Source organism: Amblyomma maculatum, chromosome 8, assembly GCF_055883805.1.
Source record: "Amblyomma maculatum isolate TAMU_Amacu chromosome 8, ASM5588380v1, whole genome shotgun sequence".
Lineage (NCBI taxonomy): Eukaryota > Metazoa > Arthropoda > Arachnida > Ixodida > Ixodidae > Amblyomma > Amblyomma maculatum.
In genome coordinates, this window is record NC_139351.1 from 95,466,821 (window position 1) to 95,538,909 (window position 72,089).

The 72,089-nt window shown below is 47.5% G+C and overlaps 1 protein-coding gene and 1 long non-coding RNA gene across 2 annotated transcripts; both read left to right on the forward strand.

Moving 5' to 3' along the window:
• Positions 1–3,746: 3,746 nt before the first annotated feature.
• Positions 3,747–44,468, forward strand: LOC146181878 (uncharacterized). Its single transcript, XM_084575861.1, has 20 exons — positions 3,747–4,051; positions 4,283–5,147; positions 6,030–6,287; positions 12,120–12,413; positions 14,507–14,641; positions 16,978–17,277; positions 18,662–18,868; positions 19,359–19,526; positions 20,831–21,017; positions 22,817–22,953; positions 23,332–23,452; positions 23,932–24,096; positions 26,646–26,792; positions 27,791–27,912; positions 32,338–32,634; positions 33,615–33,727; positions 36,472–36,709; positions 38,195–38,530; positions 42,746–42,993; positions 44,183–44,468. Exons 1-20 carry the CDS (start codon positions 3,747–3,749, stop codon positions 44,466–44,468), a joined length of 4,929 nt encoding a protein of 1,642 aa, XP_084431987.1.
• A 20,832-nt stretch (positions 44,469–65,300) lies between these two features.
• Positions 65,301–67,701, forward strand: LOC146181879 (uncharacterized). The gene is made up of 2 exons (XR_014700043.1): positions 65,301–65,518; positions 67,509–67,701. It is a non-coding gene; the product is annotated as an uncharacterized LOC146181879 (long non-coding RNA).
• Positions 67,702–72,089: the final 4,388 nt, after the last annotated feature.

The window sequence follows — 72,089 nt, forward strand, 5'->3', positions numbered from 1 at the left end:
GTGGCAGATACTGCGCCTTTCCCTTCCTGTGAACCAATTATTATTATTATTATTATTATTTTGATGTGGACGATGCGAAAACGCATTTTGTGATGTCGCTGCACGTGAATCAGCACAGACGATTGAAATCTTGGAGTAACATTACTACCGTTCATCAACATCGAGACAGCCGTAATGAGTTGGACGTGTCTGCTGACCTGAAAAGCTTCACCCTGACCGCCTGAGCTCGCGGCGTAAGAAAAACTCAAGACGCGGCGTTGCAATTCGATGTAGTCCGCAAAAAACTTCCCAGTTGTTGTCGAGAGAATGCTTGGGTCAGATACTGAAGACTTCGACCGCCTATGAGTTCGCGCCGCATGAGTCACCCAGTACTCGGCGGCATCATGCCGCGTATCTATGAGCGTCTGAAGGGTGGCTGTTCCTGGCCCTAGCCTGCCACCGAATATTTATCTGTTGCAGGCCGTCATTGCACCCGCCACCGCTTAGGTGGTGGACGACGGCTGTTGTTGCGGCGCGCGTCTTACGAGGCAGGGGAGGTGGCTCAGCTACAGAGTCAATAGCAAGCCATTTTCTTTTGCCACAACAACATCTGAGTGTCAGCAACAGGATCCCGATTTTAAAGCGAAAGTTTCATTACCCGTGTCAGACCGCAGCTTCACGTGGCTCTACATAGCCTAGTTCTGCGCATGCGCGTGACGTCACTACCAAGGCCAGCTGCGCAGCCACCTCGCTTAGCTCTGCCAGTGTTGCCTAATAGCCCTTAGAAGGTGTGCGACTCCACATTAAAAAACAATTGCCTGCACCAAGAATCTAACCTCCATCCCTTACATCCCCACTGTACCTGCATCCCTAGCGCACGAACACTGTGCCACGCCCCGAATCGTGAAACGCTCTTCATAATTCCGCTTATCTACCGTGATCCAATGGCTTGGCGCCACATTTGAATGTATCAAATACTAAAATAGTTAAGTCAGATGACGTCGAGATGTATCAAATACTACATAGTTATTTAAATCAGTCAATTAAGCTGACGTCACGCAACCTGACGTCGAGCCAAAGAAGGGCATAGGAAGGTATTGGCGCGTAATTTGAAAGTACCAAAGACTAAAATGGATAAACAAGAAGTAAGGTATTGTAACGTAAACAACGCGACGTCACGCCGCCGGAAGTAGAGCAAAAAAAGGGCATTGAAAGGCATTGGCGCGCAATTTGAAAGTACCAAAGAATAAAATGGTAAACAAGTGAATCAAGCACTAGAAGCAACCACAAGCAACCAGCAGCAGCATCCGTGCTTTCGCATTACTCCAATGCAGATTCTGCAGTGCTCTTTAATGTTTTTGTTTTCCTGGAATCGGCTGCGCTGGCTAATTCAATGACGACTGGGCACAGCTGGGTCTCTCAAACAACACACAAAAGCGCCAGCGTGTTCGCACTTTTAAAAGGGCACCTTGTATCCTCCTCGGCCCAGCGCAACTATCGAAGTCGCATGTCTGGTGCGATGTGACGGACCTTGAACAATAAGTATACTTATTTACGAGCCCGTCATCACTATTCCCGGGTCCGCATCTTGCCGGAGGAGGAGGGAATGCGCCAGAGATGCCTCTGTGGGCGTTTTGTTAAGGCCGCGAACGCGACTAAACCGAAAGTATGTCTGTTTATTCATTATATAAAAAGAAAATTTCCCACCCAAGGGCAAGTGCACAGCGGACCCTTTAAAAAGAAGGCCGAAATTTCTCCGCTTCAGTGCTCATCGCATAACTAAACCGGTTCTCTCTGAATTTCGGCAAGTATGTGCTTCGCCGACAATGGCCCATGTCCGAGTGGCTGAAGCCGACACTTACTCAGCTCCTGGCTACATTGGTAACCTTAGCTGATGCTGCCTCTATTCATTGTTGTTGTTAGCGTACTTAACGTATGTTGTGCTGCATGAAATGTCTACTCATCCGGAGCTCTCACATGGTGCTTTGACCGACCGCTACAATCTCTCTTGGGTCATAAATTCTAAAATATACTAATATTGCATTGCTTTCATGCGCTTAATGCGGCATGGGTTAGCAATAGAGCAGCTCTTTTAAGTTGTACAATACGTTCAAACTGTATAGCGAAGGACCACCAGCGTGTTTTTTTTCTTGTTGTCGCAAGCAATGTATCACTCCAATTACTTTCCAGTTACTGTTGTAGAGTCATGGCCTACTGGTTTTGATATTTCTCTTGCATATGCAGTTCGTGCCACCTGCCTATTGTTTCAGTGAGTCGTGGCCTACTGGTTTTGATATTTCTCTTACATATGCAGTTCGTGCCACCTGCCTATAGTTTAAGTGCATAGCACAGAAGCCAGTAGCCGAATGCGTCATCTGAGAAAATCTGAGGCATCCGCGACGCCGCTTCAACACATCACAAGACTGCCCATTGATCAACGTAATCGCGAGCAGTGCTGCTACCGGGCGTCTCCCGCTGCGGGTATGGTTCTCTAGAATATAGCTAGCTCCCAGTCGGAAAAAACTGCAGAAAAAGTTGTTACGGCAGAATTTCTGGCGTTTTTTGATAGAAAACCTGTTGCGACAATAGAACTTTCTGTAGTAACATCAGAGATTTCTGTAGTTACAAAAAAGTACCGCAGAACTACAGACAACAGAAAGCTACTACAGAAAATCTACAGAACTACAGAAAACTACTACAGAACTACAGGAAAATCTGACGGCATTTTTGACATGGTTCTTCGATTGTTTTTTTCAATTGGGTGGGTTCAAAGAGCAGCCGAGGTTGAGGCATCTCGTGTCGACGACTCGAGATGGCGCAGCCAGAGCATGGCCTTTAATAAAACGTTGCGCGCGGCGCCTGGCTCCGCACTCTGCACAGAATCGTCAGAGAAATAAACAAGGCTTTGTACTTTAACGTCTGTCTTGTAAGTAGGTGCTGTACACTGGGATTGTCGGCGAATCAAGAGGAGTAAATGTTGTAGCGACAAACAGGCAATAGCCCGATGGTGCGAATACACGGCCACGAGAATACACCTCAAATGCTTCGCAAGGCTGATTATGCTCTATTTTAGACACCCGGGGCCTACAATAAAAAACTTGGGGCCAATAGCGCAAGTCGGTCCTTTACTCTTTCCCCTCTCTTGGAGGGCTCTACCCAACTCAGTCTTACAGTGCTATTTTATTATGCCTCCAATTTCATTGGCAGTGTAGTACTAAATTAAAAAAAAATCGCAGTGAGGTTCATCGGCATAATTACAAGACATGGATAAGGAAGATGACACCACAAGCGCTAGTGGTATCATATTCCTTGTCCATGTTTTGTGTGCGCAGTTAGTTTTTGAAAGATGCTTTGCCAACTAGTTCAAATGCCAGTTTTAAGGGTGGGAAGTACTTGGCTCAAATTCGTATGCCCTGTGGTTTTTACAACCGCTATATTAGGAAAGCTTTAAGAGACTTTCTTAGGCGTTTGTCGAACCGTTCATGCCATTTTAAGTTATGGATAACAGCATTTTAACCACTATTATGGCGGTAATAAGGCCTGGTAACAAACACCAGTAGCGCTGTCAAACATGCGCACAGTGAGTGCGGCTGCTGAGCTCGGACCTAAAAGATGTAAAACATATTTCCAGTTGGTCGCAAAAGGCGCCACCGAGCCGTTCCGGCTCCGCCCCTGGGACTTGAAGTGTGCATTTCGCCCAATCCCAAGAGAGCCGAACACAACGCAAGATAGTCGTCCATTGTGGAAGACCAGGACTACCTGCCACTATGAATCGTCTTGCCAAGTGTATGCTTCCGGGGCCGAAGGGAGATATACCCAGGCATCTCGATTCCAAGGGTCAGGACCGCTGTCGGGAGCTAGTGTTGCGCGTCATTTGCCTGGAGGCTGGCTGGGGCGCGCCGACAGCGTCTCACTTGCGCCGGCTGCTAGGGCTGCAGTGCATCGTGGACCATGTGGTAGCCGTAGACCGCTGCGAAGTGGCCGTCTACGAGAGCCCCAGCTGGACGGCAACCGTGAAGCTGAACCTGGAGCGCTCGCCAAAGGATTCGTTTATGCATATCATCCTCAAATGGTGAGTGCGTGGCAACTCCTGCATTGCCTTTTCATCTCTCTGATATCGACCTCAACGAATACGTTGTCAAGGCTTTGTGTCTGCGTCAGCTCAGAAAGACCATTTTGGTATCACTGTCGCTTTAATGACAAGTCTCCAATTTGATTCTGAGACGCGGCTTCGTCTGTCTGTGCTATTACTCTGAAATTGACAACGTTTTGTATTCGCGGGTCGGTAATCCTTATTCCGCAGGTGCAACCAAGACCTGGACGCCCCCAATAGCATTGCGGCAGCGGACAGGTCCGGCCCACCCGAGTGGTGGCTCGCGTCCGAGGAGCTCGAGGAGCGCTGCAAACCGTACAATAGTGATGCCACCATGGAGCACAAGGACATAGCCGTAAGCTCGTTCGCCCTCGGCTGCTTCATCGGATTCAACACGTTTGTGGCGCACTTTGACAGCGCCTATACAGTGCCGCCTCCGTCACCGCCGCCTCTCTCGTCATCTAAGTCTGTGCCCTCCCCCTCGAGCAAGACAGCGTCGGCGAAGCGCGGAAAAAGGGGGAAAGGGTCCAAATGTAGCATTTCATCACCGGGGACAAGCTCGCAGGAAAAGACTTCTCCCAGTAGTGGGTCTCCCGGTGGCAGGCAGACTTCAGGCTTGAATGGAACGCCTGAGAACGCCCATTCAGCAAATGCGTCACCGACTAAGACTCCTTCAACAGCCAAAGCTATTGCCAAGACTATCGCTCCGCCTGTTCCGATGTCAGTAAATATACCGGCATCATCGCCGCCTGCAGGCCAGCTTACTGGAACAGCACCGCCTGCGACGCAGCAGAGTGGACTTCCAGCTACGTGCAAATGGTCCGCGGTGCCGGCGCCTAAGACGACGTCGGATCCAGCATCCCCGCTTTCGCCTTCTCAGAATGGGCCATTGGAAGTGTGTATTCCTTCCAACGAGGATGTTACGAGCGAGCTATCAAGCCCCAGGCCTTTGGTGGACTCCAGCGCATCACCGTCGAGCTCAACATCATGCACGCAATCTTCATCATCAAGGAATACGAAGCCGTTAGCGTCGACGTCAACGTCGCTGCCTGCATCCCCGTCGGACGGCTTTAAGGTAAAGACGAGGCTTTAGTAGATGTACTTTTTGTCTGAGTCCGTTAAAGACTTGTTTTATCGCAGTCATTATTTCATGATAGAGGTTCTTAGGAATAAACTACGCTGTCCTGCTCAAGAGCGTAGTATGCTCCTATATTAGAGCTCTCCTAGACAAGTACACCCTAAATGAGGCTGACAGCCTAACCTATTGTATATTGGGAAAGGCCATTAGCACCTGTCTATCACATTGTCTTGCTTCTCCTGCTATCCGTCACCATTGGCATAGCACCTGTATATTTGAGCCTAGCGCTGTTCTTTCAGGTCGAACCTCATGCGGACGAATGCAAACGAAATCTGGCATGACAATTTTATTACAAGGCCCCTTTACGACACAACTGAGCTCAGCTTATCCGGCTGTGCTGCTTTTCGTGCAGCAATATTTGCAGTGTAAATTGAATGCATGTAAACACTCGCTCCAGAAATAGGAATTGCTTTCAGAGACATCAAGAACAGCAGGGAAAGAGGCGCTATGTCATACACTGCGTGGATGGCTAAGAACACCAATTTTATATGCTGCCCATATAAACGAGGTGCTAGTGCCGTGCAATTTCTGTCAGGCTACGACTTCAAGTACTCTCGAAGCTACGTCGAATGCAATCCCAGATGCGGAGGGGCTCTCGCATCTAGCCTCAGTCGTTATTCTCAAACGCTGTACTAGATATTGATTCTGCGTACATAAGGTCAAGGGGAGCTAAGGATGTGTAGGCTCATTGCATGGTTCGACAAGTGTGGATCTCTACCTACATGAAGAGACCTTCTTAGCAACTTACTCTATAGGTTTGGAGCCTGATTAGAACAGCTATGTTTTAAGGTCTCATCCGATTCTCTTCCCTTCCGACAGGTGACGCAGTGCAATGCTCACTTCGAGCACTGTTCCAACGGATTATTCCTGTACTTCGTGGACGCACGCAAGCGGAGCTCTAGGGTGTACCGGCTACTGGTGCGATACTCGACCATCTGCCGCATCGTGCTACGCAAGATGTCGCCGACAACCACGACTGTCTACCTGCACCTGTTGCACCCGCCGCTGCTGTACAAGGTGTGTGCCGGCAACAGCGCCACTAGCCAGTGCAACCGTGAGGGCGAGTACCAGCCGCAGGTGAGAAATGCTATTCCATCATTTGATTTGAGCGGACTACAGAAAGGCTGGATGTGTCTAAAAATACTTGACTACTTTTACGGACTTTCTTCCACTGTCCGTTGTTTCAGCAGTGTTTTGAAGAACAGATTATTCCAGCATTCTTAGAAGGGCTTGACGATCGTCATCCCAACCACCAGCATGTGTTTTTATTCTTGGATGTTATTCTTTCCAAAGGTTTATTTTAAATCTTCTCTCCTTTCGTTCCCGAAATTGCTTGTCTTCTCTTTCAGTGAAAATGCGCTACCTGATGACGTGCAGTGGCGATGTGACAAAAAGGCCGATGTCTGCAGATACACATTGTCATACTTTTGTTGCCAACTAGATGTTATTGTGATAGGAAGAAAACAGAGAGACTGCATATTACAGCATGAGGAAGTCGTCAGTCTTACGGCTTTGCGGTCTGTATGCTGAACCCTCGCTACCACTCCAGAAGACGGCGCATCCTTGTACCGTATAAAGACCCATTTACGTGATACATCAATAGTGCCGTCGTCACAATACTGCCTTGTTTGTTAAACAAATCTTATCGCTAGGAATGTTACGATGCAGAAAGTTCCAGCTTGATACAACCGCAGATATAGGGGAATGGCGTTGACATGGAAGTGATTCATTATAATTGCAATGGGCACCATAACAACGTACAATAAAGGACACAAACTTGCTTGTCACCTCTATATATAAACACGCCCTTTCCAGCTGGGGTAGCTTTGATCCCGCAAATTTGTGTCACATTATGTGACTTGCCCTCAGTCCGTACCTACACCGCCTTTACATATTAAATGGTCGTTGGTAATTTGGCATTAGCGCCATATTTATTTAAGGCAATATATAAATTGTATTACATGAGGGAGTGGCACATTCAGCAGATAAAACTCGCGATCGATGATCTGGAGGATGGGTCGGTTTGGTTCACGATGGCATTTGGCAGGTCATTCCAATTCCTTGCTGACCGAGGATGACAGATGTGCATGGGAGAGGATAAACAGCCTTCTCGTATACGCATGGCATGTAAAGTGCCCTATTTCTTCCACACTGCAAGCCTTTTCCATCAACACAACGTTATACAAATGAAGTCCGTGAAGGGCAAACAAATGTTGCAGCATACCTTGCCGGTAGTTCTGAACAAGTTGTACTGCTTTGAAAATATAGATGTATCCAATATTTCTCTGAAAGAATTGCCCCAAATGTTTGTGTAGTTTTGTACTGTACAAGTACAATGTACTGCGTACTGAACGTAGTACATGTCTTTTTCTGTACCGAACATATGTGTTTTTTTTCTCACGTTTTGTTTGATGTTGTACTTCGTCGCCGTCAATGCCGCTCTGTAAGAGGAAGCCAGGACCTATCAAGCTTTCTCTACAGCTTTTTTCCTGGCTGTCCTCACAACACCAGTTGCGGAAATAAAGCTTCAAACCTTCAAACCCGTGGTTTGTGCGGCCAGAGTTGCAGCAGCCAGGGTTGAAAATTGAGTTCAGGAAAGGATGATAATGAAATCAAGACCTTCTAGCCACATTTCGCCTGTTAGCTAGGTTGGTAACTTCTCTTTGCTTTTAGTTAGAAGATACTAACATAAGAATAGGCCGATAAAATAATCGTCGAGCGTGATTTTTCACTGTTACGAGAGTAGGTAAAAGGCTATTGTGACGAGGGTCCGATGTAGTAGAAGCGTATTCTAGTTTGGGACAAATGACTGTTCAATTTCAATCCCGGCTCGATGAACTAGAAGACCGATCGCGTAGAAACAATCTAATCTTTCATGGCATTTCAGACAGTAAAGAATCTTGGCAGGAAACTGAAGCAAAAATAACATCGCTTCTAAACTCGTCATTAGTCACATTTTCAGCAGACTCAATTGATCGTGCGCATCGCCTAGGTTCCTTTGCGCCTAATAAGTGCCGTCCGATCATTGTTAAGTTCGGCAACTACAAAATAAAAGAAAAGATACTTGCAATGCGTAGTGATTTCAAAGACAAGGACATTGGTGTTAGTGAAGACTTCTCGGCCTCTACCCGTCTCGCCCGTAAAAAATTAATCGAATTTGGCAACAGTCGGGATGGGTCTCCCAAGTTTAAATTACGTTACAACAAACTGCTTCTAAACCACAAGTGCTACATTTACGATCCCATTTCTTGCAGTGTTAAGGAAACCAAGTCAAGCGATAGCAACGTTAATACCGATGCTACCTCGTTTATTGAAGCCGCAACATAGGAGAGAGTGAGGGGTAGTAGCCATTTAAGAGTAGCTCCCGTTTCTGTTCTTTTTACTAATATTAGAAGCATGGTTAATAAATTTGATTCCTTATCGTCAGCAGTCGACTCTAGTTCTGCAAACATAATCGTTTTGACTGAGACATGGCTTTCTGCACACATACAAGATTTTGAAATTTTCGAAAATGCGCGTGACTTCACAATTTACCGTTGTGATCGAAATGGCCACCGTGGAGGGGGCGTTCTTGTTGCTATTTCAAGCGACATTCCCTCATTGCGCATCCAAATAGACACTAATCTAGAAATAGTCTGGTCACTAGTAACCCTAGGTCATGTGAAAGTGATATTTGGTGCATGTTATCGCTCCCCTTCATATCCCTCTACATTTAATAACGACCTTCATGACGCCATCAACGCGGCTTGTGCATTATATCCTTCGTCCCCCCTATTCTTGCTTGTTGATTTTAATTTTCCAAATATTACTTGGAACGATCCTTTTCCTAGCTTGTTATCCTTTTCAGCCCAAGCCAAAGAATTTCTAGACGTTTGTTCTATTTTTTCCCTAACACAATTAGTATCGCGTCCCACAAGAGTCACCGACCATGTTGCAAACACCCTGGATTTGATTCTAACTAATCGGCCTAACTTAGTTTCTGATATTACATTTCTGCCTGGTATAAGTGATCACTCGTTGCTAAACTTCAGTCTCAGCCTGGATTGCCCTAAGCCGAACAAAAAAAGCAAATTGATTCTTGATTACAAAAAAGCCAACTTTGAAGCTATCAATAGAGAATTATCGGCCTTTCTGGACAATTTTTTGACTAACTTTCACGACAGTACTGTTCAGACAAACTGGGATAGTTTTGCAGCCAAGGTAAAAGACTTAACTGAAAGATACGTTCCAAACCGCACCATCATTTCAAATAGTCACGCCCCGTGGTACAACGGTCATATCAGACGCCTTTCTAACCGAAAGAAACGCTTCTATCGTGCAGCTAAAGCATCGCCTACTAATTCACGTTGGACGGCTTATAAACTAGCTTCTTCAGAGTACATCTCCGCCCTAAAAAGCGCTAAGCGTCATTTTCTTTCCAATACTTTGCCTTCCATATTGAAAACTAACGTCCGTAAATTCTGGCGCGTAGTTAACCCTTCCTCTGAAAACTTAATTATATTACAGAACTCGTCTGGCCAACAGGTTTCCAACACCCAATGTGCATCTTTCTTAAACGATATATTTGTTAAAAATTTTTCAAGCGCTCCTAGTCCTCACTTTCCTGAATCACAGAACTACAACTACCCGACCATGTTCCCAAATTTGGTAGACGTAGCTGGTGTTGCAAAACTTATTGAAAATCTCGACTATCATGCTTCTCCCGGTTTCGATTCTATCAACGCTAAATTTTTGAAAAACACTTCCACTTATAGTTCCATCATACTAACAAAGATTTTTCAACAGTCTCTTGACACATGTACATTACCTACGCAATGGAAGATTGGGAAGGTGGTTCCTCTCCATAAGTCGGGAAGCAAAAACATTGCCAACAATTATCGTCCCATCTCTCTAACAAGTACATGCTGTAAGTTACTAGAGCACATAATCTTCAAAGCAGTGACAGTATTCCTTGAATCAAACTCGTTCTTTACAATGGCACAACATGGTTTTCGTAAGTCGTACTCATGTGAAACTCAGCTCTTATCTTTCACCCATAAACTGCACCACATTCTGGATCGATCCTCATTCGGTGATTGCATATTTTTAGATTTTTCTAAGGCTTTCGACAAGGTTTGTCATAAACTGCTGCTTCACAAACTTCGTCATCTTAACATTGAACCAAACGTTTTAAAATGGATTGAATGCTTTCTTACTAACCGCTCACAATTCGTATCAGTAAACGGTCATAACTCTTCGCTTTCTGATGTGAACTCCGGTGTACATCAAGGATCCGTACTAGGACCTTTACTCTTTTTAATTTACATAAACGACCTGCCCTCTGAGATAACCTCTAACATGCACCTCTTTGCCGATGATTGCGTTATTTTCCGTGAAATTAAAAACCCAGATGATATTAACTGTCTTCAAACTGATCTCACTGCGATTGCTACCTGGTGTGAAAAATGGTTAATGCAACTTAATATTAGTAAATGTAAATGCATGCGTGTAACAAGGATTTCTAATGACTCGCATGTTTACTATTTGAATAACGTTCCTTTGGAATCAACAAACTCATATAAGTACCTGGGCATAATTATTTCATCTAACCTCACGTGGACAACCCATATTGAATATGTAATTAACAATGCTAACCGCATGCTTGGTTACTTACGCCGTGCCTTTTCGAGAGCTCCATCGTCATTAAAGTTATTGCTATATAAAACACTAATACGCCCTAAATTAGAGTATGCATCATCTGTATGAGATCCAGGTTATGAAAAACTAATTACCGCTATAGAACTTGTTCAAAATAACTCCGTCCGTTTCATTTATTCTAATTACAGCCGAACCGAAAGTATTACAGCCATGAAGTCCGACCTTCAACTTCCATCATTAAGATCACGTCGCAAAATATCTCGCTTAGTCCTGTTCCACAAGCTCTATCATCATCCTAGCCTGAGTGACGAATTCTTTCTTCAACCTCACTATGTATCCCATCGCATTGACCATCATCATAAAATCGGCCTCGGTAGATGTAATACACACGCTTTCTTACAGTTATTCATACCCCGAACATCGACTGAATGGAACCACCTTCCCGCAGATATTGTTTCCATCAATGATAACTCAAATTTTCGTACTGCTTTAGCTAATATTGTATACTGACAGGACTTTTGCACTGCTTCTTATTGTATCTAATTTTTTTTTGTATTTATTGTTGTATTTTAGATATTTTTGAAATTCATACCCTTGTAAACGATACGGTTATGCTTATTTTGTTTTGTTGTTAACCCACTCCCCTCTTCAATGCATTTACGGGCCCTGAGGGTATCGTAAATGAATAAAATGTCGATGGAATGATAAGAGATGTTTCTTTACAATCGATGCCATATAAGCATGTTTTACGCGCCGTATATCAGACTGAAGAAGCAGAAGATCAACGTTGCTATTTATAGGGTGGTATATGAAGCAGTCGCTCCCCGCATGTGAATGTTAGAAACAAATGTTAGTAGGCAGATTGTTTCTATATGTAATAAAACTAAAGGGCCCTAGGACGGTGCCCGGGGGTGCCATAGATGTAACAGAATAATGAGATTTACAATTGTTCGCGCGAACGAACTGTTCTCTATTAGCAAGAAAGCTGCAAATTCAATTATAACAGATTCATTAAAATTTAGGCGCTAGTTTTGGTAAGTCTTTTGTAGGGAACTTTATCAAAGGTCTTTTCAACTCGAGGAAGGTCGATGCTGGCGTTTAAATCCGTAGTGAATAGAGCTAACTGCGTGTCGCAGGATACCCTGCAGATAGATTCCTTCTTGGTTTTTACTAGGCTGACATTGAATCGCATTTGCTGCCTGAACGAGGAAGTGATAATCGAAATTCACTACCGCGAATATGAAACGATTGCCGTCATCTCACTCGTTGCAGTTCAACCTATCGGACACCACACCGTGGGACCGAGCCGTGGAGTTTGGTGAAGGACCCCTCAGGTGCAGTGCCGACGTGCTGGGCAAGAGCCGCGTCATTCGCCTGACGCTCAGCGCGCCTCGCCACTGGGCGGCCCTCTGCAACCTCATCCTGCGCACCCGCAACAACGCGCAGGTCTTCTACGCACCAGTTCGGGAGGTGCACGCGAGCGAGTTGAAGGCGGTGACCAGGCCCAACATTCAAGACTTCGGCGTTACATACGCCCTGCTCAGCATCTGGTCTGAGTGCTTCCAGGTGGGGATCCTTAATCCGTCGCATGGATTTATCGCTATAGACGTATATTGTCTCGTAACATTTCTAAGGCGAAAGCCTTTATCGACTCATAGTTGTCATCAGTACAAGTGTCACGCATTTGCGGCGGCTGTGATTGGTCGAGACGGGATGACGTCATGGAGGTTTCGACCAATCACAGAGCACCACCACAGTAAGCGCGAATGCGTGCCTTATATGGCCATATGGCAATCACTTATCAATTATAATTAATTGCTAAATATTAATTATTTTATTACTAATTCTTATATATCAGAAATTATTTATCTACTAATTAATGCCGCGCAACCGGTAAAATCAACTCTACAACAAAAAACGCAGCCAATCAATGATAAATATCTAATTAATGTGTAATTGTGCGATAAAAATTGACTAATTATAATAATTACTAACTGGTGCCAATTGTGTAATTAATTAGAACAACTGCGAAGGTACAAGGAGCGCGATCGCGTCGCCAATGAGCTGATGCCATCTCCCCGAAATGCTTACCTGAGGACAGGCGCAAATTTGGCGCAGCACTCAGGCTTTCGCCTTTCATCACTTAAGTCGCCGAAGTTTCCTCCATGTTTTTAACTTGAAGCTCTTCGTTCGTCATTAGGTACGTTCGTACCTAACATAAGTATTCCAAACCGAGGGACGTATTGCTCAGGCAGCTCAAGAGAACAGTCACGTGTCTGTATGCATATTCATTAAAAGTGGACAAAATGCATTACCTAAATCCTGTGCAAGGAAAATTCATATAACCTACATTCTACGGATGAAACTAATGTGGAATAGTGGAGTATTACAAGTGAATGTGTGTTACACAAGCGTACAGTACGCCAAACTTTTGGGTATTTGTAGCTGACGAGTAAAGACATCTTCGTATTTCTTGGACCGTTCGAGCATATGACGGGAAGTCGGGAGATGTAAGCATAACAAGTCTTCATCTGAAGAAACTGTTAACACCTTTGCTATAATTCACCTGTGATGTCATTGAATTTGTTTAAATGTGGAAGCTGGTTGAACCTTTGTTGTAAACTGCGAGATAAGGTCTTCAACGTCGATTGAAAAGAAAATTGCTGTGGTTTAGCTCTGGGTAAAGATGGTAGAGTAGCGAGAGCTAGATACCCCTGGCTAAGCTTATCTTTCGCTTGAAAGACACATGGTTTACGTCACTGCTTCAACTTTATTGTTTATACCAATGGTCAGCAAAGTAGTGAGACTTTGTTTCCACTTTTTTGGTAGCATGGTCTGAATGAGCAGAGATCCGCTGAAGCATTAGGTCTAGACTACTTCCCCATTGCACGGTGGTAGTCATCGGTCGGGTGCTATAGGGGGTACTTTTGACCACCAAATTGCGATGTCCCCCACATACGGCACCTCATTCCCTCTATTTTCACTCACACCTTCCTTCTATTCCTTACGAATTGGCTGAGCGTTGTGACAGATACTGCGTCTTTTCTTTCTTGTAAACTAGTTAGAAATACCGCTGATGTCTGCTGCAGTGTCTTTCTAAAGCTTAGCGGTGCGGCGTTCGAGGAAGCCCCAAAAGAATGGCGCTGCACGGACGCCTGGATTGAACGCCCGGCGAGGTGAACTTCGTCTGGTTACGTCATCACCAGTCGTGATGTCATGACCGGATGTGACGTCACAGCCTATGACATCCCCATGTGATGTCATAGCCAGACATTATCATGGCTAATTAGTATTAGTTAGTGACTAGTTAGTCATTACTGTGTATTTTGGCACCGACAGCTGTGCTATCCCTATCATCTAGCCATCATCTAGCATATCATCTATCTATATCATCTATCCCTATGTGCTAGCCAGCTATCATCTTCCTAGAGAAGGACAATTAAGATGCGCTACTCATGATCCCGGGCATGGCGCAGTTGTTAAAGCGCTCAGCTGATGATCCGAGAGATAGAGGTCGGATTCCGGGTGGAGACTTATTTTTTCACGGACAAAGTGCGACCACGACGAAAGTGCGATCACGGCGAAGCGGCTGGCATAGTATAGCTTTCGCTACAAAAATTGAAAATGAAAGAGTGGCACGTGGCTTTGTGATTTTGCAGGTCGCAGATGAGCTCGCAATGGACGCTAAGAAGTGCAGGGAAACGTTCAGGGAGGTGGTTGCTCGTACTGAAGAGTGTCCCCGTGCCCTGGAAGAGTCTCTATACGAGATCTATTTCTCGCTCACCCAGGGAAAGGTGAGATCCCAGTTAGTTCGTAGGCTGGCTTTACGAAGAAGAGTTTGGTAGCGAACCGTCTCTGCTCTGTGCCCGCTGCCTGTCTTGCAAGTGGCCACGTACAGCTCTGCCTATACATAGAAGGAAAGCTACGGCTCTCCGTTGCCAGAGTTAAGGAGGCTGTTATACGCTTTGTCTTAAGCTTTTCTCTTCGCATGCATCAGATGTTTTTTTTTTTTCGTTCTCGACTGTATTCTTCCTTTCATCTTGCCGCAGCAGACACAATCTGTGCTAATTACGGCGATCTTATAAAATTGAATATTAGAACCACTGTTAGCATGCTTTGTTTCTTGATATATTAATTTAATTTCGATGGCAGCGTTGCGGGCATGTGCGTTCCTGTAAGGTGTTAGTTTAGCACGTTCCCTTGTGTTTTTTTCTTATAGCCATTGCTATGGTTAAGGCAGCGCCAATGTGGGGCAGGCACCACATCCAATTATTAAATAGGTGTGAAATAAAATGGCTGATATACCGCACTTTGTGCCTGTTCTCTTGCCTATTTCGGGTGCATTTCAATGGCGCGTGTTTAATTAGATCTCGATGATGTTGGTTCCAGTACAGGGCGCTAATGCCAGTAATCGATTCGATTTGCTACGAATTAAAAAAGAGGCAAGAACGTGGTTGAGGTGCTGGTAAGAGCTTTTCGTTCTTGTCCTAGGATTTGTTTTGTAAATCGCAGAAGGATGCTGAACGAAGATTGTGATTGTGTTTGGTGGCGGAAATGGGAAGTGGTCGAGGAAAAGTGGCGTGGTGCCGATAAAAAACAATTACTAGAACGTTATGTTCCTGGCTTGTAGCTATATGTTCTCATAAATGTTTAACCTTAACCTTCTAAAGCCTGTATATGCGCATTACTTTATGCACATTATCTTTTGGACCAAGCCTGCAGAGGAGGTATTCCTTTAAAGGTCATTGCTCGGTGTGCTGATCTTCCCACCATTTCTTCCTTTCTGTGACGCAAGCTTGCTTACATATTCGCGGGCTGCCATTGTCACTCATTTCGTAGTTTGCGGCTACTCACTGGCAAAATGGTTTGAACCTAATATACGTCGATATTAAAACAGATGCCTTTCTTGCGTTTACGAAGTTCGTGCTGTCGCTTTCTTCGCGCAAGCATCACACCAGTGTCGAGAAAGCGCTTATTGGAAACTTCTACACAGTGCAAGACCAGATCGTCAACTGAAAAAACCTATTCATCTGACATAGAGATACGTAGCGCTGTGAACACTGCACTGGTGTAAGGTCACAAGCAAGTGACACATACGACAGAGCTGGCAGATTCGCCGGGGTGACGCAGTCGTTCACGCGCTCGACATCTGTACCCGAGGATGCGGGACCGCATACCGGCCTCGGCGGCCGCTTTTCGGGGAAGGTAAAAGCTATGCATCCATGTGCTGTGCGATGTCCGTGCAAGTCAAAGAATCCCAGGTGGTCGAAATTTGCGGAGCACCCCCCACTACTGCGTCTCTAATAGCCTCAGTCACTTTGGGACAGTAGACCAACATAAACTAAACGAAACCAGAGAGCTATAGAGGAGAACGTTTATTCCAGATAAACGAGGACTTAATTGTTCACACATCCAATGTACTAAGACTGAGCGCAGGATGGTATGTACAGGTGCGGACATAAGTAAACGGAGCACGCTTTTCGGTTCAAATTAAAATCACGCTCTCTGCACTGGAGATAAGAAAACAATATTTGTCCACGTAAAAGGGCACTGGTGTCTACTACCTGTTCACACATAACATTACTACCAGTTTCAATTATGCAACGGTTGAAAAAATTTAGAAGTAAATCGCGTGCTCTGTTTACTTTTGACCACAGGGGTACAGTCATTCTCACAGTGTAGAGCGCGGGGGTGAGTCACTTCGTACGGCTTGTAATGCATGTCCAGTGTTCCGAATACTTGATGGTAAGATGTTTTGTCCTACCCTCTCCAATGGGAAGGACCTTCACTAGTGCTAAATCAGCGCCCTTACACAACTCAAAAGCAGACCTCCGGGCTCTACACTTTTGACATGCTGTATATAGCTAATGGGTCTCATGAAGTAAGCGGCGCATATGTAGGTCTATTCGTTTTCATTAAATAAATATCGGCGTGTCATTTCTGTGAACGACCAGAAAATTAAAAACACCAATGGCTGTTGCTCAAATTATTTACCAACTTTTTTACCTTGAATGTCCGTATACATTGTGTGGAAATGTTTTTCATCAAGGCAGCTGTGACGGCGTTGTTGCCACCCTGATCAATGCAGCTCACCAAGAGCAGCGTAATCGTGCCTTGGTACCTTGCGCAGGTGTTTTGGTTCCGTACTGCCCTGGAGCGGATCTACTTCCGATATCGGGCGCACCGGCAGCGCACCGATGGCTTTACGGGTTCGGTGATCGCCCAAGAGCTGCCATCCCACATGGTCAAGGTACGCAAGGTGATCCTGACACCAACTCGGCGCGTCTTTATGCCCCCGCAGCTTGTGTGCAAGAGCCGCCTGCTTCAGCACTTCGACCCAGACTACGCGCTGCGCATTGTCGTGCGGGATGACGACTGCAAGCTTATCTCCTTCTCGCTGGGAGCTTGCAAAGACGACTTCGTCAATGCGGTAAGTAATCGAAAGCTTTATCAACGTCGGATGCACTAGTATCCATTGCATAACTGATTTCTCGAAAGAGCACGAAGCTAAAACGAAAGGTAAAAAATTACGAGGGCCTTTAGCGATTAAAGTAGTGAAAGGCGAAAGCCTGAGTGCCGCATTCTGCTACGCAACTGGCACTAATCGGTAATTAATTAGACATTATTTCATTATTAAGTAGTTATTATGGAGGTATATAATAATCATTAGTAATTAATTAGTCATCATTTAGTCATTAAATACGTAATTCATTATTAGTTAATAATTGGCCATTGATTGTCATATGGCTATATCAGGCACGCAGTAGCGCATACTGTGATGGTGCTCTGTGATTGGTCCAGACCTCTATGACATCATTCCGCCTCGGCCAATCAGAGCCGCCGCAAAAGCGGAACACATGTCTATGACAGCATGATTCATGAAAAGCTTTCGTCTTAATAAAACGGGTGTGGGTCTAACTTCGTGGCGTAAGAGCGCCAGATGTTGACTGTATACTGATTGGCTTGCAATATTAGCTACAAATAAAAATTGATTTTGTATTTCTCGAGGTGACACGATTCAGCAGCAAGATGCCTTTATTGCTGCAGCAAGAGGAATTTACTTGGCGCCGTTGGATCCGAATTAATGACGTAAAGCCCACAAGCTACTCTGTGGCAATTCCTTTGGTAGAGAACTTCGGTTTGTTGCCTGTAAAAGATCGATGATACCACCACACGCTTGCAAAAGCCGCTGGCTACGACATATGTAATTAGTGTTCTAAGTTATGTTCTAAGACGTTGTCACCGGCGCTATGTATAGTCAGAACATGGCCATAATCGAACATAGGCCCACTTCAATTTGTGTTCAGTGTCTTCAGAAACTGTTAAATAACCCATAAGGGAGTGAAGTACGCATACAGACGTCATAGAAGACATATGTAGTTGAAGGCATGTTCGAGTTTGACGCTAAAGAAATAGGTTTGGATTAACAATTCAAGCGGCTAGTTTCATCCAGTATTAATGTCTGCAAATGATGCCCACCAGGAATGGAATTATAAATTTATTTAAAGTTTTAGTACACGTTACAGATGAAAAAACTTTTAATAGTTATGAGTGTCGACAAATGGACGAGTATGAGTTTGTGGTTAGCGAGTGAAATGACTGAAGGATTGGATGGAACCACTGAGGACAGCAAAAGAACGGTCTACGTGTGGTGGCATATACGTCGTCACTTCATCATCATCATTATCATCCTAACTATACCCACTGCAGCGCGGAGGCCTCTCCCATATTTCTCCACTTCACCCGGTTCTGTGCTAGCTGCATCCACTTGACCCCTGCGAACTCTGAACTTCATAGTGCATACAATTTCGTAGGTGATCAGGCCCCCACTATCATCCGGTGTGAAGATCGGAGGTCGCCGGTTCATGTTCCTTGGATGTTCGACGAGTCAGCTGCGCAACCACGGCGTCTGGTTCTACGCGCCCGACACCCAGGGCCGCACCGCAGATCAGATACGCGACGGGATCGGCGACCTCTCCGCCATCCACAGTGTCCCCAAGTTCATGGCGAGGCTCGGACAGGTCAGAAGCCGACCACATCCTTGGAAGTGGTTGAACGTTCCGCTAAATTGCATGAAAACGTGCGAGCTAATAGTTTCTCCGATTTAAAGAAATGCAGGTTATGCCTGCAATGATGCAGAACCAAATAATCCTGTAATTAATCACCATTCCTAGCATCTTTGAAAACCAAAGCTGCGTGCATTGCACTAATGAAGACGTGGCCTCCGGAAATCAGTACACTGCAGGTGCATGCATCCGCTTCTGTGTCCGCAGGGTTCGTAGGCACCGTGGGCAATGATTGAATGTTGACACTGTAGATAGAGATGTAGTCCTTTGAATTTTTAATACAGGAACGCCGAACTAGTTCCGAGAGGGGACGAAAAGTTAGCGTTCATATATGAACAAGGTTTATGTTCTAGAAAATCATACCTCCACTTGATTTAGCTACGTGGTTTTAAAATACATTATTGCTGGGGGTGGTGCAATGTAATGATCTGCTCTCTGTGTCCAGGCCTTTTCGCAGTCGCTAGGTTGGTTGAATGTCCCGAGCCAGAACACGACTGTTGAACCGGACATACGACAGATGGTCCCTGGCGCCACCAGCAGCAGCGAAGGTTCCCGCCGCGAGTACATCTTCAGCGACGGCGTCGGAAGAATATCGCAGGCCCTGCTTCGTAAGGTCGGTGCTTCGTTGTGATCGTCAACCAATGTAATTTGTAAAACAAAAAACAAAAAAAAAAGCAAATTTTGTCTTGTCTTGCGCCATCCGCACCGAGTGGTTTGGGCGCACGTCTCGGCTGCGGAAGTTCGAAAACCTACCGCCGGACACCCATCGGTAAAAATGAATACAAGCGTCTTCAGGCCCGGCGCCCTGCTCTCACAGGAGTGTACGCTTGAAAGGTACTGCGCTAAGCCTCCTGTGCCTCTTCGGGGGCGAAACCCTTCGAGCACTTCGACCTTCAAAGGCCTCCATGGCGTGAAAAAAATGACCACATTATGGGCTCTTGCCGCGCGAGACGGACTCATTGTTGTCCGATGGTGGAATAGACCACTGCCCATCGGCGCTACTATTTGGGACCTATGACCCCTTTCCCAAGCATTTCATCCCATACAGTCGAACATCAGACCGGGAGAAAGTTCATACCTATTGAAAAACCGGTGGGTGCTCGGAGGCACCAGGGATCGAACCTGCTGATGCCGAGACTCGGAGAGCCAAGACGAAGATGAACCACCTTTGCAGTCTGAGATGTTGTTCGAAACTAGGTTTGGCCCACCATGGGCACAGAGGGGTTTGCGGAGCTTCTCTCAAACTCCCTAGGGAAGCCGAGCGCCAGGCTGAGGGCCGCTTGTACCCATTTTTCTGCTGTCAATTTGCCATAGCAAACTTTCTAACCTCAGCACTCCACCAAAGGCTTTGCTATGCGTGACTATATCTGCTGGTCCTCCGTTTGTACAAACACATAATGTCCGAGTGCTTAGCTTGTACACTAACCTCAAGCACCATATACGTGCCATGTTTTTACTCCTCGAATCACTGGAGTCTATCGTGCGTTCGGCATAACTTTAATAAAAGAAACAACTGCGCGCTGCACGTCTCTGGTGAAAGGAGTGTCGTTGCTGGCGGCACAGCTTTCCCAAAAGCCCAACACCATTATTTTCGCTCTTTAGGTCTAGTGACTGAGGAGACCTGGGCAATGTGTCCTGGCTGTGTCTACAGTGACTTATCGATTCTGGCCATTGTGCTCCTAGTAAAATGGTAGACGGATACCATGTCCAGGGAAAGCTAGTGTCGATTTGAGTGTGACATGTCTACGAAACGTACGAGACACAACCAATAAAATATCTGAAGACCTCAGAGTCGATCCTTTTTTCCTATTGAAGGTAAAGAGGACCTGACGTTTTTTTGTTATTGTTTATAGCGCTTGATGGACTCCGTGCCTTTTTTCGTGGTAATTCGTGAAAGCCTCGTACCTCCTCCTGCAGGTTCACCAAGCGCTCGAGCTGGAGGAGGGTGAGGAACCGTGTGCTGTACAGATCCGCTACGGTGGTTGCAAAGGAATGCTCCTGCTGGACCCGACGCTCAGCGGGCGCCGCATCGTCTTCAGAGAAAGCATGCGCAAGTTCCATTCGAACCACGAGGATCTCTACATACTGAAGACTAGCAAGCCGCGTACGTTGTCATAGTGCTCTACAATGACGACCATCGACATAAACGTTTCGAGAAGTCAATTTGTCACGGAAATATGTGATTCACACAGCTGCTCCCCTACTGGCGCAGGCCGAAACGATTTGGTTATATAGATTTTAAAATCCGCTCCTATTCACTGTCCGCAAGTTGAGCATTGTCCCAGAGGACATGCGCCTGGGCCCTTATGAGCGTCTTAGTGTATCAAGGCAGATGTTCACGCGAGTTGGTTTGTCGTGATGGAAAATGCAGCGCTTCAAAGACAAGGACAGAGATTACGCATCTGCTTTCCGTTCAAGACAAGGACAGAGATCACACATGTGTTTTTCGTTCAGTGTCGGTCCCTGTATTTGAAGAGCTGTGTTTTTCGTAATGTCTCAGCGTAGTCCTCCGCCAGCATTATAGTTTTCTCATTTCTTAGACTTTGCAGATTTATATGGCTATATAAGCCTGCAGTATATACTGAAGCGTCGTGCCGATATTTCTGTCATATACTGTCATAGACAAACGTTTGCGGGAGCTGGGCTTGAGTAAATATCTGCGTGCAAATTCTAAAAAATTCAGTGGTGCAAAATTGTAGTAAACATGCTTTACCCACTGAGATACCACAAAAAGATGACGTAATGAAGGAGGGGTTAGGACGCATGACTGCTGAACGCAAAGACGCGGGATCGAATCCGGCGACCGCTTTTCGCTGGAGGCGAAAAGCAAGGCGTCCGTGTGCTGTGCGATCTAAGTGCTCGTTAAAAAACCTCAGGTGATCGACATTTCCGAGGGCCTCTACTACAGCGTCTCTCATGACCTGAATTGTTTTCTATCTTTAAGCCCACAAACCAAACCAAACTAGCTACATTGCGAAGTGTTAATCATCATTATCATCATCAGCCTGACTATATGCCACTGCAGGGCGAAAGCCTGTTCCATATTCCTCCAATTAACCTGGTCCTGCGCTAGTTGCATCCACTTGACCTCTGCAAACTTAACTTCATCCGAAGACCTAACTTTCTGCCGCTCCCTGCTACTCTTTCCTTCACTTGGAATCCATTTTGTCACCCTAAGCGACCATCAGTTATCCTCTCTTCGCACTACAGCGCTGCCCATGCCCATTTCTTAATTTCCACTAGAATGTCGGTAACTTGAGTTATTTCTCTGACCCACTCTGCACGCTTTCTATCCCTTAACGTTACCCCTACCATTTCTTGTTCCATAGCCCTTTGCGCTGTCCTCAATTTAAGTAGAGCCCTGTTCGTTAGCCTCCATGTTTCAGCCACATAGGTGAGTACAGGTAAGATTCAACTGTTGTATACTTTCCTCTTGAATGATATCGGTTAGCTGCTAGTCATAATCTGCGAGTCCTTGATAAATACGCTCCATCCCGATCTTATTCTCCTTGTTATTTCCCTTTCGTGGTCCGGATCTGCGGTTACTACCTGTCCTAAGTAGACACATTCGCCTACTATTTCCAGTGCTTCGCTAGCTAACGTAAACTGAGGTTCCTTTCTCCAGGCTGTTGAACATTACCTTTGTCTTCTGCATATTGATTTTCAAGCCTACCTTTCTGCTATTACTGTCTAGGGAATCAATCATTATTTGCAGTTTATCCCCAGAGTTCAATGCCATCAGCAAATCGCGAAGTGCTAATAGGCGTCTTTTTTTCTGCAGTGGTATTGCCGTTAGCAATACTGAAGACAATCTGTGGCGTGTATTACCGCAAATGTTTGCAGTGGAATATTACAAATCCACAATTTAAGTATGTCGATGATTTATCGTGTGCCTTCGCGCAGGCGTCCTCTACCTGAACCGGCCTATGATCACTATTTTGGAGCAGAGTGGCATCAAGGCCAAGGTGTTCCTGACGTTGCAGAACCACATCCTTGACTCCTTCATTGACAGCATGATGGATCCACACGAGGCCGCGCAGGTACTGAAATATCTACCCCATTGCCAATACCATACAGAAAAGCCAAACGTTCTACGAGGCCACAACCTCACACAATCTCATACGAATAGCGTCGAATCTCCCACGGTACCATCATGATCATAAATTACCTTGAATAATTTATGAAAATGTGCGAGATTTTGAGATGTTGCGATTTATATATGATTTTTTATGCGAAATGTTTGAGATTAGAAAAAACTGAGGTTATTGCCTTAGAGAACTTTTTTCACTAGGGAAGTGCTGCCATTTTAGTCAAAATTCGCGATATCGAGTGAACTTCTCAGAGGAAGTATTCAGGGTTTATTCAAAGCCTGGTGCGGCTTGTCAGCTGATAATCAAACCGGACACGCTATCACACAGGTTCTGTGCGCATACTGCACCATGCGTCTCCCATACAAGGAACTGGCTGGGGTGGGCATCGACTTGACCGTGGAGCCTTTCTTTCGGGCTCTGGTTCGCGCCGTCAACAAGAAGGTCCTCAGTGAGTAGACTCCACAAGCTAAAAACCGCGTTTTTACGATTCTTATACGAAAACGAGGTGCATACATGTTCCGATTAAGTCTATAGTTGCTCAGGTACTGATTCTTTTCAGGACCTTGTAGAAAGTTTCTCCTTTTCTTTGATCGAATGTTTCTCGTCGTTCACTGTTTTTCAGTGCATGGTTAAAGTAACTCAGATTTTTCACATGCTCAAAGTAAAACATTGTAAAACCTAGGGTTAATTTTGAGCTGTGACTGACTGGGAACTCTGCGTCTATTAAAGCCCAGTGTCGCGTTTTCTCGGCGCTTTGCCCGTGAACAGGGTCTTACAATTCATGGAATATTTGACAAACTTTCAATGCATAAAAACTGTTTTTTTTTTTTGGTACATCGAGACTAAGATGGCTGTCAGTGAGCACCCGAAACGTCTCTACAACCGCGTCCAAGTGACGGGTTCTTCTTTCCTTCCACGCATACGTAGAGGAACTGAGGACCAAGGCCCGGATTCTAGTGCCTCCCAACTACGGGCGCACCATGTTCGGCGTGATGGACGAGACCGGTACACTCGAGTACGGACAGGTGTTTGTCCAGTACTCGAACGACATGCTCCGGTACAAGGTCAACGACCCGGCTACCATTCTCGAAGGTATACATATAGTATCATAATAACAAGTTAATAGAAAAGGAAAGGTGCAGTATCTGTCAAACTTGTGCTGTGGACGTAATAATATTAATATTGGTTCATAGGAAGGAAACGGCACAGTATCTCTCACACTTGTTGCTCTGGACACCTGGGCCGCGCCGTAAGGGAAGGGAGGAAGGTGGGAGTGAAAGTGGAAAGGAGGAGCCTAAGGGAGGGCTACGGAGTAATTTGGACCACCTGGAGATCTGTAACGTGCGCTGAGATCGCACAGAACACGCTCGCCTCTCCGTTTCCCCTACATCGAAACACAGCTGCCGAGGTCGGGATCAAATAAAAAATGCACGGGCCTGCTACTGGCTCGGTAGCTGAGCCACCTCCGCTGCTTCGTGCGGACAGAAAATAGGCAAGACAGAAAAAAGTAAGAGGGAGAAAAAAGACGCGCGCCGCAACAACAGCCGTCGTCCACCACCACCGAAGCAGTGGCGGGTGCAATGACGGCCCACAACCGATAACAATTCAGTGGCAGGCTAGCCGCCGCCGCAAGCGGCGGTGACCCTCCTGTCCCAGCCCCATCAGGGCCAAGATCAGCCGCGCCACCGCGGCGGGGTTGTGCTGTAGACGCCTGAACCGCACCGTAAGAGAAGAGAGAAAGGGAGATCAAAGCGGAGAGAGAAAGGTGCCTTAGTGGGGGGCTATGGAGTAATTTCGACCACCTGGGGACCTTAACGTGCACCGATATCGCAAAGCACAGAAATGCCTCTCCGTTTCGCCTCCATCGAAACGCAGCCGCCGGCGGTCGGAATCGAACCCGGGAACTCCGGCACAGTAGTCGGGTGCTTTAACCACTGCACCACCGTGGCGGGCAAGCATACATCCTGTCGCACCTGTTTTCGTGATAGCAAACATAGCACAACAGGGTGCGTGATTGTAGAGGGTGGTTTTTGTAGGCGAAAGCTGTCTAGCCTCATGGAGCGAAAAGCTGCGCAAGAGCTGTGCGCGTATTCTGTGCATCGCATCTGTCTGCTGAAGTATCACTCGCAAATAGAGGACGTGGGAGGAGGGAGATTAAGAAGGGAAAAAAAAAAGATTGCTGGTCACATATGAGTTAGTTATAATAGAGTTATAACTAATGCTACTGACTAATAATGATTAATAACGACTAAAATGACTACTATTGACCAGTACGTAAAACTACAACTTATAATGACCGCAACAGGTTGGAAGTGAGTGAAAATATTTAGCGGGGAGTGGTAATGACTACAATGACTAGGCATGACTCATCATGACTGCTAATGACTACGAAAAGACGTCAGACGACGATTTGTAAATGCCGGAACTGATTGGAAATGAGTAAAAATGCTAATTATGCGTGGTAACTACTACAATAACTAGGCATGACTCATTCGCCGTTCTCCTCTTAGGAGACATCTAAGAGACCCTGTAGTTTTATTTTACATCCTTCGTTAGGCTCCACAAATGCGAAAGTGGTAGGAAACAGTTGGGGCAAAATGTGTCCAAGCAGATTGTTGAAGGCCCACCACTCGCTTCTCTTGGTACTAATATAATGCGTGCAGGTATTCTCTTACACACCAAACTGTGAGACACTCTGGAAGGCTAAGAACATTTTGACTTCATGCATATGGCAGCGCAGTATACTTGTCAACTCAAGCGTAGCTTTCTTCTGTGCTGCTTAGGATCAAAATAATTGTCCTGCAGGTTGTTTTCTGACGAATTCCTTTAAAGCAGGAGACTTCACGAATGGTTTGGTTTGGTTTGTGGGGTTTAACGTCCCAAAGCGACTCAGGCTATGAGAGACGCCGTAGTGGAGGACTCCGGAAATTTTGACCACCTGGGGTTCTTTAACGTGCACTGACATCGCACCGCACACGGGCGCATTGCTTTTCGCGTCCATCGAAAAGCGGCCGCCGAGGCCGGGCTTCGATCCCGCGTCCTTGGGAACAGTAGTCGAGCGCCATAACCACTGTGCCACACCGGCGAGGCACTTCAAGAATGCGCTTGGATACCAGAACACTAGTTCAATCATATTGCCCTAGTTTAAATATTATTAAAATGTAAAAGCCGCCAATGTGCTGTCGATGCCAGTTCACGTTGAAGAACACAGGTGATATAGGTTAATCTGCAGCTCGTCGTGGCAAATATGTTGCTTAAGGTAGTTAAACCCTACAGTATAGATATTTAAGAACATTTGTATCTGATATACCGTGATATATATTGGTGTCTACACGTCAACTCCATCTGCAAGTACGGAAATGGTGCTGTCACACTGATGGCATGGAATGTGAGTCATATAACTTAAGTCAGGCAATGGTAGATCACGTGTTGATGCTAGGTGTAAGCGCACCTTTACGCCGGCGTCTGGAGCTGCAACTATCCCCAGGAGCATAGTTGTCACTGGCTTAACCTGATATCCGCCGTATTTTGCGGGCGAGGCGGATCATTTAACATTTCAGACATTGGTTCCTTCGCTTTGCTTTAAATCTGCGCGTACAGTGCAAGCAGTGTTTGTATTTCCATCACAATGTCATTCATAGGAGATGTGGTCGTGACCAAGAACCCGTGCATGCACCCTGGGGACGTCCGGAAGCTGACGGCGGTGAACGTGCCTCAGCTGCACCACGTGCGTGACTGCATCGTCTTCCCTCAGAAAGGAGAGCGACCGCACCCCGACGAGATGGCCGGTACGCATATTGCACCCATGTTTGACACTGCCGAATATCGGCGTAGTTTTCACGTTACACCGCCTTGTACCGGGACCAGAGCGCTGTGGACTTGCCTTGAAAGGGCAGGCATATATATGCATCGGTGAAAAGAACATATTGCTGCAGTGCCAGAAGAAAATACATGTCTTTCGCAATGGAGAATTTCTAGCAGCAGTACTGTGTGACTGGGCGAGATTTGCATGTTAAAATGGCACACATACAACACGAAAACACAGAAAAGAACAACACGGACAAGAGCGCACTAACAAATAATGCGTGGTCAAAATAAAACCTTTCTCTCAGTGAGCATGCGCCAGGAAATTCATCAGTGTCAAGAAAAATCAAATCGAACCATGACGTAGCAGTACTCGAAATGTGCGGAAGAAACCAAGGCAGAAACTGAACTACTCTGCACATGTAAAAGCGATAATTGCATGAAAGCGCTAACAAAATCGGCTGTTAATTACCGAGGAACCTTCGTTCCTTTTCCAGCAAGAAAAACGACCCGGAACTGACTCACAACTCACGGCCTGCGGCGATTTTGTTAGTCTCTAATATCTTTCTATCTACCCTTTGGAATTCCGCACTGTTATAACATGGATCATTAACAACTAGTACAGCTTTCTATCATAGTTAGATTTATAATTGTACACGATATTTGATGATATTGCAAGAATTTACACAAGGTGCTGCAAATTGCGTTGAATATCGTTTTTACTTATCTGGCCAGCCACAAGTGTACGGTCAAAGACGAAGAGAAACGCACTGTAGCGCACGATCAACTCAGACGCCCATTTTTTTTTAAGTTTTCCGGTCTATGAGTCGGCACAACCCTTTCAGTCGATGACCATCGCTAGTTTGGGTCGTTTGCCATTAGTCTAGAGCGGATCAAGGCCCTACAGTGATTGGCGCTGCGGATTTCCGGGAAAAACCTTTTTTGTGGCGCTACTTTCTAATGCGGCCTTTACTGCGCCCAGGTTCCGACCTGGACGGCGATGAGTATTCTGTGCTGTGGTATGAGGACCTCATCTTCAAGACCAACTCGGTCCCCATGCACTACTACAGCGAGCCGCCTAAGGAGCGGAGAGCGCCCATTGGGGTGAGAAATTTCGCCGACACCGTGGTCCCCCCGTCTGAAGGTTACCTGCCCCTCTGTGGAAGGAAGAGAGCGGTAAAATGAAATCGCAAATTAGTTATATCTTTTAGTTATATACTTTATTCTCAGTGTTTATATGCTTTGGTTGTTATGCCCATCACCCGAACGCACAGTGTCTTGCTCAGTTCCTGTACCTTTCTTCTAGAACGCCAAATGCTACCATTACACAATTTTTTAAACAGTAAATTCCCGCTCGTATATAATTGCCACGTCGAATATATATGCTGTAAAGAAGATGTTAAGATTATGTAGACAGATGGCCGAGGGAGATAAAAAAAAATGGCTGAGGATTAGCTTGGTTAAGCCTGGTCAGATGCGAAGCATACTGATTGCTAAACTCTGCTTTCCATGGTTGCACTTTGCTAAACTTTTCTTTCCTTGGTTACACGTGCTTTTACACGGTTTAAACTTGAAATGCACAAGCGTGCAACCGCAGCCGACGGCGCGAGCCGGTCCCCGTCTCTCCTCTGTCGTGACGTAAGCGTATCACGTGGTGTGACGTCACCATACTACGTGGTCCGCACGGCGTGCAACCGCAGCCGACGGCGCGAGCCGGTCCCCCGTTGTTGTTGTTGTTGAAAAACCTTTATTTCCACCGAGAAGCTCCGTTTCGGACTCCCCGGCACGCAGGCCTGATGGAACCTTACTCAGGAGCCTCGCGAACTAAGGTCTGGTGAATATACATTGTTGCTTCACGGCCTCAGCCGCCAGGCAGATGGCTTGCTGCTGCTGAGCGGGGTCCTCGCTTCGCAGCAGGGTCTCCCAGGCGTCTCTATCTATATTTTTTTAGCTCCTGGGCTGTTGTTACATTCCCAAATAATATGATCTAGAGTGCCCCATCTCCCACATGTTATGCAATGTAGATCCTTTTCATCTTTTGAAATTGTTGCATATACCCAAAAGGGACTAATATGATTGCCCCCTTGTAGCCTCCTCCATGCAATTGCCTCCATGCAATTGCCTCCCCGTTTCCGAGGGAACGGTCTGGCGGCGGATAGACCCTTCTGCTTAGTTTAGAGTGCTCTGTAACCTCTTTATACGAGATTAGGCTATCTTTTACATCCATGCAAGAGGGCTGCTCGGCAGCCGCCCGGTGATAGAGAGCTCGGGCAAACTCGTGAGCAGCCTCATTCCCTGCGATGGATTCATGTGCTGGTATCCATATAATTTCCACGTTGCGCTCAAGCGGCCTCGATTCGAGGACTCGTTTAGCTTCTTCTGATATTCTTCCCTTCCAAAAATTTCTGACCGCATTTTTGCTATCGCATAGTATGAATTTAGCCTTGGTACCGACACAAGCGAGCGCTACTGCCAATTCCTCCGCCGCGTTGGCGTCTCTCGTGCGGTTTGAAGCCGATACTACAGGTGCTCCTGTTCCGTCGACTACTGCGGATACGGCTGCTCCTTGCCGTCCACATGCAGCATCTACGTAGGCCACTTGTTCTGCTGGTTGTTCTCCCATTCTTTTCTCGTAGGCTCTGTCTCTATGCCCGCGCCTCTCTTTGTTATATTCGGGATGCATATTTTTTGGCATAGGCGGGACGCGTATCCTGGCTCTTATCTCTTCCTGGATATCCACTGTCTTATGGGCAGTGTATCCCGGTTTGATGTCTATCCATTCTAGTATTTTTCTTCCTGTTTCAGATTGGCTAAGTCGCTCCAGCTGAGCTATTCTAACTCCCTCAGCTAGCTCGGCCCATCTGTTGTTGATACCCATTTTCTCAAGACGTTCCGTTGATGTGCCATGACGTCAGCGTATCACGTGGTGTGACGTCACCATACCACGTGGTCCGCACGGCGTGCAACCGCAGCCGACGGCGCGAGCTGGACCCCCGTCTCTCCTCTGTCGTGGCGTCCGCGTATCACGTGGTGTGACGTAGCATTTCACATTCTTTGCACGGCATGTAACCGTCACGAAGGAGTGTGGTTTACCTCTAGCAATATGCTTCGCATAAAAGTGATTTTGGGTGGCCCAGCATCTACAAGCTAATCACCACCGCTCCGGTCCTGTTCGCTGCCAATGTCTTGAATCCCCGCTTAACACTTGGTGGAGTGTGCGAGGACCGATCCTGGGGATGCACAGTCGTATCCTTAGTATCACGATGCCATCTGACGTCATCCAACAAACTGCTTCGTTACCGCCACCCGCAAACCGCCCCTGTGCGCTTCAGTGGGATCCTTCTCCTTTGGTGGCACAGACGACCACGATGGGGAAGACTGGCTGTCCTTCTACGATCTAGTGAGCGCTCACAATCAGTGGGATGACAGCATGATGCTCACAAATGTCATTTTTACTTGACGAATGTTGCGAACCTATGGTTCAAAAACCACGAATCGGACTTCGCCCCCTGGTCCACTTTCTAGACCGCCTTTGTAGACATCTTCAGGCGTCCGGCCGTGCGCAAATTGTGCGCAGAACAGCGTCTTCGCTCTCTTTCCCAGCAGGCAGGTGAAAGCTTCTCCAGCTACATCGAAGACTTCCTCTACCTATGCAAGCGCGTCAGTGCATCAATGAAAGAGACTGAGTGCATCAAGAATTTGCTTACGGACATTGATTAAGGCATCTTTCACATGCTTCCAGCGAAAAGCACTTCTTTCTTTCACTCAGACGTCTGTCCGCATAATCATAACCTCTTCTTTACAATGTCAGCTTTCCAAAGAACTTATTAGCATGTGACTGTCTGGAAATATACGTGCATGCTAACGTAACAAAATCACTTAGCACTCTCCCTTTCAACAGTTGATCACTGATGTTTTCAAACAGTTTACATAATTGGGTAATGGCAGCATTTGTGTCTCCGAGTTCCCTGTTGCTATTGGTGTCACTTTATTGCCTTTATTTTAAGATGTACAAGGTAGAAACGAGGAATAAACACTTGGCCTGCCAATATAATATATATATATATATATATATATCGGACGGTGGACCATCCTTCAGGGTAGAAGTCTACCCTCAATTCTCAATTCTTACCGGGAAGAAGGACGGTCCACCGTCCGAAACTGTTAGAATAAAATAGATAATCGGGAAAGTTGTGTGACATCCTGTTTGAATTTCCCTGGCCCATTAGTCACAAGAAAACCATATATATATATATATATATAGTGTGTGTGTGTGTGTGTGTGTGTGTGTGTGTGTGTGTGTGTGTGTGTGTGTGTGTGTGTGTGTGTGTGTGTGTGTGTGTGTGTGTGTGTGTGTGTGTGTGTGTGTGTGTGTGTGTGTGTGTGTGTGTGTGTGTGTGTGTGTGTGTGTGTGTGTGTGTGTGTGTGTGTGTGTGTGTGTGTGTGTGTGTGTGTGTGTGTGTGTGTGTGTGTGTGTGTGTGTGTGTGTGTGTGTGTGTGTGTGTGTGTGTGTGTGTGTGTGTGTGTGTGTGTGTGTGTGTGTGTGTGTGTGTGTGTGTGTGTGTGTGTGTGTGTGTGTGTGTGTGTGTGTGTGTGTGTGTGTGTGTGTGTGTGTGTGTGTGTGTGTGTGTGTGTGTGTGTGTGTGTGTGTGTGTGTGTGTGTGTGTGTGTGTGTGTGTGTGTGTGTGTGTGTGTGTGTGTGTGTGTGTGTGTGTGTGTGTGTGTGTGTGTGTGTGTGTGTGTGTGTGTGTGTGTGTGTGTGTGTGTGTGTGTGTGTGTGTGTGTGTGTGTGTGTGTGTGTGTGTGTGTGTGTGTGTGTGTGTGTGTGTGTGTGTGTGTGTGTGTGTGTGTGTGTGTGTGTGTGTGTGATAGGAGGTTACACTGGCATTTTACAAAAACATCTTATTAAACCTTCACAGGGAAAATGACAAATTGGTTGCTGATATATATGTGCAGGCCAAGTGCTGATTCCTCGTTTTTACCTTGTAAATATTAGAATACATGCAATAATAGTCACGCTGATAGCAATAGGGATCTCAGAGAAACATAGCACAGTAGACTTTCTTCTTCCTTAATGAGAAGCTAGTGAAAGATTTCACTTGCAGTCTCAGTGGGCGCCAACGTGGCAGAAACAGTTAAAAGGAAAATTGTATTAAAGGGGCAGAAAGTAAAAAATTTTAACAAAATTATCTAGTTTTAAACTCTATTCTAATCTGCATCTATAAAATCGCTACCAAATTTCTGTTACAGCATTTACTAGGACTATTTTACAGCCACTCTGTAAAGACATTTTCGAAGTCCCGCCCCACTTCATAATATCGACAGCATTCTCGACCCCTCAAGAGCAGTCAGCAGCATAGGCGAGCAAACAGGCTGCTGGAGCTTTCCTGCTAACAGTGCCACATTAAGTTTGGCGCCCTTATTAGGACTCTTACCTTCAGGTTATTGACACTACGAAATTTAGTTCCTCCTCCATCTGAAGATTGGCGCCTAACAATACGGGTTTCCATTCCCTCACGGTGGCGATAGGTCCAGGACATGGTGGACTTCTTCTGCCAGTACATCAAGGGCGACAAGATAGGCCTAATCGCCAATGCGCACCTCGTATGGGCTGACATGCTGAATGGCGGGATCAATTCGCGCCGCTGCCGCGACTTGGCGCGCAAGTGCGCCATCAACTTGGACTTCGCCAAGTGCGGCGACCTCAAAGGCTTCCAGAACTCCGAGAAGCCGCCCATGTACCCTGATTTCATGGAGAAACTCGACACGAAGAACACATATTGTTCTCGCAAGGTCCTTGGGCAGCTCTACCGAAACTGCAAAAAGGTACACTCCCGCGCTGGCCGACGTGTAAGTTTAGATGTCCACCCTTAACTCTGGTGACGAAGTCTAAAGAAGTGCTTAAACGCTGTATGCGATTACAGGGCTGTCCATAATGCGCGCGTCTACTCCTCAACTCGGCCTTGTTCATGACGTACGCGTCAACTCCGCAACTCATTCGTTCCCACGGCTTGCCGTTTGACGCAGTCTTCGTTTGCTACTTTATTAACTAACGTTGGAATACACAAGCTGTAAACTTGAAAGCGCCTCAGTAGCTTTGCAATAACTGCCTGTTCGGATTCATCGGTGTTCGAGCATGAGCCATTTGGTCTTCATCTCAACTGCATTTAATGTTAGTGGATTGCGTAGTTAACAATATCAGGGGAGTGAGGGTTATATCCTTGTGTGAATGATCACACGCGACTTAAGATTACTGGTTAAATCCATGCGTTTTTATGGATTCGCAATTTATTATTGCCGGGCATAACTTGCTACCTACCTCCACTGGAGACAGCACTTAGCAGCTACTTTTGTCGATGTTGTTTATAATAATATTGTTAATATTGTTCGCTGACTGGAGATAATTGAATGTCAAATTTTGTTTAAACTAAAGGCATTTGAAAAATTTTTCACACCTCCATCATACGCAGGCAGTCGATAGGCTTGATTTATTGTTATACGAACCACATGTGAAGATCACTTTAATGAGGATTGCACTCATGATACTGTGCACCACGTCGCCTTGCTGGGTAAAAATAAACTATTTTAACCTGTAATGCGGTTTCTCTCTCCCTATAGACATTTTGTGCCAGGGCGAGGATATTCCTACTACGTCAGAGGTATTCATATCTTGGTAGCCACTGGAAGATGAAGTAACAATATTTTTGTGCGTTAACACATGCTGCCCGTTTTGTGTTCATTAATGGTCTGCTGAAGGGAGGATAAGATCCCGTTTTGCGGTGTCCTCGTTTGGTTGCAATTGACAGGTTGAGCTGAGCACCGAGTACCTGGAAATAGTAGAAGAATGCCTTCCGGACCCCCGACTGTTGCTAGAGGGCCGGGAACAGTACCTGGAGGAGGCTGCGGTCTCATACAAGCGGTAGGCACGATATCTCTGCACGTTGCAGTAATAGAGAGTTTTAGTTTACCGTGATCCGCGATTCGCTACCGTGATCCGCCACCGCGTTTTCCACTGCGCATGCCCAGAGCCTGTTGAGCCCGATAGATGGCGTCCCATTCTGGATGTCGACATGGCAGATCTGTGTGATGATAACTATTTAACATTATCATCATCACACAGACCTGCCACGTCGGGACCAATCAGCTTGGGCGCCACGCCCACGAGTCACGGTGGCGGATCGCGGATCCCGGTAAGCTAAATCTCTAATGTAGCACACAGCAACACAAGGATCGCAACTTGTCAGACCGTGACGACGTTCATGAAAGAACAATTTTTTTTTTTTTTTTTGCTATATCTCTAAGGATTTGTTGTATTAAAGCTCGAGAGCGCTAGCATTGGTTCAAAGGACTCCTAACGAACGTTTCACCGCAAGCATTCCTTTGCGCGCATTTGGATTTGTGTCACGCGCCCTTCTCTAAACCAGTGAGCAAATTCGGCCACTTACACCACATTGTAGTTTGCCTCCAAAGAATCGATTATGAATTGCGCATTGACGTGTCAAAACGCCATAAGGGAGTTTCAGCACAGGCAGTAAAAACCACATGCCTACAGCTCCATTTCAAGACGGCTGGAAAGTTGATATCAAGTGTGAGGAGTAGTCAGTAGGATTCCTTCTAATCCTTAAACATTCTGTGTCGAAATGTATTTTAATAGCTTGAAGTTCAGGAATATAAAGAATAATTAGACAACTGCGTAATTAACTTGAGACAAAACAACGAGCCCAATCAAGGCATGGATTTACTTGTCTACAAAGTCTTTTGCTGCTCTCCGATGCGCAGACCGCCTTGAAACCGAAATATGTGCAGTGACCTTCGCTTTTACACTGCGTGGCGTGTACCAAAGGACTATGCAAAAGTGCCTTGCACTGTGTGATATGAGTTCACGTTAAAAGAACTTCAGGTGGTCGAAAATACCGAAGCCCACCACTACCGTTTTCTTCACACCTGGTGTCACTTTGGGTCGTTTATTCCTGCATACTATGTCAAAATTAGCCCGCATCGAAATATTTACTATGACCTTGTATTGTACCTGACCGTAATCACCAGACCACAAGTTCATCTATTTTCAAAATGGTGAAGATTGCTGCGCACGCAGATGGTAAATGCCATTGAAAAGACTCGAAGATTGCCTGCACTATTCCCACCTGTGCGGCGAACTGCAGCAGCGTGTCCCATGACTGCCTTTTGGAAATCTTCTGAACATGAAGTACCAAAGTACCAGTGTGGCGCATAACGTTGCCTTGGCAGACGCAATATCCGAACGCGACTGCATTGCCGTCTAGAAATCGTACATAATCCGATTTCCACCCGCCGCGATGGCTCAATGATTAGGATGCTCGACTGTGCGCGGGATATAACTTGCGTTTCTTTAAGGAAGTTATTTATATGTAGTTTGTTGGTCTCCACAGTTTCTTTTTAAGAGGTGTGTCATATGACTCGCTGTGAACTGTAAAAGGAGGCCTGCGGCCTTGTCAAACTGTCCTTGTGTGGCAGGTTTTACTGCCGGTCTCCCGTGTCATATCATATGACGCAAATAAAGGATTATTATTATTATTATTATTATTATTATTATTATTAATATTATTATTATTATTATTATTATTATTATTATTATTATTATTATTATTATTATTATTATTATTATTATTATTATTATTATTATTATTATTATTAATATTATTATTATTATTATTATTATTATTATTATTATTATTATTATTATTATTATTGTTATTATTATTATTGCGAGTACATGTGGAGCAGCAAGACGCTGCGGGTATGTCTAAAATGTGTTTAAAATTCGTCAGATGAATGTTTACTGTTAATTCGCGGTCACACTTGAAGCGTTTACTACACATGTTAAAGCATTTTGTTAATTTCTAGCCTTTCACGTCTCAATGTAGTACAGCCTTTGTCAAAAGAGTAGAGCCCAGGGGGTCTGCTTCTCAGTCTTGTAGTGGAGTAAGATGTAGCTTTAATGGAGGTCCTTCCTGTTGGAGAGGGTAGGACAAACATATTGTTACCCTCAAGAGATTTTGAACACTGGAAATGCATTACAAGCCACACGAAGCGGCTCAGAAGCAGACCCCCTGGGCTCTACATTTTTGACGAAGAGTGTACATGTCAAACCTTAATTCTGTAGCCGCTCCTTGAATTTATCTGCAATCATTTTTCGAATCATTTTGTTTCTTTTCCACTTTGGTATTTCAATTTATGGCGGTATATCGTATCCACATCACCTATCCGACGATGCTGGGACACGTCCCTCAAGCCATTATTGGCTTAAATGGGCTCGTTTTGCTGTGTGCTGACTCCTTGGTGTTCAATAAAGATTATTATTATTATTATTATTATTATTATTATTATTATTATTATTATTATTATTATTATTATTATTATTATTATTATTATTATTAATATTATTATTATTATTATTATTATTATTATTATTATTATTATTATTATTATTATTATTATTTTATTATTATTATTATTATTATTATTATTATTATTACAGAATCCCGACCGCAGCGCCCGCCTTTCTATGGTAGCGAAAAAGAAGGTGCCCGAGGTGATTGAAACTTCCGGTGCTCTCCACTACGCGGCGCCCCCATAGGTTTGCTATGAGGCGTTACAGACATTCATCCGTTTCCTTTGCGCCAGGTACGCAATGAAGATCCGTGCCTTGCTGAAGTCGTACCGTATTGAGAGCGAGAGCGAGGCCCTCTCGGGTGCTGTGTCCAAACTGAGCAAGTACGTGAAGGAGAAGAACGACCCCACGGACATGGCCATGGTGATCGAGAGCCAGGTGGAGCACGTGGTACGCCGAACGCGCGAGGAGTTCTTCTCGCAGCAGCTGGACGAGACACGAGAGAACCTTAAGGCCTCCGCCTGGTATCAGGTGTGACGCGTCTTCTTTCCCTTCCTCTTATACGGGCAGCGCTTTGAATCTGGCCTTTACAGGCTCGCCTATGGTTAGGACATGTTCTCAGATGGCTGGAATGCGAAAAAAGCTGAAATGATTAAATGTGGCATTAGCTCGAAGGGCACGGTTTACCGGTTTTGCCTATGGTTTGTGCAAAGCATCCGCGCTCGTGTCTGCGTTGAAACGGAGGTTCTTGTTCAGCCTTGGCCAGTCGTCCCGATGTGTGTATGTGCTATGTTTTAAAAGGCTAAGAAGAAGAGACGCTCGAGCGTGTGTGTCGAAGAAGCCCAGAGCTTCTACTCAGTTCTCTTATCGGGGATGTCGGCGTTTTTATGTCAAAGTAAGGATGAACAATGCCCCTAGCTGCGGTAGAACAACGGAGACAGGCACAAATAGGCGCCATAGCAGTCTTTGTGCAGTTGATATAACAGGGTGAGTCGTGCAATGCTTTACTGCGTGAACCTTGGTCATCCGGTTGCCTTGAAACTGAATGCCGTCGGGGCCGTCTGTAGTCTCCCACCGACGTTAGGCAAAATGCCTAGGACAGCTACTATAACGGAGTTATAATTGAGCCTTTCACATGGCGGGTGAAAGATATCCTGTTAAGAATGAGCTGCTCCGTTACCGAATTTCTTTGTTGGCGTCCTAATTCCATATCCAACCAGACGATTCTCCGCAAGACTACTGACGCGTTTGAAGGGCATTCATTCCAGAAGGCGTATGTGCTACCAAGAAATCAAAGCTGGATATGTAATATTTGGATGCACTAATCTAATCACATTCCCTTTCGCCCCTTGAGCTCTTGCCAGAACAGCATTCACTATAAAAAGATAAAAGGCCGCTTTGAATTAGACGCGTAGCGCTTTCAACACCGCTGTTTCGGTTCGAGAATTTTGTTTTTGTTTCATTTGGCTCTTGGGAAAGGAAGTATCTTCCCCTCTCTCTCTCTCTGTCTCTATCTTCCTTTCTCTCTACTCTCTCTTCTTCCCCTCTCTCCCTCCCCTGTATCCTTCCCTTTCGCTAGAAACTCTTCCGCTCTCTGTCTCTTCTCTGTATCTTCCTTTCTCTCTACTCTTTCTTTTTCCCCTCCCTCCGTTGTCTCCCTCCCTTTCTCTAGAAACTCTTCCTCTCTCTCTTTCTCTCGGGAAATTAGGGACTTTCTAAGGATCGCGGCAGGGCGGCAAAAGGCTTTCGTCTTGTTGCAGATTTTTTTGTGCATCTGGCAATGAGTAACTCCTGATCGTTGGAAGTGACCGGAATGCTTCAGTTAAAAGTCACAGGGCCCTTTCTTCATGTACATCTCAGCTTCTTCAAGCAACTTTTCTTCTTGGTGAGCATTCGGCGAATGGCACGTACTCGAAACACAAAGTTCTTAATTCAGTAACGATTGAAGGTTCCCTTTACACTGTGCGGCGACTAGCTTACGTCTTCGCTCAAGTACTGTGCGTGGTCGGAACGCAGGTGACGTATCAGCTCCAGGCTTCTGAGGGCGGCATCCAGAGCTTCCCATGGGTGGTGTCCGATGTGCTCATGCGCATCGTGGTGGGCAAGTCCGCGTGCGTCCCTGCCCCGGCATCGCGCAACAGCTTCAGCCAGCGGCTCGGGTCACTGCTGCTCGGCAGGCCACCTCCTGGCGGCGGCGACCAGGACGATGCGCAGCAGGGTGACACACAGGTGCTGACCAACCTACTCCGGCTTCTGTACGACTGGATCGATACCAGCCGAGAGTTCCTCTTCGTTAAGGATGTCGAGGAGCTTGGCCTCTACAAGAACATCATGCGCGATGCCTGCGTCAAGGTGCGTAGCGCCAGCAGCGTAGACAACCTGCAAGATATAGACGGTGCAACTCGCAGAGCTCAGGTCAAACTATGATTGTGCCTTTTTAGTCTACTTTTGGCGTGAGGACTTAATTTTGACTGCTCTAAAATTACTGGAGTGCTTCGCCACATAAATGCCATAAGCGGCCCGTAAGAAGCCAAGTGACAATGAGTTGTTTTCTCGAAGAAATATCACTTAGCTAATTCGCAGCAAGATTAGGTACACGTACATCTGATAGTGTTGAAAAGATATGTCCCGCAATGCTACGCGCATGTTGCGCCGACCGGCGTTCTTTATATAGTGTGAGCAAGATTAGGTACACGTACATCTGATAGTGTTGAAAAGATATGTCCCGCAATGCTACGCGCATGTTGCGCCGACCGGCGTTCTTTATATAGTGTTTAACATTGCATATTTTCTAACACTGCACCGGGATAGCTGTGAATGATCTGAGATCTGTACCAGTTTGTCGTGATCAAAGTGCGGTGCATTGTAGAAAGAGTAAATGGTAGAGTAACACGCATAGAAGTCTGCGTGTCGACTGTGAGCGAGGCTTTAGCTTTTTGGCAGTCCTTGTGAACTGTGCGGCAAAGCAAAGTCTTGACGTTGTGACATCACCAAAGATCGTGAAGTCAGTGACGTATACCATTAGCGGGGAATTTGAATTTCTTTCAGCCTTTCGCGTAGTCACAGTCGGTAGGCACGTTTGACCTTTAGTGACCCCAGATGATTGCGACATCATACCAGCTGCGAGAGAGGGGCTACCAAGTAGTTCGTTGCGCGTCATGTAAACGCATTCTGGAGCTTATTTCTTCTGGCACGTTTCTGAACATAAAACGCCTTTAAGTGTATTTGGCAAGTACATGGATAAGAATCACATGGCTGGAGATATTTCACTAATGGCATAAATGAATGAAGCTGTGCTACATCGAAAGCCAGTCTTTAAATATTCACGATTGCTTACATAGACGCGTCACGAGGATGCAAATCTCGAACTGTAGGAAAGCGACCACCGTTCATTCGTCGGTCATGGCATTGATGAAATCCTCGTGATGACAAATTGACCTGAGCGTAGGTCTCCAAACGAGACGCGGTGATATTAAAATGGTGAGAGGTTTTGCAAACAAGCAAAGTAAATACAAGTGTCAAAGAACAAAGAAAAACAAACGGGATAACTTTGACGCTATCCTTAGAACACCCAGCTATAAGAGCTTAGGCAAGAAATTCACATGGGGAATGTTACTATTTAGAAGTTAATGCACCTGAGAAGTGAAAATAACTGCTATTCAGCTTCGCTACCGACATAGCTAAAATCTCGCTCTGTTTGCGATTCCATTCTTTTACTCGCGCTTCATTTGTCCCTAAGTGGAGTCAATGTGAGGCTACAAATTACAACTTAAGCACTGATATACATGAGAAAGACTTTACTGACAATTGGAACATGCCTGTGATACCAGCTAAAGCACATTCAGCGAACTTTGATGCGATAATGCGACGTAGTAAACAAAACACGAAGCAAAGGGAGTGGAACGGAAAACTTTGCGCAATGCGACACGCCCCAAAGACGCGTGTCGCATTGCGCAAAGTTTTCCGTCACTTTTGCGACGTGCCTGGGAGATAGGCCGCCGAGCTGTGACGCTGCATTGTTCCATCGTCCGAAAATGCGCACATGCAGTGGTATCAGTTTCTCATCGAGCCCTCACAGTCTTCGCCTTGAAAGCTCTACCACAACCAAAAGAACTAAATACTGTCACAGATAACTTTGTGTGCTGTGCGATGTCAGTGCACGTTAAAGAACCCCAGGTGGTCGAATTTTCCGGAGCCCTCCACTACGGCGTCTCTCATAGCCTGAGTCGCTTTAGGACGTTAAACCCCACAAATCAAACCAATAACTGACTTTGCACGCAGCACGAAACGCTGAACGTTGAACCGGGGCCGATGACGCACCCCCCTCCCCCCTCCCCTTCCTCATGTGTGAAAACGCTTCGGTCTGAGCCATATCTGAGCTTAGGGCAACTATTCAGCGGATACTAAATGGCCGAGAGAGGTCGGTATAAACAAGTTAAAATGTTATTATAAATATGACTCGTTTTTTTCTTACGCGAGAAACGAAGGCTGCATTAATTTTTGCGCGTGAATATTATATTTACTTTCTAGTTGTTTGCAGTAATAATATTTTTTGCGCTTTAATATTTTCCCACATAGTTCGCAGGGGCCCTTTGCATCGTTCATCATCATCACCTAGTTGATGCCCCTAGCAGTAGGTAGCTGCAAGCGTTTTCTTCCAAGTAGCGCGACCTGTTGCATTGACTTTGGTACGGTGCACACAGAGATCTTTAGTATAGCGCTAGTATAGACCAGAGTTTTTAGCCACTCCCGGACGCGGTCAATTTCTGCCGACTAGCGCTTCGCCGCGCGGGCGCTTGCTTGGAGACCGCAGGGTCGCGGTATCTCTGCGGCCGCTCCTGCACGTAAACCCCGTTTAGCTAGCCTTCGGGTGCTAGAGAACCATCCCCAAAAATATTTACACCTCACGGTTGTGTTCGGGCTACTTTATTTACGCTGTCATAGAGTTAATGCCACACTGCCTGCGACGGTAGAGTCGACGATAACTGGCAACAACAACTTGACTTGAGGGGAAAACTGAACTGAAATCGTTATACAGGAATGTACAATTTTTACAACAAGGGAAATGACAAGTACGACATCATGAAACTGGCTGCACTCTCCGTCATGGCCGGGAAGTTCGCTGTGGTTTAGCTCTGGTTAACCCTAGTTGAATTGCGAAAGCAACGACGGAAGCTTGTTTTGCCTGGTAATTATTTCCCTATCCCGTCCTATCAGTGTAAGGTGAGACACTTAATCTCATCCTTTAAGACTATGATGCGAGAGCGTAAGCCATCAGCCCATATATAAAGTCACGCTTCAACCAAGCCGTATGAACGTGCCTGCGTGTCGTAGGGGTAACGAGAATGCAAACTGTTCCGGCAGGCTGATTCTGATATCACCCTCCCATATAAAAGGAACGACCCTAGTTGGCAACTCCTGCCCGTGGCATAAGGGTAACGTGAAATCAAATGCCATGGCAGGCTGATTTTTTACGAGGGGACCGTATCTATGCCTCTTCACGGCGCCTCTTCACGGTGTAGCTGCGGCCACCAGAGGTCTCACTCTGGCTGTCGTAGTATTGCTTTCACAATAAAACAGGGCCGTTTCCCAGAACGAGCAGCCGCAAGAGAGGCCCGGAAGACTGAATCTTCCTAGAGCGCACTGCTGCGGACGTGCTGCGGCCTGCCTTTTTATGCTCTCGGCTCGTGTCGCTGCGGCCTATCGTCAAGGGCGCACGCTGGCCGATCGCTGCCCTGAGATTCATGTGGAAGCATGCTCGAAGGAGCGGGAAGATCCCGTACGTTCCGCTCTACTGTGAGGCAGGAGATCCCATACCTTCCGCTCTATATGTGTGGCAGCTTGTGACACGCGCATGAACGGTGATTTACAGTTCATGACCTGCATGGTAGACTATCCTCGTATATTGTGTCACCGAGGGAACAGCGTGCTTCAATTTGATGTAGTACCCTCCGTAACAGAGACGGATGTGAGTAGCGATGCGCAGCCCACACCTACATGCATAGACGGTAGAGTGCGTTAACGACAGAATTCTAGAACGCTTGCTCACAAACACGTATTTAACGCGAGGCTCCCGCGCGACCCGCGGTCTCCTGGCCGCGCGCGTCCGATAGATGGCCTTTGTTGTTGAGAGTAGGAGCGCGCTAGCAGCCTGCGTGTGAAGGTAAATGCGTGCCTGGCCGCATAAAGTGAGCTTAGGCAGTAGTCAGGGACAAGGACCTGCAACAGATAATCAGCTGGTAAGGGTGCGTTTATGCTTTTTATCTCTACTATTATGAATATCGAACCCGCGTGCCGCTTTACGGTTTCTGTTGCGTTTTTTTTTATCACTGTCTCAAACGGTGACCCGGCACTTAACCGTATTTAGGTTTATCTTTGCGAAAGTTGACAGAACCCATTTAGTTAAGAGAGCATCTTTAACTGCTTGGAAGGTATTCTGTCCGCTCTCTGAGCGAAGAAGGGAGGTCGACTGCCTGTGGTAACTCATTAGGTTTACATCCATGCTCGACCATGACAACTTGCATTGCAGGGCTACAGGTAATATTAATGAGCTACATTCCTTCGCAGGTCTACCGCTCCCTTTCACGAGATGTGCAACCGCACAGGCTGGTGATCTTGAGCCTGCGCTTCGCTTGTGCGTGGTGCCTCAAGATCTTCCAGGGAGGAACTGACGGGGAGCTGATCTCCAAAGAGTGCCGACGCCGCTACCGTCTAGGACATCTGGCCCTTATCACGCTCAACCGGCTCGCCATGTCTGGAAACCTGACCTACCTGCGCAGGGCTCCAGAGGCCTGTCTCTCCACGGAGCTGGTCCGGTATACCGACCCGTTCTGCTTACCTTGACTAAATTAATACCTTCGTAGAACTAAGTGCCATGTTCTTCTAGATTGTCGGAATAAGCGAAATGCACGGTAAACGCTGCAAAGAGCAATTTCCGAAGCAGGAAAGAGGCATCGATACTTGTTCGGCCCCTCTGGTGCAGTAAAATTATTCCCAGGAAGGCCCAATGAACATCAGCAAAGCTAGCTACTGGGCGATTTCGGTAAGAGCTGCTACCCAAGGCTGAACAGCACGAAAGGACTGTGTTGGCCATTCAGGGCGCGTTTCAGGCAGGGTTTACGTTTGCCACCCTCCAACCTACAGCCTTCGGCTACAGCAAAACCAGGAAATCATTTATCATTTTTATTGAATGCTTGACATGCGTATGTTGTTTGTTAAGCAGTCATCAACACAGAAAAATGCAGCTCTAGTGCGTGCAGTATTTGGTAATATTAATATAGCCATTCAAGACTTGTATATACCTATATCATATTGCCACACCGCTGCCCATCTTCTAGCGCCACCAAGTGGCCGAATGTCTTGGCGCGTGGCTGAGCGTCGTCCTCGTCTGTCTCGAGCTTCGCTTGATTAAAAAAAGGGAAGCTCGGTTGTTTTTCGGTTTGCAACGTGTGTTGGTGACAATATATTAATATATAACTGTATCATATTGCTACGCTTCTCGTCATCGAAGATGAGACTGACGAAGTGTGTTTGCGCTAACCGCGTACTTGTGGTCCGAGTATCTGGCAGCGGTCTTTGTTTTGACGTCTGATACACTTTGTGCTTGAGTCAAGTTTTGTGTGAGTGTATCAGTGTTTACGCGGTGTGAACGCATTCTGCCACGTAACAACATTAACCGCGTCCATAGTTTCAGGGTGTCCGTAAGAGGTTTTCAGCAGATTTTTAAAGAATCATATATGAAATCACTGAAATTTCGGACACTGTGCGATTACAATATTCATGTGTCTACGTTTCCAGCCCTTTTATAGAAATGTATGAGATCAGCAAAATCCCTGCGTCTTATTTGTGCCAATGAAAAAAAAAAAAGAAAAACTTGAAGAATTTCAAATAAAACAAGCTGAATTTGCAACCTTTTAAAGCACCCATGTTCGCTGTAGCTGCATTTTATGCCCTGCTTAATAGTCGAGATACATATAATTCTGAACTGTTTGCTACACCCTCCAGGATTTACATCTATCGGGAGGACGATGAGTTCTTCCTGATTCTTCGTCGTTACGAGGATGTCTTCGTGTCCATCATGGCGGACTGGTCCGGAGTCCAGGACATCCAGTGCAACCTCAAGAGAGACCGCATGGAAGAGTGGTATCTCCAGCTCATGGCCACCGGGAGCCGCTGGGCGCTGGAGCGCCTCAAAGAGATTGTTGTCTACCCGTCGTTTCGCGAGGTGCTCTCGCTCGTCTTCAAGCGGGAGCTTACACATCCGGATGACAACACCCTGCTCAGATTTTGACAGGGAGTGCAAGTCCTTGACCAAAACTGGGTTCAATACATTCACGCACCTTTCATTACAGACAAACACACGCACCTGCCGCGATACCTATACGCTGCTCAAAAGACATGTATTTATTTTAATAGTTTATATACACGATAAAAAAAATACGTGGTCTCAATTTATGGTTACTTGGGGAGAAATAATTCATTTTCTTTCCTTATTGCTTATTTTTATGCCGTTGTAGAGAACGAGGCGAATATAAATCCTCCAAATGAGCACAATTCGTATAAATGGATTGCAGCCTTAAATTTCAGATGCTGCTTATTATTCCTAGTAGCGGTCAATATCGGCCGCTATTAGTGAGATTTAGCTTACCGTGATCCGCAATCCGAGACCACGACCATCTATCGCGCGTGGTAGCTGATTGGTCCCGACGCGGCAGGTCTGTGTCGACATCGAGTATGTGGCGCCATCTATCGGCGTCAAAAGGATCTGGGCATGCGCAGTGGAACGCGCGGTGGCGAATCACGGTGAGCTAAATATCTCTACTGCTACAATTAACCGCCGCAACGCCATCATAGCGTTTGTATAGCCTAAACTAGCAGGAAAGGCTTCCTCGATAAATCTATGCTGCAAATCAACAGTAGCCATATTTGATAGTTTCTACAAAAAGCGGAAACAAGGGCGGCGCTTTAAAACGATGGCGCACCGTTTCGTCTGTCTTCTATGAAGGAAAGATCATATTTAACTTCTATAGGGGGAGTCGCATGTTCACATATTTTCCACCAGCAATGAGAATTGAACTCTCAGTTGGAATGTCTGTTGTTCTACGGCTGCATTCTTCCCTGGCTTTCTGGCACATAACCTGCGCGCACACAACGTAGATACATATGCGACATCATCTTACCGCACCGTATCCCTCAATTCCTTTTCTAAATTTGTTAATGCAAAAGGTCTCATGTCTTTTAAGTGTGCGTTACGAGAACCTTTGTTCGTTGACCTTCGTTTGTATTGTGCTTCGAAGCTTCTGATGAATACAGCGCTAAAAGTTAAAAGCCAGTCCTGTGAGCCCTGAAATTCGGACCTAGCTCTGTGTAGCGTTGGGGTTTGTTAAGTGTTAGCGACCAACTCGGTTTTTGGTGTGATGTCACTTTAAAAATGTAATCGTATACCGTTTCTTTAACGCAACAGCTTTACCAGTACTGGTGACTAAAAAAGTAGACCAGGAACAAGGCCTGGGGCCGATTGTAATGCGCTTTGAAACCACTCGGTACCAAACCCCAGCTGTTATTGGCAGCAGTACAAAGCCAGCGGGAGTGCGTGGAAAGGGAGATTCCCAACGAAGCATGCGCGCGAGGGGAGTAGTGACGAGAGGTAATCTACGTCTAAAGCTCATGCCAAGCCCTTCCCCCTTCGTGTGTGTGTGCGTTCCTCGCATTCACGCGTCATTACACAAAAACCATGACGTCTTATACGACTGAGGCTGAGGACGGCATTCTCCGCAAGTATGCAGACAGCGACGAGGCGCACCAGTGTAATAACAGGCTCCCCATACACAACTTTTTCATTTGTGTGGGTAAAGGGGTCTGGGTTTCATCGTCCAAATGTCATGCTCGTAGTCCGAGTCAACGTGCCCAAGGACTTAACAAAGAACAACTTCGACTACGAGGGGCCGAAGCGAGTGACGAAAATCAGTAATGCGGCCCTAAGAGGCCGAAGCGGACATTCAGCGGACTTTTACAAATAAACGTGCGCTGGCATACATGCCCCACTATTGTACAGTCTTAACGCTCGAATACTGCATGTTCAAGGTGCAGTAATGCTTTCACATGAGAGCACTTTAGCAGTCTTAAATTTCTGCACCGAATATTTTCGTTCAGCATTGTCTTAGTTTTCATTAGAACTTGTCCGTATATTCCTGCGATATCTTCGTTACATACGCAAACGCAATTTCGTAGCGGGAGGTACACTACGCCAGCCAATTCGCCTTTTCGCCGTGAGCGTATTTTCGTTGTTGTCGTACCTAGGCCGCGGTCGCACAGATCTTGAGCCATTGCCTAGCAACCGCTAGAAGGCGTGGGAGGCGGTAGCTGGCAGCTGACAAGGCCGAGCACTAACTGGACGTAGGGCTTCCTGACATTACTTTTGGCAGGAGCTTTCGATGCAGGCCTCTCATTTTAATGGGATGGTGATATCACAATCAGCCTGCCAAAATCCTTGCATTCACGTTATCCCTAGGCCTGGCATGCACGTTTATACGGCGCAGTCAAAGCGGGGCTTTATATATTGGCTGGTATATATAGCTTACGCTATCGCGTTATCACGAAGGTGGGAGTGAAAACAGAGGTGCCGTAGGAGAAGGCTCCGGGCAACCGCGTAACAGGCGCTTTCGCCTCATAGCATTTTAGTGGTCGAAAGTGTCTCCTATGGCATAACGCTGAAACGATGGAGCAAACTACTATGTGCAAAAGCCGTGTCTTTATTTTCAAGCCGAACATAAGCGTAGCCATGCAGATATCTCTCGCTTAACTGCAGGTTTAACCACAAGCTAAACCACAGCAAACCATTCCTCCCCCAGCTAGCATTTACATTGTCCTACAACAGCCCAACTAGAATTCACGCAATTGGTCCGGGTACTTTCTCTGCTGAATGAACGTTTCGCGGCCAGAAAGTAACCTTTACCACAGGTCTGATTTCCATACCATGTCGTAAAGAAACCTCAATCTGGACAGACTGGGAGGTCGCCCTGTCCAGCGCCGACCTTACAGCACAAAGGACGTTGCTTGAGGAAGCTCCGGCAGCGGCTTCAGCCACCAATTTCCGGACTGACGACTCTACAAACCCCGCCCCTAACCCATAACTCAATCACAAATAAATATTTTATACTACTACTACTCCCTGGCCCCACAGCCCATTCTTTGGTCCGGTTTATGGGCCCTTACAGCGTGTGCGCTCGTATGTACACGAAACCTCTCTGGTGCATTGTGAGGAAGTTTCGTACAGCTTGCAAAGACTTTAGAGCTTAGCTGTTATACTCCCCCACCTCCAATTATCATACACCAGCCTTTCTGCAGCTTAGTTCAAAAATCCCTGTGGCTTAGCTTAGATATGTCAGGATATACGTAGCGAGAGCTAGTAGTTAAGCTTAATTATACTGGTGTTAATTTATGGTTATGCCCAATTTTAGCTTATTCTCCAGACATTTACACTAGAGGAGACATATTGGTACGCAAAAAGTGTGTTTATTAGGGTGAAAGCCTTTAATTGCTCATACTGTCGTTCGCGAGAGAGTCGTACTTTGCGAGATTCCGCGGGATATCGCGGATTGGGACGTCGTGACCTGATGAAGTCAGTGACCATAGCGGGGGGTGAACATGTATATATGTCGTGTCTCCACCGGGAATCTAACCTCTATCCCTTGGATTCCCAGCCGAGCGCTCTAACCAACGTGCGGAGACCCGGGAGGCCTGCGTTCCTCGAATTCTTCGCATAATAAAGTTTTCCCTCCTCCTCTTTCTGCGTCACGGCCCGGATCGTGAGACGCTCATCATACTTCCCCTTGTCCACCATCAGGATGATAGCGGGATTCCGCGAGTGACAGATACTGCGCCTTTAATTTCCATAAATCAATTATAGAACGCCGGTGAGCTTAGACGCGTTCAATGGAATGCTGGTTGTGTTCGACAAGTGGCACGCGATGTAGTGTCCCGAATGGTCATGCGTCACCAGGCAAAGGGCTCCGGCCCCCGTCCTCTAGGCCTGTGCGCCGGGGGCGGGAAGTAGATGGCCTCCATTTCTGGTGGACAATAAAAGGTGTCTTCATCCATCCATCGATATCCGTGCCGGCGCCTTTCATCCCGGTAGCAGACCCAGATGTCTAAGAGGCGTTAGTACATCAGGCATCAGTGGCGTTTAAAATTGATTTAGAGGAAAAAACAATGACAGATGGCTTAGCTCTTCTATACCTGTATATACGTAGCGAAAAGGAGTGACTACCTCAGGGTGAGAAGTTATTTTCTCCAGTCTTCTGCGCCGTTCGCCAGCAGCTAAACTCTCCTTGGCTTCCATATCGAGTGCGTCTAAGTTCACCGTCATTCGTTTACAGGAAAAGAAAGCCGCAGTATCTGTCACTCGCGGAAGGCAAGAAGTGCAGCCCGGCTCCGACCCTCGTAGTGAAGCTTTTGTTTCAAAATGCGCAGTATCTGAACCTCTTGCCACTAAAATAGGATAATGGTTAAAAGGGCCAAGGAGGAGGACAAAACATTTATTGAAGCAAGGGTATTCGGGGCCCGCTGGCTCCGTGGGACCCCGCACGGCCCCACCGCACTCAAACGTTCGTGTTCAATCTGTTCATGACGTCAGCAGCCCGGCGAACTCTTCGCCGGGTCCTTGGAGCGTAGTGTGGTCTCCCAGTCTTCCCAAGTCTCGAGTAGCACTGATCCGCCGAGGGGAGGAGAAGCCGGACAGGTTATTACGATATGTGACAGTATCACGTTAGGGGCTTGGTAGAGGGGGCAGGTTGGCGGGATTGACTGATAATAGAGAGGAATGGGGAGGGTCCTCGTTTGCAATCATCGTAAGATATGCTGTTCCCTGGTGGTAAGGGAGGAGTGTGGTGGTGGGTATTGTTGCCGTTCGGCGCGGATGTGTGCGGTGAGCTCAGCAAAGGTATGCATGCGCTCCTTCGAGAAATATCCCCCCCCCCACCCCCCGAGGTCCGCCTGTGCCCGGTTTTTTGACCCTCGAGTTAAGGAGCCGGCGACTTCGTTGCCGAGATTTCCCGAGTGCGCTGGTACCCAGATGAGCTCAACGCGTCGGGGGCAGTGGCGGATTGGTGTGGCTAGCACACATTTGGCAGAGAGATGTACCCTGTCTCCAGCGTAGTTTAAGATTGCAGTTTTGGAGTAATATTCCTGTGGAAGATTGGAACATTACACCACCCTATGTACGCAATGCCTCGATTCGAGTGTGCCGGAAGCTCTCTGGAACGTAATCAAGGACATGAATTCTGGATTGGAAAACATTTGTTGTCAGCATTTAGCCATACGTGGGCGCAATACTAGTAGGCTTCGAGGCTGTGGGTCTGGGTGACCTTATGAGCCCCCTCAGTGGCCCGACCTTCCGTCAGCGGGCATGAGCTGGCCAGGACATGAACATTTACGGATCAATGAACATTGTATAAGCCGCATTCGATATGTTTCTAAGATCCAGTAGATTGCTAAAGCGGTCAGGGAAGCCCAGACTTGGCGGCTAAACTCCACTGTAGTGGGCCGAACAATACTACAAGAACTACAGCTTCAGTCAGGTGAGCCACCTTACCCCTCACTAGCAAGGAACGTGATCGAGTGAACGCTTTACTCCGCAGTTGTACAAAAACAGCCCTGCACCTTCCTCCCAGCACCTCAACACTCCGCTTACTAAAACTTTGGGCCCATAATACGTATGAAGACCTCCGTGAAGCCACACTGACAGCCCAGACGGCCCGCCTTTCGCGTACATCAGCAGGTCGCGCACTGCTCTCTTCTCTACACATATCCCCAATAGGACTCCCATCTAAAGGCACCCCATTACCTTTTGCAATTCGCTCCAAAATTTTGGTACCCCCCTTCCCAAAAACATGAACCCAGAACGGGACGGGAAACGTAGAACAGCCAGGGCGCAAGCCTTACACAGACAATATGGAGAGGACCCCAGTGTAGCATACGTAGATGCAGCCACCTATACACACATCGTAAGGTACTAACTGATACGCAGGGCACAGGCGGTCCCCACGTCGGAGTTCTCCCGGGAGCGCATGCACACGTTTAAAGAGATGACTCAGGCCTACCGGGTCGAGAGACAGATCTACCCCCCACCTCACTCCTCCCTCAGCAATCACCACCAAACACTACGGCGCCGCCTCCAGACGCGAACCCTTCCGTCCCCTTACACTAGGTACCGTTACCACCCCACTCTCACCGACCCCTCCTGCACCCTTTGCAACCACCCCACTGCCATCCTCGCCCACATTCTATTGCAATGCCCGGCGGTTCCTCCCCCGTGGGGTCTGGAGCACCTCACCACCTGGGAGGAATAGGAGACCCTGCTACGCTCTGAGGACCCGGTCCGGCAAAAGACCGCCACAGACCGAGCTGCCGACGTCATGAACCGTAGGAACATGAACGTTTGAGTGTAGTGGGGCCATGCGGGGGCCCAGGGGCCTGCGCGCCCCGAACTCCTCAGTTAAAATAAACATTTTTACTACTACTACTACTACTACTACTACTACTACTACTACTACTACTACTACTACTACTACTACTACTACTACCACTACTACTACTACTAGCAGTTACTAACAATCATGCACAACTTCTCTCTGCTTGCTCAATTCTCACCGATTACACAACAGAGGCTGAGGAGGCAGCCTTTGCGCTAGCCATGACATCCACACCCGCTGCGAAAATAATTTCGGATTCCAAAACAGCTATCCTGAACTTTACCAATGGTTTAGTGTCATCCAACACCCACCACCTTTTGCGTTTTTGGCAACCTCGAAAATCTGTCACCCTTATTTGGACACCCGCGCATGCGGGCCTTCCCGGTAATAAGGAGGCTCACTCCCTGGCCCGAGGTCTCACTTTCCAGGCTGGGGAGGAACAGTCTTCCTCAGATGCCGGGAAGTGCCTGCTGTCCTTTCGTGACATCCTTACCTACCACCGCGAAAATAAGAGCACTTACGCACCCCCTACCCCGAATCTTACAATAACACAAGCTGCCCATTGGCGCAAGCTACAAACGCGCAATGCCCCATACCCCATCCTTCTCCCCGCCAGCTTTCCTGACCAGTTTTCTTCTTCCTGCAAGCTCTGTGGCAAACCTAGCGACTTTCTGCACATATTACTCACCTGCCCATCATTCCCTCATCCTCCTTCACCAGAGGTGGCCCTAGATTACTGGGAGAAGCTACTCACCAGTACCTCCTATAAGGACCAGCGCAAGATCATTACATGCGCTCTCTCTCGGATAGCCCTCCAAGGGCTTTCTTTCGTTTTTTAAGAGGGCCCTTCGTACATGGAGGGGGCCCTCAAATGCCATGTAGGAGGGAACGCCCCCACCCGCTGTAATAATGGCAGTAAATGTTTCTACCACCACCACTCTGTGTTGTTGAACTCCTGGAGCTTGAGAAAACTATTAAAAATTGCACCGATCCCTTGATGATGATCATGATGATGACCGGCTCTGCAAATCTGGAGCTGACTCGGCCTACTATATATCTCTTCGGTTCATCAAATTTTACCGCAAGCTGTAAATAGCTTGTATATTGGTTTGTAAGAAAGGAAAGGCACAGTACCTGTCAAACATCTCTGGTGGACACCTAAGCCGGCCGCCAGGGAAGTTAGACGCTGATTGATTGATTTATAGGAAGGGAAAGGCGCGGTAACTGTCTCACTTGTTTTCTGTGGACACCTCAACCGCGCCGTAAGGGAAGGGAGGAAGGTGGGTGTGAAAGTGGAAAGAGCGAAAGAGGAGCCATAGTGGAGGGCTACGGGGTAATTACGACCACCTGGGGATCTTTAACGTGCGCTGACATCGCGCAGCACACGGACGCCCATCAACCGCTTCTGCTGTTCCGAGAAGTCAAATCATTTCTGTCACAACCACAGCCTCTACCCGACCCTGCCAAGGGCCTGAATAAGGCCTCTCCGGGCCGCGTATTTGGGTTTGCTCGGTACGGTGGCCCCGCAAGGGACAAACCGACAGAGGAGACGAAGAAAGCGGGCTGTTCCGACTAGCATCTACCGCCCCCAGGAGCCGAGCAGCCTAGCGATTAGCGGCGCATGCTTTTTCAGTGGGCGTCGCGTTGGACGCGGCACTCGCTTGAGAGAGCCTATACTACTACTACTACTACTACTACTACTACTACTACTACTACTACTACTACTACTACTACTACTAAATAATAATAATACACAGTAATATTTCTCTAGTAGCTATTATTATAAATATTATTATTATTATCATTAGTAGTAGTAGTAGTATAGAGGAAGACGCGTTTCACGAAGCTGGCACTGAATTGTCTAGTTAACGGCCGAATTAACTGGCTAAATATTATCTTCACAGTTTTAATTAATAAATAATAATAATAATAATTGGTTCACAGGAAGGGAAAGGCGCAGTATCTGTCACACTTGTGTCTGTGGACACCTGAACTACTTCGTAGCCCTGCGCTACGGCTCCTCTTTCGCGCTTGTGTCTGTAGACACCTTCATCCCTTGGTGTCCACAGACACAAGTGTGACAGATACTGCGCCTTTCCCTTCCTGTGAACCATTTATTATTATTATCATAATTAATTAAAACTGTGAAGATAATTTATTTTGGCCGTTATTTTGGCCGTTACCTACAGACAATTCAGTGCCAACTTAGTGAAACGAGTCTTCCTCTATACTACTACTACTGCTACTACTACTACTACTACTACTACTACTACTACTACTACTACTACTACTACTACTACTACTGCTACTACTATTAGTAGTAGTACTACTACTACTATTACTACTACTATTACTACTAACTACTACTACTACTATACTACTACTACTATTACTACTACTACTACTACTACTGCTACTACTATTAGTAGTATAGGCTTTCTCAAGCTAGTACCGCGTCCAATATGACGCCTATTGAAAAAGCATGCGCCGCTGATCGCTAGGCTGCTCGGCTCCTGGGGGCGGTAGATGCTAGTCGGAACAGCCCGCTTTCTTCGTCTCTTCTGTCGTTTTGTCCCTTGCGGGGCCACTGTACCGAGCAAACCCAAATACGCCTCCGGGCCGGCTAAAGGGAACTATTCTGTCCTGCCGTACTCAAGCACTTTGATACCAACACCGATGAGCGTTTCCCGTGCTGTGGAGAGATCTGCAATATATCTCGCATGGTGGGGCCTTCCACTCAGCACTCCCACCTTCCCCCTTTTCCCTAGCCCTTCCTGAGAGGCATGGGAGACTGGCCTTCTCAATTGTACCACAATAGACGCCCGAAGGGATCTAGTAAAGCGGACGAGAGAAGGGGCCTCGTCGTGCGATATCCAGGACTAAGGATACTGATGTAGCAGGTCTTCACACTCAAACTCTCTCTTGAGCCTCAAAAAGTTTCCATCGCCACCCCTACCACAACCAGCCGCGATCAATATTGAACCTCCGTTTTCCAGTTCACCAGCCATGTCTCTTAACCGGAGAGAAACCGCGGCGGATGCAATGTGCTATATTCACATCATGGTGATGGTAATAACTTATTAAAACGTAAGAGTTTGGGGCATGCATGCTCATGGGCCGCCGCACGATCCAACTACACTCAAACGTTTATACTCCTGTGGGTTATGACATCGGCAGCCCATTCTGTGGCGATCATCTGCCGAACCGGGTCCTCAGAGTGCAGCAGAGTCTCGCAGTCCTCCCAGGTGGTAAGGTGCTCTAGACTCCGCGGGGGAGGATCTGCCGGGCATTGGAACAGAATGTGGGCAAGGGTGGTGGTGGAGTTGTTGCAAAGGGTGCAGGAGGAATCGGTGAGAGTGTGGTGGTAGCGAGACGCCCTATAAGGGGAAGGGAGGGTGCGCGCTTGTAGTCGTCGCCAGAGCGTCTGGTGGTAGTTGTCTAAAGATGGGTGAGATAGAGGGTAGAGAAGTGGCTCGAGCCGATAGGCCTTCGTTAGCTCGCTGAAGGAGCGCATGCGATCACGCGTGAATCCCGGATCGGAGGCTGCTGGCGCCCGGTTCAGAGACCCTCGGGCTAACGCATTGGCGGCCTCGTTACCAGGATTCGCGCAGTGCGCAGGCACCCATATCAGCTCCACATAGCGGGGGGTTAGCGGTGGGCGAGCTCAGCATGCTGAATGCAGAAACGTAAACTCTAGGATGGAGGCGAGTGGAGCTTGACACGGACGCTTGGTGTTCGCATCAGCTCCTCCAATTTTCGACCGTGAGTGCGGAATTCTTGACTGTTCATGTTTCGAATAGCCGCAATCGACGCATGAAGGTGTTAAGCACCTGTCCACCCTCTCTTCGGGTCCGTCTTCCCGAATTTGCTGATAAACTTTGAGATTGCTCTGGGAGCCGGCCACCGCCACATTAGGTCTAGGCCTAACCCTTCACTCCCCCGACTTCACGGCCCACCAACAGCGGCATGGTGCGCACTGAAGATGGGGCTACTGATACTGCATCAAGATGGGACCGGGCCATGGAGGCTCGACGTATGGCTCACCCCGATGTCCTCTCTGCCCAGCAAGCCCCCACGAGCTCGACTCATCAGCCCCCGGCCGGCACAGCCACACCAACGCAGCCTACGCAAGGCAAGTCTTCCACCGTTCTAAAGCGTCCGCCACCGTTGCCCAAGCTCCCGACACGAGACCTTAAAATCGTGTTCCGCCCCGGTGGAGGCCTCGACCTAAGTAAACACAACGGGGGCTATATACTGTCTCTAGTCACCAGCGCTCTGCAGCTACCGATAGACGCAGTGCGAACACAAGACGCCATCCGAATCAACCCCAGGCACAATTCATTCACTATCAGCACGCCAGCCGAAGACCGTGCCCGCAGATATGTACAACTAGAATCTATAAAGATAATCCACCAAGTCTACCCAATGAAAACATATATCGCTCCTCCGGACAACGCCATTCGAGGCATCCTTTATAATGCTATCTACGACCAGACCTCTGAAGAAATTTTTACAGAGCTAAAAACGTTCAACCAAAGCCCCTCCTATCTCATCACCGATGCACGCCGACTCGGCCACACCAAATCAATTCTGGTCACCTTCATAAATACCAAATCAGTACCTAAACAGCTGCGCTTCTATGGAGCGGTCTACCACTGCCATCCATTCATCGCCAAAGCAGAAGCCTGCTTCAACTGCCGTCGCCCGGGACATCGCAGCGACGTGTGCACGGCACCCAAAAAGGACTTATGCCAACGATGTGGGGAGACCCATGTACCGACCGACCCTCCAACGTGTCCACCCCAGTGCATTCTATGCGGCGGCCCCCATTTTACGGGCTCCCGCGATTGCTCGGAGCGATTCAACAGACCGGGCAACAAGAGACTGACACGCTCGACAGCTGGTGCAGACGCCGAGCAAACAACCCGGCAATCCCGAAGCAAGCACCGGACGACTTCCACTAACCGCGTCCGCTCCAGGTCCGCCGCGTCCGCCGCTTCGACCAACGCCAGGAACCGCTCGCCATCTTTCCCGCCCCTGACCGACCAGCCTCCGCCGGAAAATAAGGTGAGCTGGGGCCCACGATCTTCCTCCCTTGTCCGAGAAAATAAGCAACTTAAAGAAAAGCTAGAAACTCAGGGCAAGCAAATTCAACAACAGAATGATCAAATAAAAAAATTCAATGATCATATTGAAAAGCTCACTCAGCAAATGCAAACGCTAATTCACAGGCTCTCACCCGCAGAGGGAATGGAAAGTTCTTGCACTCCCCTCCCAGGTCATTCCACCCCACTTCCGCCTCCTACTCCCACATGCAACAACACAGCATCTACTACTAAAACTCATACACCCGCCAAACGGAAGGCACCTCACCAAGACATTCCTACAGTGGTCGACTCCCAAAAGCCTGATCTGGTCGCCTCCATAGCTTTACTCGAAGAGAAGCTTGCGGAAAAATTTGAATCTATGACCACCAGCACGAACGCATGGGCAGCTGGAGTAGACTCGCGGATAGCGATGCTGGAGCAGCAGATGCAGCAGCAACAGATCCAGATTCAAACTGCTCTAGAAAAGCTACTCTCTACCACAGTATCTCAAATGATCCCAACCGAATCTCAGCCCCAAGATGGCAGGACGTCGACAGGACATTAAGGTGTGGCAGTGGAACTGCAGAGGCTTTCGTTCCAAGCGTAGTAATCTGCAGCTCTACATTCAATCCCTTCCGGCCGATGAAACACCAGCGGTAATCGCACTGCAGGAAACAAACTCCCCTGTAAAACTGCTCAATTACACTCCTCATACACCAACAAACTGTCCTCAGTACAGAGTGGCGACGCTGGTTCACCGCAACTACACAGCAACTGATCACAACATGGACGTTGCAGATATCGACTTCCATTTGATAGAGCTGCTTCCCAAAGAGCGGAAAGGAACGAGTCTATTCATTCTGAATATCTACAGCTCCCCAAAAGGGAAAACTGCTCCTCTAATGGCGGCCATGAAAAAAGCCCTTCAAATCAGCGCTAACCAACCATTGATAGTTGCAGGAGACTTTAATGCCCGCCATATCACATGGGGATACAAAACGACTTGCAGTAAAGGCGCCCGACTCTGGACACTTCTCCAAAATGAGGGCATAACCCTTGTCAATGATACACAACAGTACACGCGCATCGGCAACAGTGTACAGAACAACACCACCCCCGATCTTACACTCACGAAAAACATAACACAATGCTATTGGACAAACACGCAAACCTCTCTTGGTAGCGATCACTATATAATTGAGACCTCTTTCTCACTATCCTCCATAACCCCCCGTGTAAAGAGGAAACTCAAAATCACCAACTGGGATCGCTTTCGCGATCTTCGTACCTCGGCCCCGAAGCAGATAGACCACCTTACAAATTGGCTGGCTAACCTCAACAAGGACGTGAATATGGCCACCTCGGAAATGCCGTGCACACAAACCTCGGAGGTGATTGACAGCCGATTACTCCACATGTGGGAAGCTTACTCGAGCTTACAGAAGCGATGGCTTAAAAACAAACACAATCGCGCCCTGAAGTGACGCATCTCCGCTCTCATAAGGGAAATGGAGACGCACGCGGCACAGCTCAGTCACCAGCAATGGGGTCAAGTATGCGACCGCCTTGCTGGAAACCTAGGACTTAAGGACACGTGGCGGTTGCTACGATGCCTTCTTGAACCCGATCACGCCAAGAATGTACAGCAGAAAAATGTGACGCGTCTTATCCATGGCATAGACATGGACAACGACAACATTATTCAATCCTTAAAAGATACATACCTCACAACCACACCGAAGACACCCTTACCACAGTACCTTGGAACCCAAAACCATGAGCTAGACGAAGACATCACAAAGTATGAAGTTAGAGCAGCCATGCTCCAACTCCGCACTACGTCTGCTCCAGGAGCCGATCAGGTCACGAACAAAACACTTAGAAACCTCGATGAAAACTCCATCCAGGCAATAACAGAACTCTTTAACAAACACTGGCAAGAGGGAACACTTCCCTCAGAGTGGACGCACGCTCAGGTTACCTTTATACCTAAACCCGGCAAACCGCTCACTCTTTCAAACCTTAGGCCCATTTCGCTAACTTCATGTCTTGGTAAACTTTTTGAACACGTTGTCTTGAATCGGCTACATACACACATGCAAACCCGCGACCTTTTTCCTCACACAATGCTGGGTTTCCGCAGCCACCTATGCACCCAAGATGTCATGCTACAGATATCAGAAGAAATTCTCCATCCCCGACACTGCAAACGCACAAGAGCATTGCTGGCTCTAGACCTGCAAAAGGCATTTGACAATGTCTATCACTCCTCTATATTGGATGCACTATCCACTCTGAATGTGGGAAACCGAACACATGCTTACATTTCAGCCTTTCTCCGGGATCGCACAGCAGAAATTCGGTTCGGTCCCCTAAAATCCCCCACTTTTACCCTCGGTAATAGAGGCACCCCGCAGGGATCAGTCCTTTCCCCTTTTTTATTTAACATCACACTCATCCCCATGGCTAAAAAGCTGTCACAGATTCCAAACCTCTCCCATTCTCTATATGCAGATGATATCACCCTGTGGACCACCACTGGGAATGTAGGTAGCATGGAAGAAACTCTTCAGGAGGGGGCAGACATAGTGTCAAGATGCGCAGCTTCAATAGGCCTTGCATGTTCCTCCACCAAATCCGAGCTCCTGATACTCCACCCAAGCCCGCGGAAACACCACCAACCCCCTATGCTCATCACCGTAGATGGTCAGCCAGTACCACAAGTTCACAAACTTCGAATACTAGGTATGTTCATACAAGACGGCCTTAACACGTATACACTCTCCAGACTGACTAACACAACACATCAGATCACCCGCCTAATCAAACGTATAGCCAACAAGCACTGTGGAATGCGCGAGCATGACCTCAGACGCTTAGTACAGGCATTTATTATAAGCCGCATTCTCTACTCGATCCCGTATTTATATCTAACAAAAACAGAGACAGACAAGGTGGATGCTCTCATCAGACACGCTTATAAGGCAGCTCTCGGCTTACCTAAGCGCACCCCAACCTATCGACTGTTAGGCATGGGAGTTCATAACACCCTCAGCGAACTAGTGGAAGCCCACCGCATCGCCCAACTAGGACGGCTCTCCACTACCCCAACTGGTCGCCACATTCTTTCCTTTCTCCAACTTAGACCGTTAGGTCCCCCTCCAGTAGAAACTTATGCAGTTCCAAAGACAGTCCGCGATCACCTCACTGTCCACCCACTTCCGAAAAACATGCATCCCCTTCATAACCAGGCCAGACGAAAAGCGAGAGCACGTGCCCTACACAGAGCACATGCGAACGAACCCGACACGGTCTACGTGGACGCCGCAGAATATCCACACCGCTCAGCTTATGCGATATGCGCGGTATCCAGCCGCTTCGAACACATCACATCAGCCTCTATCTTTACCCGAACGTCCGTAGAAGCGGAAGAATCCGCTATAGCCATCGCGATAGTCTCTTCCACTGCCACCCTTATCCTCAGCGATTCTAAAACTGCCATACAAAATTTCGCCCGAGGCCAGCTACATGCTGCCTCTCACAAAATCTTAACTACCAACGTTCAAACACCCCGACCAATAGACCTTGTCTGGGTACCAGCCCATTCGGGCAACCCCGGTAACGAAGCGGCCAATTCTGCTGCTCGAGCATACGTCGACCGAGCAACAGATACCGAGGACCTAGGCAGTGCCAGAGATCGGCTGATCACCTACAACGACATTACACTACACTACCGGTCTGAAAGACTTCACTACCCTCCCCCACACCCCTCCTTAACTAAACCACAACAAATAACATGGAGGCACCTTCAAGCCCGCACCTTTCCCTCCCCAGCACTGCTGGCACTCTTCTCCCCCTCTACTCATCAGTCCGAATGTTCCCTCTGCGAGGCCCCGAGAACTACATTCGAACATATTATGTTCAGATGCCCGGAGTTTCAACCACCGGCCGAATGGCGCCTTACGGACAACGAGGCTTGGGAGATCGCGGTCTCCAGCTCAGAACCGGCTCCATAAAGGAGACTGGTCGACTGGGCTGAAGCGGTCGCCGTCAGGCACTGCCTGCTGGCCACCACCCGTGATCAGGAGCCGGCCCAGCCCTTGTAACGAGTATTTCGCGGCTCCGCTAAATAAAGTTTTTCACCACCACCACCACCTACGTGTGTGCAAGCGCGTAGGCGATGGCTGCTTCCTGATTGATTGCTTTAAACTCATTGCTTTAGAGGAACGGAAAGGTGCGGCAACTGTCTCACGTTTTCTGTGGACTGATTTATTTATAGGAAGGGAAAGGCGCGCTAACTGTCTCACTTGATTTCTGTGGACACCGCAACCGCGCCGTAAGGGAAGGGAGGAAGATGGGAGTGAAAGTGGAAAGAGAGAAAGAGGAGCCGTAGTGGAGGGCTACGGAGTAATTTTGACCACCTGGGGATCTTTACCGTGCGCTGACATCGCACAGCACACGACGCCTCTTCGTTTCGCCTCCATCGAAACGCAGCCGCCGAGGTCGGGTTCGAGCCCGGGTACTCCGGCACAGTAGTCGGGCGTCTTACCACTGCACCACCCCGGCGGGGCATTTTTTTGTGGACACCTTAACCGCGCCGTAAGGGAAGAGAGGAAGGTGGGAGTGAAAGTGGAGGGAGAGAAAAAGGAGCCGTAGTGGAGGGCTACGGAGTGATTTCTAACACCTGGGAATCTTTAATGTGCGCTCACACAACACCACCTGGAATAACTATGTGGTGTTGGCTGACATCGCACAGCACACGGACGCCTCTTCGTTTCGCCTCCTCGAAACACAGCCCGGCTGCCTCCGAGGAGTAAACTGAGGGGAGGGGGACAGTCGCAACAGGTTGCAGGAAGGAATTGGTGACAGCCAGAACCATTCCCTCATTCGTGCATGCGGCGTCCACCCATACGACGTCCGTTTCTGAGCCGTAGTATTTGTGGAGCGCCGCTGCTCGGTCTCGGCGGCGCTGCTCGTGATACTAAGGGTGCATTTTGGGAGGGAAAGGCTTGATGAGAAGGTCTCGGTGGAGGGGGCGAGGTATGGGAAGAAGGGCAGGGTCATTCGCAGGGACGCGAATGTCTAAAGTCTCCAGGATATGGCGAACTGGTGGAGGTCTTGGTGAGACGCAAGTATTGCGCTTGGCGATGATTGATTGATTTCTAGGAAGGGAAAGGCGCGGTAACTGTCTCACTTGTTTTGTGGACACCTCAACCGCGCCCTAATGAAAGGGAAGAAGGTGGGAGTGAAAGTGTAAAGAGAGAAAGAGGAGCCGCAATGGAGGACTACGGAGTAATTTCGACCACCTGGGGATCTTTAACCTGCGCTGACATCGCCGCCGAGGTGGTGCAGTGGTAAGACGCCCGACTACTGTGCCAGAGTACCCGGGTCCGCACCCGACCTCGGCTGCTGCGTTTTGATGGAAGCGAAACGAAGAGGCGTCCGTGGGCTTGGCGATGAGCCTCCACAAGCTCCCCAACTTTGTTATGGAGGCCGAGCTGTAGGCGTTCTGTGGAAGTATTGATTGGAAGACGTAGGGCCGTCTTGAACGCCGTGCGCAACATGACGTCCAAGGCGTCCGTTTCCTGCCTGTTGAGTCAGGAGATAGGGGACTGTGTATAAGAAACGGCTAAGTACGAAGGCGTGAATTAGACGACATAGGTTGTTCTCCTTTGTTTGTCCGTGGCATCTGAGTGGTAGGGCATAAAACTAGACAGTGATGCTCTTGTGGCCGTATCCTGGAGACATGATTTAGGGTAGCGGGGTGAGGATGGGAACGAGTAATAGGAAAGGCGCGCGCTTGCCCCGGAAGCCGCGGCAATTCCACTGGAGAAGGGGTAAATTAGGGTTGCTGCCCCGACATAGTAGAGCGATTGGGAGCCAAGTGCACTAGGCGTTGAAGAGGATGATTGCGAGGGATGAAGAGGAGGTAGTTGGAGATTGATGTGCTTAAGGATAACGGTTTGCGTTTACGCTAAGATTTCAATGCGGGTGTGTATGTTGGTCATGCTCATGTCGAGCATAAAAACCAGGCATGAGAACATCGAGTCAATTTTGTTGCCGAGTTCAATACAGTGATAAAGAAATGCGAAAGATGTCACCAATGCTTATATTTCAATCATTCATAAAAAACTTCTTTGGTTGGTTTGGTTTGTGGGGTTTGACGTCCCAAAACGACTAAAGCTATGAGAGACGCCGTAGTGGAGGACTGCGGAACTTTCGACCACCTGGGGTTCCTTAACGTGCACTGACATCGCACAGCACACGGGCGCCTTGCTTTTCGCCTCCATCGAAAAGCTGCCGCCGAGGTCGGCATTCGATCCCGCATCCTTGGAAACAGTAGTCGAGCGCCGTAACCACTGCGCCACCCCGGCGGGGGATACAAATTGTGAAATATTTGATACAATCCAGACATCTGCCCCGAGTGCTAGCCACGATGTAGAAGGGACATGTACAAAGGTGCTCCGAGTTTTTTGTAGCATTGCGCAGCGAACGTAGCCATTTAGAGAGAAATTTATAAATTCGCAATCAGCGAGCCAAAGTTCAAGGGTTCAAACCCGACTGCCGGCGGCTGCGTTTCGATGGAGGCGAAACGAAAAGGCGTCCGTGTGCTGTGCGATGTCAGTGCACGTTAAAAATCTCCAGATGGTAACATTACTCTGTAGCCCTTCGTCACGGTACCTTTTTCTCTTTTTTCACTTTCACTCACACCTTACTTCCATTCCTTACGGCTCGGCCAGGTCCCGATAAGCCCCGCCGGGGTGGTGCAGTCGTAAGACGCCCGACTACTGTGCCTGAGCACCTGGTTTCGAACCCGACCTCGGCGGCTGCGTTTCGATGGAGGCGAAAACGAAAAGGCGGCCGTGTGTTTTTGTTGTTGTGGCTGTAGGAAGAAGGAAAAGAAAATACACGGGCCTGCTACTGGCTCTGTAGCTGAGCCACCTCCGCTGCCTCGTGCAGACAGAAGAGAAAATAGAGAAGAAAGAAAAGGAAGAGGGAAAGAAAAACGCGCGCCGCAACAACCGCCGTTGTCCACCACCGAAGCGGTGGCGGGTGCAATGACGGCCTACAACAAATAAAAATTTGGTGGCAGGATAGCCCCCGCCGCTAGCGGCGGTGACCTACCTGCTCCAGCCCCATCTGTGCGATGTCAGCGCACGTTAAACATCCCCATGTGGTCGAAATTACTCGTAGCCCTCCACTACGGCTCCTCTTTCTCTGTTTCCACTTTCATTCCACCTTCCTCCCTTCCCTTACGACGCGGTTGCGGTGTCCACAGAAAAGATGTGAGATAGTTACCTCGCCTTTCTCTTCCTACAATCAATCAGTTGCCCATAGATAGTATGTGACAGATTATATGCCTTTTCTTTCCTGTGAACCAAATTATTATTATTATCAATCAGGGAGAACTGGTTTTTGGACACTGCGTCTCCTTTTCTATTCAGAGCCTTTTTTTACAGATATGTGCATTACGAAAAGGGGTCAAAAGAGTTTGCGATATTTAATGGAGAACATCTTACGCGTCTCCGATATGTTGAATTCATTCCCCTAGTAAGCAACTTGCGAGATGAACTGCCGGGAATGATTGGGAAAGAAAATAGCTTAAGACCAATGGAACGTACAATCAATTATAAAAAGAGTCCTGGTGCAACTTTAAACAGCTTTGGATGAGAGCAGTTACAAATGGTGTTGAAGAAATGAATACACTAATTGAAAGCACCTATTGAGAAGTAGTGACCGCAGATGATACAGACAATTCGAGATAAACGGCGGTTGAGGGAAATGGATTAGGGAAACTAACACTATTCAACCAAAATCCTAAGTGAAATGGAAATGAAGAAACTGGTATGCGTAGGACTTTATAACTGATGCCTATTTTTCTGCGAAGTTACAAAATGAGGCAACCGCAACAAATGGTGGCAGAGAGTGAGGCGGTTGTATGAGATTATTGTAGCTGTTGGATTTAGGTTCACACAGTTGCCACAAGGCCAAGGTTTTTGAAAATCAACAGAAGGGCCAATAGGCGCGCAATGAAAGTTGTTTATTATTATTATTATTATTATTATTATTATTATTATTATTATTATTATTATTATTATTATTATTATTATTATTATTATTATTATTATTATTATTACTATTATTATTATTATTACTATTACTATTATTATTATTATTATTATTATTATTATTATTATTATTATTATTATTATTATTATTATTATTATTATTATTATTATTATTATTATTATTATTATTATTATTATTATTATTATTATTATTATTATTATTATTATTATCCTAGAAAGGCTGTCGCCTTAAGATGCCTGCGTTGCAGACAGATTAATGGGACACCTACTGCTCGTGCGGGTTTTATAATTTTAGTAAATAGTTTCTCATTAGCCCTTAAAAGTACTCAGGAGGAGACTGCATGACGGTGATGGTGTCGTCAACGAGGCACCAAAATTCCTTTGAGAGAACCCAAAATTATTATGAGATAAAAAATACAGAATTATTTTGGGTGGAAGTCTGGGGTTTGCCCTTTCCCCCCTTGATGACTGCGCCGTGTAAAAAGAGAATGAAGCGCAACAATCACGAGGCTCGCGCTCGCGCTCCTCGTGGCGAAGATCAGTGAACGGCTCAGGTCAGGAAGGACGCTCGTGCAGTGCGCCACGACTGCTCTCATTTTCCGCCTGTGAGGCCGAACGCTCATTCGTTTTCTCGCCACCCTTTTGTTCTTCCAGGCTTGCTGCTCAGGCAAACCTCCGAGACCGGACGAAGACCATCACCCGCCAGAGCCGCGAGACAAGAGTTCCTTTACTTGGAGAGAGTATAGAGTTCCTTTACTTGGAGAGAGTATTGCTTGCCCGAGAGATCGCTCTTTGTTCTAGGTAAGTGCCAATCCCTTTCGCTATGCACTGCTGATTCTCGCATCTATATTTTTTGCGCAAGCTTTTTTTATGCTGCACTTTTGCACAGCCTTTTTTATTGGTGTCAACCACTTATCGAGCCTTCGGGCGGACACGGAGGCGGCATATGCAACGATATGTGGCAGACAAATTTACGTGCCCTTTCATAGCTTTTGGCTAGAGCATATTCAGGAACGCTGGCCAAGGTCCATTCATGTGATGCGCCAGTCGGCACATGTGAAAATTTGCTCTCGGTAATTGTTACTGGCAGCTGGGACGCGTTGTCGCTTCAGACAGGCACGCAAAAAAAAAAGTTAGGTAAAATAAAAGCATTGAAATTGTTTTACATTATCCACATTTCTGTTAACCACAGGTGCTGATAAATCAGCAACATCGCTGCAACATGATGTCCGTGGTACGAGCGATCAGGTCATAGTTTCCTTACGTAGTGAAATTCATCCGCAGCTCGCATCAGACGCTGCGACTCCCGATTATTCCTGGGCGGACGGGTGGTTCAATAGACAATGGAAGAAGCGAACGCCGAGGCTGAAAGAACGGGACCGCCATCTGCTATCATGGCGCCGTCATCCAATCCATCTCCAGCACAGATGGCTACGTCGACTTTGTCTGCTGCGCCTAAGTATGACGAGGGGTCCTGGAGGTACTGCAAAGCGTCATTTGTCGCACGTCCGGCAGGAACACGCCGACAGCATCGCAACTACAACGACATATTGATTTGCCTCTCATTGCTTATCGAACGCCGCCTTGCGACCAGTGCCAGGTCGCTATCCAGAAATGTCCCAGCTATATGACGAGACGGAGTATTCGCTTGGAGCCACCACTCAAGGATTCTTGCATGGAGATCGTCAAGTGGTAAGTTGGTGGAAACTTTTCGAGGCGGTCAGTTGCAATTATCCCCCCCCCCCCCACACACAATCTCACCCCTCGCGTAATATGTTTGTCGAAGCTGCTGTTTCTGTGCGTAAAATAAGGCGATTGGGTGCATTTGTTATCCGCTTCGCCAAAGGCATTGTTTCATTGGCGCGCCAAGACTCAGCCCGATGCTTGCGAATCCGGCAAAAATTCTCGGGGCATCTCAAGTTCCGCCTCGCGCGAAAGCTTTAATGGCTCCGATCTGCAAAATCAATGCGCTGCTACAAGGTTCATCTCCAAACCCTTAATACCCCCTGTGTTATCTCACGGGTACCGATTAACGTAATTTCTCAATAATAATAATAATTGGTTCACAGGAAGCGAAAGGCGGTGTATCTGTCAGCATCATAAGGAATGAGAGGGAGATGGGAGTGAAAGTTGATAGAAAGAAAGAAGAGCCGTGGTGGAGGGCTGAGGTGTAATTTCGACCACCTGCGGTTACCACGTAATGCGAGACACCACGCAACAGGAGTATCAATCCCCACTTCAACCGAGCAGTGCCAACGCTCACGCATGGCCTAGGGGTAGTGTCTAAGGATCAGGAGAGTCCCGGATAGAGGCAGGTGACGTCACCGTGCACTGATTGTTCTTAAGTTTGCCAGATGTCCCAAGTGCACATTACGTGGCTGAGTCGGCAGCAGCCGCTAACTCGGGCTGCTCGACTGTAACAATGTTCTTGGCTAGGTTTGTGAGGTTTAGCGTCCCAAAGCGACTCGGACGCTGAGAGATGCAGCATTAGAGGGCTTCGTAAATTTTGATCACTTGAGATTCTTTAATGTGTACTAATACCACACAACAAACGAGCACCTTGCTTTCGCCACCATCGAGATTTCATTAGGGATTCCATCCCGCACACTTGGGCACAGTGTTCGAACGTCCTAACCACTGCACCACCCCGGTGGAGCCAACATGTAAATGCTATGGCCAGCCTATACCCATTAGGCTCATGCTGCGTGTGCTTCCTTGAATAAGTTATTGTAAGGCATTACAAGATGATTTTGCACCAAGAAAGCAGCATGGGACGGCGGGAATGAGGCCTCTCGTGAGCGCTTTCATACCCGGTATACTGCTACCACCACTTCGGTCTCTGTGACTGTAAAAATTTCCTTTTATTGCTCTTTCTTGTTAGATGTTGTGAAATGTGTTCTTCTTGACTATCCTGCATAGCTCTGTGCTTGCGGAAAACTTTGCAGTAGCACTAAAAGCTGCGCGACTAAGATTCAAAGCCAGTGCTTAGATCTCCGATCGATAACTTTTGATCACCTGGGCATCTCCAACGTGGCGTGACATCGCACACCACATGGATGCTTTTTCGCCTCGGCTACGAGACGCGGCACTCGCGTTTCGTTCGCTTTGTAGGGCATGCTTAAAGATACCCAGGTGGTGGTCGAATTTACTCCTCAGCCCTCCACTACGGTGCCTCTTTCTTTCAGTTATCACTCTCACCCTTCCTGCCTTCTCTTGCCTCCCGGTATAAGTTCCACCTAAGTGTTCCACTTGCTTCCCGGCATAAGTGCCACCTAAGTGTTGCATACGCCCGACTACTGTGCCGGAGTACCCGGGTTCGAACCCGACCTCGGCGGCTGCGTTTCGATGGAGGCGAAACGAAGAGGCGTCGTGTGCTGTGCGATGTCAGAGCACGTTAAAGATCCCCAGGTGGTCGAAATTACTCCGTAGCCCTCCATTACGGCTCCTCTTTCTCTCTTTGCCCTTTCTCGCCCACCTTCCTCCCTTCCCTTACGGCGCGGTTGAGGTGTCCACAGAAAACATGTGACAGTTACCGTGCCTTTTCCTTCCTATAAGTAAATCAGTTTTAAGTGTTGCATATACTGCGCCTTTCCTTTCCTATAAACAAATTTACATTTTAAGGCGTGCTCCATGTCTTCAGTGCAAGCGTGGCAATGTTGGAGTGGTTCCTGCTGTATTCCAGGCGGCTTGCGTCGATGGAGCTTGAAGAACGCTGCTACCCGTACATCACAATGGTCGTCGTCGTCCGACCCACGGTGCATTTCAAGCCTTGCGTAACGACCCTGCAAGAGACCCAGCTAGACCTCGGATGTGACCCTGAAGCATGGCGACGATCCATGGGCCCCGTCGCCAAGGTCGGCGTTGTCAGTTGGTGAGCCTGGGACAAGTCCTGTTGGCATCTTCTTTTCATCACTATATGCGATTCGTAAGGCTAAAATTTAGTGCTGTTGTTGTTGTGGCTGTAGGAAGAAGGAAAAGAAAATGCACGGGCCTGCTACTGGCTCTGTAGCTGAGCCACCTCCGCTGCCTCGTGCGAACAGAAGAGAAATGATTTATAGGAAGGGAAAGGCGCTCACTTGTTTTTGTGGACACCTCAACCGCGCCGTAAGGGAAGGGAGGAAGGTGGGAGTGAAAGTGGTAAGAGAGAAAGAGGAGTCGTAGTGGAGGAGACTACGGAGTAATTTTGACCACCTGGGGATCTTTATCGCTGACGTCGCACAGCACACGGACGCCTCTTTTCGCCTTCTTCGAAACGCAGCCGCCGAGGTCAGGTTGGAACCCGGGTACACCGGCACAGTAGTCCGGCGTCTTACCACTGCACCACCCCGGCGGGGCAACAGAACAGAAAATAGAGCAGAAAAGAAAAAGAGGGATAGAAAGACGCGCGCCGCAACAACAGCCGTCGTCTACCACCGAAGCAGTGGCGGGTGCAATGACGGCCTATAACAGATAAAATTCGATGGCTGGCTAGCCCCCGCCGCAAACGGCGTTGACCTACCGTCCCAGCCCCGTAGGGCCAGAAACTGCCACCCTTCACCTCCTTAGTGCTTGTGCACTACTACCCGCAATCTCGCAAAAACCCGATGTCTGAAGCGGATTTTACCTTTGACCTTTCCAAATGCCTTATGTCCCCACAGAAACAAATGTCACAGATACTGCGCCTTCCCGTTCCTGTAAACCAGTTATAGATCGCCCCGCCGCGGTGGTGCAGTGGTAAGACGCCCGACTACTGTGCCAGTGCACCCGTGTTCCATTCTGACCGCCGGCGGCTGCGTTTCGATGGAGGCGAAACGAAGATGCGTTCGTGCGCTGTGCGATAGTGCATGCAAAAGATCCCCAGGTGGTCGAAATTACTCCATAGCCCTCCACTACGGCTCCTTTTTTCTCTTTACCTTTCAATCCCACCTTCCTCCCTTGTCCCAGTTCAGGTGTCCACAGAAGTATATATGACAGATAGCGCGCCCTTTCTTTTCTGTAAATCAAATATTTATTAATTCATAGAACGCCGGTGAGTTTCAACAAAACGCTGGTGGTGTTCGATAAGGGCCGCGCGATATACCGTGTGCAGCTGCAACGCTTATTCTTTCGAATTTCTCCGCTTCAGAATCTGCAGTGCTTTCGGAAACTTTAGTCCTGCAGCAATACTACCGCAATTATCGCAAAAACCCGATGTCTAAAGCCGATTTGCTCTAAATTAACTTTGAATAATTATACAGCAAACATAATCCCGTAAAAACGTACGTCCTGCATGCTGCAGGATATTGTGTGATTATGTGAGTTAAACCGTCTGTATTTCTGTATTTCCGTCCTAATCTAAGATGTCTGGAACATTGGCGTACATTATATTGTAGGAAATATAGAATGGGCTGACCTAAGCTTACGAGTCTAAACATCAGTCTGCGTGAGCTGAGCAGCATTTGCCACGGCAAGGTGTGTGTGCCATGCGATTGTGCACGATGAAGATAACAGCAATGATAATTGTTCCACAAGAAGGGGAAGACGCAACATCTGTCACACTTGTTTATATGGACAACAGAACCACGCCTTAAGGGAAGGAAGGAAGGTGAAGTGAAAGCTGATAGAGAGAAAGAGGAGCCGTAGTGAAGGGCTGAGGTCTGATTTCGACCACCTGGGGATCTCTAACATGCGCCGACATCGCACAGCACACGGATGCCTCTTCGTTTCGCCTTCATCGTTAAAAATCCCCAGATGGTATAAATTGCTCCGGCGTCCTCCCCTATGGCACCTCATCCTCTTTCTTTCACTCCCATCTTCCTCTTGCTGTTACAGCGCGGCTAAGGTGTCCGCCCAGAAGTGTGGCAGATACTGCGTGTTTCCTTTCCGATGAGTAAATTTACGTTTAGATTGAAAGGCACCGATCTAGACCGGGAGCGCAGGTAGAAAGCTTTACTGTCACTGCTCTTTCCGGCAGCAACCATGTAGAACAGTCCAAAAAAGTACCTAGCGCCTGCGGCATTGCACAGCTGATAAGCGAATCGCGATACGGACTCGACGATGAAAGCCGCAGGTGCGACCTGCAAGAGATTAATTTAATTCAATTGCTCAGAAGCAGCGCAGCTATACTTCTTAGAAAGCCATGCAGCATTATCAGACATTTGGTAAATGAAAAAGCAGCAGAGCTTTTATTCTATCCGTCTGGCTGCCGTTGGATGGATAGTAATAGGTATGGTAATAGGATGGTAATAGGTATGGTAATAGGTAATAGCTCCAGCTGTAATCTTCGTACTGCAGCTACCAAAGCCATTCACTTGCGCGTTGGACCTTGAGTCGAGAAGTGCTCAAACAAGCACTGTTGGTATATGAAAAATACTGACAACCAAGTGCACTTTCTGGGCAAAATTTGAGTTCTGAGTATTTAACGTTTTAGTAGATTGGTTGGTTTGTTTGTGGGGTTTAACGTCCCAAAGCGACTCAGGCTCTGACAGACGGCGTAGTGGTGGACTCCGGAAATTTCGACCACCTGGGGTTCTTTAACGTGCACTGACATTGCACAGCACACGGACGCCACTTCGTTTCACCTCCATCGAAACGCAGTCGCTGAAGCCGCGATTCGATCTCGCTTGCTTGGGCACAATGGTCGAGCGCCTTAACCGATGCTGGCCGTATCTCTTGCCAGGCGTTACACATTCTACGTTCTACAGCACCCTCTTCCACATCTCGCTTACTTCTTTGGGCTCCAGCCCACGAGTCGCTCAGCGGAAACGCCCTGGCACACACTCTCGCTCGAGATCTCAGCTGCCGAGCCGAGAGTATGATCAGCCACCCTGCTTCCGCTGACACTAATATATTACGCGCTTCTCTACTCACCACTTACACGGACATACTCCAGCACTACCGACTCCAAAGGTGCACATATCCTCCCGCACACCGCGATCTAACAAGACACGAGGCCATCCAATGGCGCAAATTACAAACTGCCAGCTTTCCACACCCCCTCTTATACAGCAAGATCTTTCCGGGTCAGATAGCCCCCACGTGTAAACACTGCTCAACTCCGGCTACACTCATACACATGGTGTGGACTTGTACACATTACAACACAGACAACACAAACACCCCAGAGACGTGGGAGTCTCTCCTGTGTACTTCCGAGCCAGCAGACCAACGCTGGCTTATCCAACGCGCGGTGGAGGCCGCGGCATCCCAAAGGATCCCCGCCGACCTCCTCTAAGTCAGCGCAACCGGCCCTTTGACTGGTCCCCTGTTTTTGGGCGCAATAAAAGAGTTCACCACCACCACCGCTGCGCCACTCCGGTGGGGCAGACGCCGTAGTGGAGGACTCTTAAACAAATTCGACCACCTCAGGATTTACGTGCACTGACATCGCACAGCACACGGGCGCCTAGCTTTTCGCCTCCATCGAAAAGCGAGAAACCTTCTACGGCGCGCATTGTGCCGAAACCACTGCCATCCTAGTGTGATCACCAAACGGCAGTATAGACTGGCCTCCAAGATAGGGGCGAATCAACGCTGGTTTCAGATTACGTCATTTTTTTGTCACAACGATTTTTATTGCGGCGTTTAATAATAATAGTTATAATTGGTTCACAGGAAAGGAAAGGCACAGTATCTGTCACACATGTTTCTGTTTACACCTGCGCCACGCCGTAAGGGAAGGGAGGAAGGTGAGAGTTAGAAAGTGGAAGGAAAGAAAGAGAAGTTGTAGTGTAGGGCTTCGGAGTAGTTTCTGTTTTTATATTTTCATCTATTATTAAACACTTCGCTATTAGTGACCGTAGATCTTTTTTGCTATTAGAATGCGGAAATTATCGGCATATGTCAATTTAATTTTAATTTGTCCTCAGCGTTTCCTCAACATATTGCTCGCCCCGCCGGGATGGCACAGCGGCAGAGGCGCTCGATTACTGTTACCAAGGAAGCGGGATCGAATCCCGACCTTGGCGGCTGCGTTTCGATGGAGGCGACACGGAGTGGCGTCCGTGTGCTGTGCGATGTCAGTGCACGTTAAAGAACCCCAGGTGGTCGAAATTTCTGGAGTCCTCCACTACAGTGTCTCTCATAGCCTGAGTCGCTTTGGGACGTTAAACCCCACAACCTTAAAATATTGCTTCTAATCTCTGAAGACTAACTGAATTTTATGCCTTGCCCACAGGGGCAGCCGAGACAGCCTGCAATCCATCGTGGGCGGCGGCGTACACCACACCCCACAAGAGCGCCCTCTCCAGTTGCTGGCATATCGCGTCCGAGCACCTCCACGTGGACGCATTCGGTCTCGGCAGCT

What these genes read in the sequence shown, in the direction of transcription:
- LOC146181878 (XM_084575861.1), top strand. Translation starts at nt 3,747, where the DNA reads ATGAATCGTCTTGCCAAGTGTATGCTTCCGGGGCCGAAGGGAGATATA. An exon ending in CGTCAACAAGAAGGTCCTCA is followed by an intron (nt 23,453 to 23,931) that starts GTGAGTAGACTC and finishes ACGCATACGTAG; the next exon opens with AGGAACTGAGGACCAAGGCC. An exon ending in TGCGCGATGCCTGCGTCAAG is followed by an intron (nt 38,531 to 42,745) that starts GTGCGTAGCGCC and finishes ATTCCTTCGCAG; the next exon opens with GTCTACCGCTCCCTTTCACG.